This window comes from Pleurodeles waltl, chromosome 6 (assembly GCF_031143425.1).
Source record: "Pleurodeles waltl isolate 20211129_DDA chromosome 6, aPleWal1.hap1.20221129, whole genome shotgun sequence".
NCBI lineage: Eukaryota > Metazoa > Chordata > Amphibia > Caudata > Salamandridae > Pleurodeles > Pleurodeles waltl.
The window spans coordinates 1,499,198,860-1,499,270,948 of NC_090445.1; positions in this window are offsets into that span (position 1 = coordinate 1,499,198,860).

The window sequence follows — 72,089 nt, forward strand, 5'->3', positions numbered from 1 at the left end:
TTGCCCTGTTCAGAGGTGCTTGCCGTTGCTGTCTCTGACCTGTTCAGTGGTGCTTTGCCCTGTTCAGCGGTCTTCACCATGGCGGTCTTTGCCCTGTTCAGCGGTGCTTGCCTTTACTGTCTCTGACCTGTTCAGCGGTGCTTTGCCATGGCGGTATTTGCCCTGTTCAGTGGTGCTTGCCTTTGCTGTCTTTGACCTGTTCAGCGGTCTTCACCATGGCAGTCTTTGCCCTGTTCAGCGGTGCTTGCCTTTGCTGTCTCTGACCTGTTCAGCGGTGCTTTGCCATGGGGGTCTTTGCCCTGTTCAGTGGTGCTTGCCTTTGCTGTCTCTGACCTGTTCAGCGGTGCTTTGCCAAAGCGGTCTTTACCCTGTTCAGCGGTGCTTGCCTTTGCTGTCTTTGACCTGTTCAGCAGTTCTTTGCCATGGCGGTCTTTGCCCTGTTCAGCGGTCTTCACCATGGCGGTCTTTGCCCTGTTCAGCGGTGCTTTGCCCTGTTCAGCGGTCTTCACCATGGCGGTCTTTGCCTGTTCAGCGGTCTTCACCATGGCGGTCTTTGCCCTGTTCAGCGGTGCTTGCCTTTGCTGTCTCTGACCTGTGCAGTGGTGTGTGGCATGACGGTCCCTCAGTGCCCAGCGGGGCTGTGGCTGCTGGGGCCCTCCAGGTCACTGACGCTGGCGGTGGTCTCCGGACCACTGACGATACTGGTGCCCTCCAGGGCACTGACTCCGGCGGTGGTCTCCGGACCAATGACGATACTGGTGCCCTCCAGGGCACTGACTCTGGTGGTGGTCTCCTGACCAGTGACGATACTGCTGCCCTCCAGGTCACTGACTCTGGCGGTGGTCTCCGGACCAGTGACGATACTGGTGCCCTCCAGGGCACTGACTCTGGCGGTGGTCTCCTGACCAGTGACGATACTGCTGCCCTCCAGGGCACTGATTCTGGCGGTGGTCTCCGGACCAGTGACGATACTGGTGCCCTCGAGGGCACTGACTCTGGTGGTGGTCTCCGGACCAGTGACGACATTGCTGGCGGTGGCGTCCCGGCCGGCGGGGAGGATGGCGGCCTTCTCCGCCGTGCTGCTCTTACCAGACTTTGGAGACTTCTTCTGCCCCTTCACCACCTTGGGAGGAGTCACAGCTGACTCGGCACTCCCCCCGGGACCCTTGTGAGCTGTTTTGCCGGCAGGAGTCTTCACCCTCTCCTGTCGGCCACTTTCGAACTTAAGGTGCTTTACAGGGGGTGGACTGGCAGTGCTTTGGCTCCTGTCACACTGGCTGTCCTGGTGGACGGTGCACGCCACACACCTTTAACACGCACCACTGGAACTGGACTTTTTTTGGCTGAGGTGCTACTACAGGACCCATGAATTGGAGGTGTGGGGGTGGTGGGAAAGAGGTCAACGTTTGCTGAGGAAGAGTTTCTGACGAACACTGGGATGGGTAGCTGGAGGGGGTCTGGGAGTGGAGGAAGAGGAGGTGGTTGTAGGAGGTGTAACTTTAGATGATTTGGGTGCAGGTGCAGGTACTGGAGGCTGTCGTGAGGTGGATGGATGTTGGGTGTGTGGGTGCCCGCGTTTGTGTACTTTGGGAGGGGGCGTCACAGACACACTGGGAGTGGACACAGGGGACGTGTAAATGGTAGTGGGGGTGGTGAGTGCAGGTGAGCGGGGTGTGGTGCTGGGTGTTCTGGTGCGAGTCCTAGTGCCTGTAGATGTAGTGCATGCAGGTGAGAGTGTAGATGACACTGGGAGGGAGGAGGGAGATGAGGAGGAGGGGGACACAGTGGAGGCAGTGGATGTTGCTGTGTCTGTATGTGGGTGATGCTTGGGTGAGTGCCTGTGGGATGTGTGGTGCTTATGTTTGCCTGAGCTACTTTTGTGTGTTGAGGTGTGTGCATGCTTGTCTGATGCTGTGCTTGAGATAGGCTGGGGTACAGGGGATTGGGTCTGGGAGGAGGACGTTGGAGGGAGGAGGCTATACACAGGGACAATGGCTGCCATCAGTGCTGAGGCCAGAGATTGCAGGGTTCGATGATGGGCAGCCTGACCAGAATGAATGCCCTCCAGGAATGCATTAGTGTGTTGCAACTCCCTTTCTACACCCTGGATGGCATTCACAATGGTAGACTGCCCAACAGTGAGTGACCTGAGGAGGTCAATGGCCTCCTCACTGAGGGCAGCAGGGGTGACAGGGGCAGGGGCTGAGGTGCCTGGGGCGAAGGTGATGCCCACCCTCCTGGGTGAGTGGGCACGGAGCGAAGGCTGAGGGGCTGCTGGGAGGGCAGGGCTGGTAGGGGGGGTTGCGGCTGTACCTGTAGAAATGGGGGGCACAGATGGTGCCGCCACCACAAGGGAGCTCCCATCGGCGGACGAGTCTGTGTCGCTGTTTGCTGATCCGGTGACCGACGTGAAGCTCCCCTCGCCCTCCATCCCACTGGTGTATTCAGAGTCTGTGGTGTGACCCTCCATGGCCATGTGGGATGCAGCTCCCTCGTGCTCCAGTGCCACTATACCTCTGCCTGATGATGCTGATGCACAAAAGAACAGGGAGAGCACAAAAAGGGGGGGGGGGACGACAGAAGAAAGACAGGTTGAGTGCATGGCTTACCGCTACCGTTGGCGGACAATTCAGACACAGCAGCCCCCTGCACTACGCCGTGCTCTTGGCCTCTCCAGATGCAATTACTGGGATATGGCCTACATGGCTATGAGTGTCATCTGTCCACATAGATGACACAAAGGCATGTATACCTGTACTTGGCACTCTACAGAGGTGGGGTGGAGGGCCACAGGGCCATGCCTTACGAAGGGGCCTAGCCTACGTAACTCACCCTGGCCTAGGGAAACCCACAGCCCTCCTCCCCCACCCAGACCCCTCCACTGCACGCAAAGTCCACAGAATGAGAGTGTACTCACCCCCTTGTGTCTGGTGTGATGCCCTCAAGCTCCCATCCAACTCCGGGTAGGCCACTGCCAGGATCCGGAACATCAGGGGGGTCATGGTGCGACGGGCACCCCTCCCAAGTTGGGAGGCCATCCCCAGCTGAGCCTCCGCCGTCTTCTTGCTCCAGCGGCGAATGTCCTCCCATCTTTTACGGCAGTGGGTGCCCCATCTCTGGTGGACCCCCAGGGTCCGGACATCCTTGGCGATGGCACGCCTAATGTCCTTCTTCTGGTGTGCGCTGACCTACATGACATATACAGGGGAAGAAGAGAAGTCATTACCAACTGCACCGTCGAAGTGAGTGGCCCCCATCCCTACCCTTGCCATGTGGCACATGCATTCACAGTCCTTCATGGTCGCAGAACTCTGCCCCCTTCCTACTGACATCCAGCCCTCTCCACCCAGCATAGCCATACAACGTGTACTTACCTGTTGGTCTGGAGGACCGTAGAGTAGTGTGTACTGGGGGAGGACCCCGTCGACTAGCTTCTCCAACTCCTGAGCAGTGAAGGCAGGGGCCCTTTTCCCAGACGCAGCAGCCATTGTCTCTTCCAGACCGAGGTCACAGCAGCACTTGCAGTGTAGGTCCTCTCCTGTCGAAGATCAGGTATCGAGTGATTGAACAGATAGAAAATGGCGGTCACGTCCGCAGCGGTGACGTCCGCGGCTGTGCGTATCATCATTTCCGGCGCACTTCATCATTGCCTCCTGGGACCCATAGGGTCCAATGCTAACCAACGCAGCATTGCGCCGCGGTCTACAACCGCCTATCGCGACGGTGTACAACGCCAGCACAGATACCTCACATCCCATTGTCCCACTTTCGAGGTCAGGCAGCCGCCATTTCAGGGGCCCACATGGCTTCATTTACTACTGCGTCACACATACTTAGGCCTACACTCAACACACATACAGGAAGAGTTTTGTATTTGGTGTCGTGTTCTGTGTAGCTGGAGGTACATACCTGAGAATTTGTTGACTCTGTGGTCGCTGTTGTCCTTCTTAGGCACTGCCAGCTGGGTCATTTGAGGAGATGGCGGAATCCTCTGGTGTACCGACCGCTGGTGGACCTGTTAACAATGGAGGAGCGACATTTGATCATCACCTACAGGTTAGACCGTGCCACAATCCAGGAACTGTGTACCCAGTTGGAGCCAGACCTGATCTCACCAATCCGCCATCCCACAGGAATACCCCCTGAAGTGCAGGTGCTATCAGTGCTCCATTTCCTTGCAAGTGGATCATTTCAAACAACTGTGGCCATGGCATCAGGGATGTCCCAGCCTATGTTTTTCAATGTGTTGTCCAGAGTGTTGTCTGCCCTGCTGAAACACGTAAGCAGCTACATTGTTTTCCCTCAGGTAGAGGATTTGGCTACAGTTAAAGGAGACTTCTATGCCCTGGGACATATCCCCAACATCATAGGTGCTATTGATGGCACCCATGTAGCTCTGGTCCCCCCACGCAGGAGTGAACAGGTGTAAAGGAACCGGAAGAGTTATCATTCCATGAATGTACTGATGGTATGTTTGGCAGACCAGTACATCTCCCAGGTAAATGCTATGTTCCCTGGCTCTGTGCATGACGTCTACATCCTGCGGAATAGCAGCATCCCGTATGTGATGGGTCAACTCCAGAGGCACCGTGTGTGGCTATTAGGGGACTCTGGTTACCCCAACCTGTCCTGACTATTGACCCCAGTGAGGAATCCCAGCACCAGGGCAGAGGAACGCTACAATGAGGCCCATGGGCGGACTAGGAGGGTGATCGAACGCACCTTCGGCCTCCTGAAGGCCAGGTTCAGGTGCCTCCATATGACAGGTGGTTCCCTATTCTACTCACCAAGGAAGGTGTGCCAGATCATCATCGCCTGCTCGATGCTTCACAATCTTGCTTTGCGACGCCAGGTGCCTTTTCTGCAGGAGGATAGTCCAGATGACGGTGTTGTGGCTGCTGTGGAGCCTGTGGACAGTGATGAGGAGGAAGCTGAGGAAGAAGACATAGACAACAGGGAGTCAGACATACAGCAATATTTCCAGTGACACACAGGTGAGAATTTTTTTTTTACTATTACATTCACTTTCACACTTCTACCTCTATCCTGTCTGTCAGTTAGAAGCAGTATTTAGTAACTGAGTTGTACATTTCCATTACGGTTTCGCAGGTGTGGTTACCAACGTGTGTCATCTGCTTGCATCCTTCATGGACTTGTGATGTGTGACATAGGTATGTTGGCATTACAATTGAAAACACATTTTGTCACTGTCATTGCTAATACACTTTTTAAAAATCACAGACTGACTCCAGATTGTTTTGTGGTTCAAGGGTGTTTATTGAAGTGCTAATTATTGGAAGGGGTGGTAAAATGGTGATGGGTGATGGTGGAGGAATGTCCATGGCAGAGTCCATTAAATTAGTCTCACAGGTGCATTGCCCATATGGGCATAGGAAGTGGAGCTGGGGCAGTTCCAATCTGGACAGGGTAACAAGTGGGACAGTGGGAGGACAATCAGGGTGGTCTCATTTCCTGGCGGGGGTCTTGCCATCTTGCTCTGTCCTGTTCCTGGATCTCAGGGACCGCTTGCAGGGTGGTTCTCCCTCTGCAGGGGGTGAGGTGCTGGTGTGGTGGTCCTGTGGCAGGGGGTCCTGTCCACTAGCGCCGGCGGAGGTGGTGGGCAGTTCATCATCCATGCTAGTGTCAGGGGCCCCTTGGAGTGCCACGGTGTCCCTCATGGTCTTTTGTATGTCCTTCAGCACCCCTACGATGGTGCCCAGGGTGGAGCTGATGGTTCTGAGATCCTCCCTAAACCCAAAATACTGTTCGTCCTGCAGGCGCTGGGTCTCCTGAAACCTGGCCAGGACCGTAGCCATCGTCTCCTGGGAGTGGTGGTATGCTCCCATGATGGAGGAGAGGGCCCTCCCAGTTCCCCTGTGTTCCTGTACCTCCGTCCCCTGGACCGTGTGCCCACTACCACTGCCACCAGGTCCCTGTTGTTGTTGGGGTGGTGGGTTATCCTGGGTTCCCCGTAATGGTGGACACACAGCTGATTGACGTGTCCTGGGGACGGAGGTATGCGCCCGCTGGGTGAGTGCTGTGCTGGTGTTACAAGAGGGTAGAAGGTCAGTGTTGGACTGTGCCTGTGCAAGGGGAACCGACTGACCCGAGGCCCATGATGGTCCGGGCTGGTCATCTGGATCCAGTTGGCCAGAGCTGCTGTCATCACTGTGGGCCTCTTCTGTGGGTTGAGTGGAGATGTCTGGACCCTCCTGTGTGGTGACGTTACGTAGTGGTCCTGCAGGGGTATAAGAGCATGATTATTGCATGTGTGTGTGTCATGGTGTGCAATGGGTGGGTGTGCGTGTACCCCAGTGCAAGCATTCCTGTGTGGTGGCTTGTATGATGATGGTTGGGGGGTTGTTATGGGTATGTGCAGTGAGCATGCTTTAGTGCTGGGTGTCCATGCTTAGTTGTATCATGCAGGGCTTGGTGTTGGGATGTGTGGTTAGAGTTATTAGTACATTAGTGAGGAGTTTGAGTGATGGGGAGGGGGTGAGGGTGGGGGTGTGTGATAGCATGCAGGTGGGGTGGGGGATATGATAGTTAAGATTTGACTTACCAGTGTCCATACCTCCACCGACTCCTCCGAGGCCCTCTGGATGCATGATGGTCAAGACCTGCTCCTCCCATGTTGTTAGTTGTGGGGGAGGAGGTGGGGGTCCGCCGCCAGTCCTTTGAATCGCGATGTTGTGCCTGGAGACCACTGAACGCACCTTCCCCCGCAGGTCGTTCCACCTCTTCCTGATGTCCTCCCGATTTCTTGGATGCTGTCCCACAGCGTTGACCTTGTTGACGATTCTTCGCCATAGCTCCATCTTCCTGGCTATGGAGGAGTGCTGCACCTGTGCTCCAAATAGCTGTGGCTCTACCTGTAAGATTTCCTCCACCATAACCCTGAGCTCCTCCTCGGAAAACCTGGGGGGTCTTTGGCGTGACATGGGGTGGTGTAGGTGATGTGTGGGGTGGTGTATGTGTTGATGAGTGTGGTGATGTGTGGTGGTGTCGGGTGCTTTGAGCGTGGATGGTGTATGGGTGATGGTGTTGTGTGCCTCTGTGTGGTGGGGTTGTCTATTGCTGTAGTCTCTGTCTGTCACCTTCGTCTTCAGTTTTTGGTTGTAGGGGTTTGTGGGTGATGTGGGTGTGTGTTTCATATTGTGTTGGGTGTGTGGGAGTGGTGTTTGTATGTGTATCAGGTGTGTGTATTTTGAGTTGTCCAATGTGGCGGTGTTTTGGATATGTGTGAGTATTTTGAGCGCGGCGGTGTGTACTGCCAATGGAATACCGCGGTTGAAAGACCGCAGCGTGGATTTGTGGGTCATGAAAGCATGGGCGTGTTTCTGTTGGCGTGATGGTGGAGGTTTTGTGTGGGTGTCTGAATTTCGGCAGATTCCGTGCAGTGGGTCATAATAGCTGTGGCGGAATTCCACTGCCGCGGCGGTGTATTGGTGGTCTTCTGCACGGTGGTAAGCGCCTTTTACCGCCAATGTTGTAATGACCCCCAAAGTGTGAAAGCTATGTTTTAAACACCCCACACAATAAAGCAAGATTTCCTTCCAATACCTGTTCTGTTGGACATCCTCCAAGACCATTTACCAAGGCTAGAATGCTGTCATTATTGCCTACTATTTGATATTTGATGGCTATTGAAATATTTCTCAGATATCTTTGACTCTAAATAAATGTTGAAAGGGGGTTAGGGCTGACCATTATGTTTTACTGGGTTTACTGTAAAAACTGAAAATATATAAACATTACCAAGTTAAGGTGCTATATTTACCTTGTGTGTAGGCTGGCCAAAATTTTAATTACACAAGGGTAATTTGCTTAAATTCATGAACTCACACTACTTCATGTAATTACACTTCAGTTGTGGTAAAAATGTACAGCGAATAAATGAGAAAAAAAGAAAATGTGACTATCTGTTGATTGCGGTCCTATCGTTGTTTCCCTTTGTTTTAAAAAAAAAATGCATCCTCAAGGTAAAAATGAGCACAAGAGTGTATTTTTTTTATAAAACATAGCACGCAATGATGGATTTGCATTTCACAGAATTTTCAGGAGGCTGGACCTCTATGTATTGTGCATAGCTAGGAACACTGTGCAGGGGTTCCAGGCAACCACATGTTGGTTCACAGTGGTAAAGCAAGATAATCTTATGTAATTTTTTAAGACGAAGATTATCAAAATTGGTTAATTACTTGTTGAGATATGAGTTTTTGAAGTTTAATTAAAAAAACTTTTTGTGTGCTTGGGAATCAATGGAAGATCACCTTTAAAAATACATATAAAATCGTACTGTCGGTTTACCAAGTACTTCTTTTGCAGGTTGGTCGAGGTCATTGGTGGGCACACTGTGCCAACTGAAGAAGTTTGAGTGGCTCCCAGTTCCGGCGGGAGCAGAGATGGAAGGTCTGTGGAGCTGATGCAGCGCCACTGCGGGGGAGCACTTGGAGAAGCACTGCACAGCTAAGTTTAAAGATGACTCCTTTGGGTCCCCTTGGAGTCTCAAGGTCGCAAGGGATGGGGGACCCTTAGGGCACAGCAGGTTCTTCGTTGCAGGGCACAGGGCGGCCACATGCAGAGCAAAAATAGTGAGCCTGGAGCTGTGTGCAAGAATACCATCTGGAGCAGGAAGTAAGTTCGTTCAAGGGTTGTTTGCAGGACAACGAGGACACTCTGGCGGGAGGTCCATGGTGTTCCTGAAGTCCCTTGACCTGGGCTTCCTCCTGGTCCTTTTTCAGCCCTGGGCAGGCTGGGTTTCTTGCTGTCTAATGTTAGCTGACCAATACCCAGGGTACTGGTACGGTTTGACAGCTGGAGGGTGCAGTGACACCAAACTTGCAGGGTTTGTCCTCACGGTCATTGGTTTGTTGCTTGGTCCAGCTGCAACTTCTGGTTTGGCAGTTTTCGGCTGGTCGGTGAAGTGACCCTCACTGCCTTGATGGTTGTTTGCTATTGTAGAGTGGTACCTCTACTCTGGAGGGAGGTTGATGGTGATTTTCAAAGCTTGGAGGTCCTCTGGGATTTTTTTGAGTTTTTCCAGATGTCCAGCAGCTCCTCAACGGTGATTGTCTGGTCCTGGGTGCAGCAGGCATGGTTTGGCACCTTTAGTTTGTTGCAGCAGGTCCACAGTTATCATGCCATGGATCTCCTTGGTGTTGCTCTTCTTTTTGTCCATCAAATCTGATTTCCTGCTCTAGGGATGTCCACTAAATACTATATTTGGTGGGCGTTTTAGGGGTAACTTGTAGTGACGAATTGGTCACCTACCTTTGGGGGGCCTGTGGAAAGGGTCATTTCTCTATCATTGATTTGCTATTTTCCTTACATCCAAGATGGAGGAAAATGAAATGGAGTGCCCACCTTGCAGGCATCACCTTAGAGGTTGTGCATGCTAGCTGGGGCCACTCTTCCTACCCTTTGGTTGAGTTTCCCACCATTGATCCCATCAAAAGTGTGGGTTTGCATGGGGGTTACCATCTGCTGCTAGCAACAGGCCTGGGGGTCAAGTTTTAAAGGCGGTTAGCCCTTTGAAGCTTGCTACCAGGGCAGTGCACATTCACAGGGGAGGGGGTGTTGGCACCTCCATCCAGGAAGGGCTTTGTTCCACAAACCAGAGAAACGGATCTCTCCCCCAAGGTTTGTAGATTGGGTGTCTGGAGTTGGCAGGCTGGATAGAACCAGTCAGCAACTGTGCCAGGGTAGTTAACTTTTGCAGGGGGCACCTCTAAGGTGACACCTGGGTACATTTAGGGATAAATCCAATACTGGTACTCATTTGGATTTATCTTTCTCAGCTGTTTGATACCAAACAACCCAGGGTTCCGAATGCCCATCATGTAGCTGGGAAACTCGTATTGACTCGTGTCCAGCACATGTATTAAAATGGCTGCTCTGTTCACTCACTATGTCCCAGCTTTGGCAAGAACACAGTAGGGCATATTGCTCATGCCCTCACATATAATATGGTACATTCTGCCTTAGGGCTAGAAGGCCTGCCAGAGGGGTTTCTTATCTATAGTGTATGCAGTGTATGGTGGACGGGCCACAAAGGCAGTGTGCCATGTCGGGTTTGTGTAGTAGGCTTGCACCAGGATACCCATCCTGCAATGGTAGTGCTGGGGGCATCTGAATGCTTGGCCTACAGGATATCACAATCAGTGCTGCTGTAGTCAGGGGTCTACCCTTAGTGCCCCATTCCTTAGGTACCTAAGTACCTTTTACTAGAGACTTATAGTGGCAGCTAAAGTTGTACCCAATTGTGCCAATTGACGTCAACAGTTCTAGGGAAAGAGCTCTGGCCCAGGGAACCTGGTTAGCAGGGTCCCTGGGCATTACAATTTCTAGGCTAAATAATACTTCAGGCACAAAGTGGGAGACTAACCATGTCAAACAGAGGCCTTCTCTCATACAATCTCACATATTTTTTGTGACATTTTTTGTAATTAGGTAAAAGCAAATTACGCACAAATGTGCACACCCATACTCGTATCCTACTCTGCCACATAAAGTCAATCCTAAATCCAACCCCTGTTAATCCTTTTAGTGTTTGTGATGTATGTATTTGTTAAAACCTTTACATTGGTGCAATAAAAATGAAGTGAAAACCATGAGTATTGTTAAATAGTGGCTGCATGTATGCTTAATGGTTGGTTTAATGGTGGAGGTGCAGCTGTATCTTGGTAGATGTGTGAGTTTACAATGGTGTGTTTCTGGGTGCATGGTGCTAGTTGAATTGTTGCATGGTTTTGCTGTCAGTGTTTATAGTGGTGATTGAGCCACCGGTGGTATTGCTTGAGAAACTTGTAATGTGTTGTGTTTGAGTAAATAATTGCATAATTTGTAAGTGTGTTAAAATATTAATGGTTGTGTGCCTACATTCCAGCATCCACACTGTATACCATTTTAAATGGTGAATATGTTGATGTATGATAGTCAATGTGTAGGTATATAATTTTGTGTATTTTGCTGTATTATTACTGTGATAGAGTTTAATAATTGTGTGTTTGGATCCCTGAAGGTAGATGTGATAGCATATAATTATGTGTGTGTATGTGTGTGTGTGTGTGTAGTGGTGGGTGACTAGCTGACATTTGATACTGACTGACTTCATAGATGTATGTTACTTGGTATGGCCATTTGAACATATCTGTTTAGTTGTCTGGTAGGAGCTGTGTCACTGTATTATGATTTTTATATGCACACATATTGATGATTCTGTGGGATATGTAATGGGTTTCTGATTGGTCTATTTTGCTTGATTTGTTGTTGTCTGATGTTGGGTAAATGGGACTAAGAAAAACATCATATTCATTTTGTGAATAGATTCATGATGGTGGCATACGTAATGATATTTGGCAAATGTGATGTTTTCTATGTTTTCTATCATGTAGTGTTTTAGATTTTGTTTTTAACAAACATGTGATTTCCTGAAAACTGTTTTCTTGAAGTGGGAATCAGGACACAAGGTGAAGAAAGCACGTTTATCATGGGATTTCTGATATATTTAGTTTTTATGGCAAAGCCCTTAAAATATACATCAGTCAACTTTCACTCTTTTTCAGCGTGAGGGTTTTTAGAAAATCTCTTTTTAATTGAACGTTTTGCAAAAAAAAAAAAAACTTGATCCTTTTGTCACAACAATTTTGTAATCAGCCAACCTTAGGTTCCTCGACTACTATCACTTAAACTGAGGTCATTATGTTGGTGATTCAGTAAAAGGATTCATGTTGGTGTTGACAGTGTAGAGCATTGTCGAATGTTGTTTGTTTGGATACATGATAATCTGTGTGTTGGCATATGATTTTGGGCATGAGGGGGTATAATGCTAAACGTGTGCTTGTACAAAAGTGTTTTTTTATGCATAACAGGAGATGTGTTGCTGTACTATGTGGATTGGGGCGGTGTATGCATTTGGGTGTATTGATGAATACTGATTAGGGTACTGTGAACATGGCTTTGTGGCTATCTGTTTGGGGAGTATTGGTAAATATACTGTTGGTAGTGTGGAAATAAATTTTTGGTGCAATGGTTGTGATTTGTTTGGTTTGTATGGTGGCTGTATGCAAGTATGTTGGTAGGAAAGGGTGTTGAAACAAGGCTGTACTTTTTTTTGATGTGTGGGTTTGTGTATATTCATATTTCAGTGGATGGCAAAATAATGTTGAGTGTACACACATGAAGGTGGGTGCATTGGTATATTGTGGCGGATTTGTTGGTGTATGATTTTAGTTGTGTATGAGTAGTGGGGGACGCACTTACCGGAATCGAAGGGGACTACATATCCCAGACTGCCTAGAGGCCACCAGGAGGCGGCCATCTTTGCATCACCTGCTTCCACTATCATTCCAACGAGCGCTATCAAGCGCAAGGGGCCAAACCGCAGCGCGGGATGCGCTCACCGGAATCGAAGGAGACTACATATCCCAGACTGCCGAGAGGCCACCAGGAGGCGGCCATCTTTGCATCACCTGCTTCCACTATCATTCCAACGAGCGCTATAAAGCGCAGGGGGCCAAACCGCAGCGCGGGACGCGCTCACCGGAATCGAAGGGGACTACATATCCCAGACTGCCTAGTGGCCACCAGGAGGCGGCCATCTTTGCATCACCTGCTTCCACTATCATTCCAACGAGCACTATAAAGCGCAGGGGGCCAAACCGCAGCGCGGGACGCGCTCACCGGAATCAAAGGGGACTACATATCCCAGACTGCCTAGAGGCCACCAGGAGGTGGCCATCTTTGCATCACCTGCTTCCACTTTCATTCCAACGAGCGCTATAAAGCGCAGTGGGCCAAACCGCAGCGCGGGACGCGCTTACCGGAATCGAAGGGGACTACATATCCCAGACTGCATAGAGGCCACCAGGAGGCGGCCATCTTTGCATCACCTGCTTCCACTATCATTCCAACGAGCTCTATAAAGCGCAGGGGGCCAAACCGCAGCGCGGGACGCGCTCACTGGACTCGAAGGGGACTACATATCCCAGACTGCCTAGAGGCCACCAGGAGGCGGCCATCTTTGCATCACCTGCTTCCACTATCATTCCAACGAGCGCTATAAAGCGCAGGGGGCCAAACCGCAGTGCAGAACGAGCTTACTGGAATCGAAGGGGACTACATATCCCAGACTGCCTAGAGGCCACTAGGAGGCGGCCATCTTTGCATCATCTGCTTCCACTATCATTCCAACGAGCGCTATGAAGCGCAGGGGGCCAAACCGCAGCGCGGGACGCGCTCACCGGAATCGAAGGGCACTACATATCCCAGAATGCCTAGAGGCCACCAGGATGCGGCCATCTTTGCATCACCTGCTTCCACTATCATTCCAACGAGCGCTATAAAGCGCAGGGGGCCAAACCGCAGCGCGGGACGCGCTTACCGGAATCGAAGGGGACTACATATCCCAGACTGCCTAGAGGCCACCAGGAGGCGGCCATCTTTGCATCACCTGCTTCCACTATCATTCCAACGAGCGTTATAAAGCGCAGGGGGCCAAACCGCAGCGCGGGATGCGCTTACCGGAATCGAAGGGGACTACATATCCCAGACTACCTAGAGGCCACCAGGAGGCGGCCATCTTTGCATCACCTGCTTCCACTATCATTCCAACGAGCGCTATAAAGCGCAGGGGGCCAAACCGCAGAGCGGGACGCGCTTACCGGAATCGAAGGGGACTACATATCCCAGACTGCCTAGAGGCCACCAGGAGGCGGCCATCTTTGCATCACCTGCTTCCACTATCATTCCAACGAGCGCTATAAAGCGCAGGGGGCCAAACCGCAGCGCGGGACGCGCTCACCGGAATCGAAGGGGACTACATATCCCAGACTGCCTAGAGGCCACCAGGAGGCGGCCATCTTTGCATCACCTGCTTCCACTATCATTCCAACGAGCGCTATAAAGCGCAGGGGGCCAAACCGCAGCACGGGACGCGCTTACCGGAATCGAAGGGGACTACATATCCCAGACTGCCTAGAGGCCACCAGGAGGCGGCCATCTTTGCATCACCTGCTTCCACTATCATTCCAACGAGCGCTATAAAGCGCAGGGGGCCAAACCGCAGCGCGGGACGCGCTCACCGGACTCGAAGGGGACTACATATCCCAGACTGCCTAGAGGCCACCAGGAGGCGCCCATCTTTGCATCACCTGCTTCCACTATCATTCCAACGAGTGCTATAAAGCGCAGGGGGCCAAACCGCAGCGCGGGACGCGCTCACCGGAATCGAAGGGGACTACATATCCCAGACTGCCGAGAGGCCACCATCTTTGCATCACCTGCTTCCACTATCATTCCAACGAGCACTATAAAGCGCAGGGGGCCAAACCGCAGCGCGGGACGCACCCGGGCAAAGCCCGGGCCAAGGGCGGGCCCGTGCCCGTCAGAGCCTGGAAGAGGCTGGGCTGGGCCAAGACTCTTTAATTTTTAATCTGGTATTCCAGATCGATTTAGATAGTATCATTAGACAAGAGCCCAGGGCGCAGGGCTCTGAGAGCAACCTTGAGCCTGGAAGGAAAGCCCTTGTATTAGATTTAGTGGAGGAGAAGGTTTAAGTAGTTTGATAAACAGGTATGGGGAAACGTAAAGCATCAGAACCCCCCACGGGGAAAGGAGAAAATTAGAAAGAAACTTAGGAATGCAGGCGAAAACTGCACGATATCTGAAATTGACGACCTAATAGACGAGGTAGAATCTTTACTAAGTAATAGGTCTATCCCCCGGGAGGGCTCTGATAAAAAGATAACTTCCTATTATGCAAAGAAACCAGATTTAGGGAAAGGGAAATCAATTGATGGGAAAGAGAGCAATGGCCAGCAAGAGGAAAACCCATCCCCTGATATTAGGTTAGTCAGGCATAAAGATGATACAACACGGGCCTTATGCCATTCCCCAATTTCAGCAAAAAGTATTAGGAAGAAGGGCTGTGTGCAGAGGAGTGATACTGTGTGTTCCAATAAGTATGCAGCCCTGGCAGATCCCGCCATTAATAAAGTACAGAAGGAGAGGGAGGGGAAACCCATGGGTAAGCATGACCAAACCATCCCTTCAGTACAGTTAGTCATAGAGAAGACACCATTGGTTAATCAAGACCCAGAAGACGGCCTAAAATGCAAAACTAGGAGTTTAACAGATCTTTATGATCTAATGGTTAGACTAATGCAGGAAGTTAGGGAGTTAAAATCTAAAGTAGGAACCCTATCAGCTCTTGTGGAAAAGGGGGGTGGTATGGGAATCCATGGGAGTTCAGTGTGCAGAGGAGGCTTCACCTGTAGCACTACACTTACAAGGGAGACCCATACCCCCCCAGACGTCGAATGCCAAGCCTAACCCTACTCTAACTATAGCTAGTGCTCCCTGTGCACCGCAAGGATGCGTGAAAGGGGACAATGTGAGCAATATTGGGTTATGCGATCACCTTGCAGTTAAGGTAGGAGAGTTACGACAAGAATCCGGGAATTCCTTAAGAGAGATCCGTCCGAAACCAGGGTCACAAGGAGAGAAGGTGGGACGTGCATTTAAACCGTATACCTTAATACATAATGACAGCGCGCCCACTTCCATAAGGGGTAGACACCTTGAAGAAAAACTAAGGTCTCCTAGGGCCGATGGTATTTATTTTCTAAATGTCCGGAAAGTGGCCCAAAGTAGTATGCAGGACGAGGACTCCCTAAAGAACAAACTCATGTATTGGATCAGATACAAACGTAATTGCCTATCCCTAATCCGCTCAGATGTTATGAGGGTGGAAAGAATGCCGGGAGAGGCTGGGAAGCAAGATGTTGTTGCTGTGACACTAATGGATGAAAGACTAATTGAAGGTTTGATTACTATGGAGCGGAGAGCTAGTGCTCCTAACAAAACCGTTCTGAGATTTAGGGGGTCATTACAACCCTGGCGGGCGGTGTTAAAACAGCGGTAATACCGCAAACAGGCAGGTGGACAAAAAAAGGGAATCATGACCGTGGCAGAAACCGCCAACATAGACAGCCACTTTAACACTCTGACTGCCACGGCGGTACAGACAAACAGCACGGCGGTCACCGCCAACAGACAGGCGGAAGACAATGTACCGCCCACAGTATCAAAATACAGTTAACAAATATATACAGATATATATATATATATTTATATATATACACATTCAAAAGTATATACATTACGAGAAGCAGTGCAGGTATGCACATATCAATGTCCGTGCACCACTGGTCCAAAAATGCATGGGCGAGGCCCACAAGAGATACCTGTCCACAAACGGAGAGAACACTGCTGGGGCATGAGATAGAAATACAACAGGCACCTCAGGGGGAAGGGAAGGGGGGGCACCTCAGCCGGATTACAGCACCACGCCCTATCCACGACGGGGCTCCATGCCCATTGATGTATCCTGGGGAGTGCAAAGCCACAGTCTCTCAAGTCCATACAGTGGGTGGTTTGCCCACTGTACCATCCTGGGGAGTGCAAAGCCACAGTCTCTCAAGTCTCTCCAGTGGGTGGTTTGCCCACTGTACCATCCTGGGGAGTGCAAAGCCACAGTCTCTCAAGTCCATACAGTGGGTGGTTTGTCCACTGTACCATCCTGGGGAGTGCAAAGCCACAGTCTCTCAAGTCTCTACAGTGGGTGGCTTGCCCACTGTACCATCCTGGGGAGTGCAAAGCCACAGTCTCTCAAGCCTATACAGGGGGTGGTTTGCCCACTGTACCATCCTGGGGAGTGCAAAGCCACAGTCTCTCAAGTGGATAACAGTCTCCACTGGTTCTGGAGGGGGAATGGTGCCCACACTGCATTTAGCTCCCCATGACGGTTCCTGTACCGTCACAGTCCCATTTGTACATGGGATAACGATGCTTGATGTGTTGGTGTTTCCTTGTTCAGCAGTGCTTTGCCATGGCAGTCTCTGATCTGTTCAGCGGTTCTCTGCCCTGTTCAGCGGTGCTGTGACCTGTTCAGCGGTCTTCACCATGGCTGTGATTCCCTTGTTCAGCAGTGCTTTGCCATGGCGGTCTCTGATCTGTTCAGCGGTTCTCTGCCCTGTTCAGCGGTGCTGTGCCCTGTTCAGCGGTCTTCACCATGGCGGTGATTCCCTTGTTTAGCGGTGCTTTGCCATGGCGGGCTCTGACCTGTGCATTGGTGTGTGGCATGACGGTCCCTCATTTTCCAGCGGGGCTGTGGCAGCGGGGGCCCTCCTGGGCACTGACTCCGGCGGTGATCTCCTGACCAGTGACAATACTTGAGCCCTCCTGGGCCTGAGGTGCCTGGGGCAAAGGTGATGCCCACCCTCCTGGGTGAGCGGGCACGGGGCGAACGCTGAGGGGCTGCTGGGAGGGCAGTGCTGGTAGGGGAGGTGGCGGCTGTACCTGTAGAAGTGTGGGGCACAGATGGTGCCGCCACCACAAGGGAGCTCCCATCGGCGGATGAGTCTGTGTCGCTGTTTGGTGATCCGGTGCCCGACGTGAAGCTCCCCACGCCCTCCGTCCCACTGGTGCATTCTGAGTCCGTGGTGTGGCCCTCCATGGCCATGTGGGATGTAGCTCCCTCGTGATCCGGTGCCACTGTACCTCTGCCTGATGATGCTGATGCACAAAAGAACAGGAAGAGCAGAAAAAGGGGGGGGGGGGCGACAGAAGAAAGACAGGTTGAGTGCATGGCATACCACTACTGTTGGCGGACAATACAGACACAGCAGCCCCCTGCCCTATGCCGTGCTCCTGGCCTCTACAGATGCAATTCCTGGGATATGGCCTACATGGCTATGGTGGACATCTGCACACATGAAAACCACAGGGGCATGTATACCTGTACTTGGCACTCTACTGAGGTGGGGTGGAGTGCCACATGGCCTGCATTACGGAGGGGCCTAGCCTATGGAAGTCGCCCTGGCCTAGGGAAACCCACAGCCCTCCTCCCACACCTAGACCCCTCAACTGCGCGCAAACGTCCCAGAATGATAGTGTACTCACCCCCTTGTGTCTGCTGTGATGCCCTCAAGCGCCCATCCAACTCAGGGTAGGCCACCGCCAGGATCTGGAACATCAGGGGGGTCATGGGGTGACGGGCACCCCTCCCACGTTGGGAGGCCATCCCCAGCTGAGCCTCCACCATCTTCTTGCTCCAGCGGCGAATGTCCTCCCATCTTTTACGGCATTGGGTGCCCCGTCTCTGGTGGACCCCCAGGGTCCGGACGTCCTTGGCGATGGCACGCCTAATGTCCTTCTTCTGGTGGGCGCTGACCTACATGACATGTACAGGGGAAGAAGAGAAGTCATTACCAACTGCACCGTCGAAGTGAGTGGCCCACATCCCTGCCCTTGCCATGTGGCACATGCATTCACACTCATTCATGTTGACTGCACTCTGCCCCCTTCCCTCTTACAACCAGCCCTCTCCACCCAGGCATAGCCTATACAACGTGCTCTCTGTGTACTTACCTGTTGGTCTGGAGGACCGTAGAGTAGCTTCTACTGGGGGAGGACCCGCCCGTTCCCCAGACGCAGCAGCCATTGTCTCTTCCAGACCGAGGTCACAGCAGCACTTGCAGTGTAGGTCCTCTCCTGTCGAAGATCAGGTATCCAGTGATTGAACAGATAGAAAATGGCGGTCACGTCCACGGTGGTTACGTCCGCGGCGGTGCGTCTCATCACCGCTGGCGCACTTCATCATTGGCTCCTGGGACCCATAGGGTCCAATGTTAACCAATGCAGCATTGCACCGCGGTCTACGACCGCCTACCGCGACGGTGTACAACGCCAGCGCAGTTACCTCACATCCCACTGTCCCAGTTTAACGGTCAGGCAGCCTCCATTCCAGGGGTCCACATGGCTCAATTTGCAACTGCGTCACACATAGCTCGGCCTACACTCGACACACATACAGGAATAATTTTTGTCTTTGGTGTTGTGTTCTGTGTATCTGTAGATACATACCTGGGATTATGTTGACTCTGTGGTCGCTGCTGTCCTTCCTAGGCACCGTCAGCTTGGACATTTGAGAAGATGGCGGAATCCTCCGGTGTACTGACCGCTGGTGGACCTGTTGACAATGGAGGAGCGACATTTACTCATCACCTGCAGGTTTGACCGTGCCACTATCCAGGAACTATGTACCCAGTTGGAGCCAGACCTGATGTCACCAATCCGCCATCTCACAGGAATCCCCCCTCAAGTGCAGGTGCTGTCAGTGCTCCATTTCCTTGCTAGTGGATCGTTTCAGACAACAGTGGCCATGGCATCAGGGATGTCCCAGCCTATGTTTTCAAACGTGTTGTCCAGAGTGTTGTCTGCCCTGCTGAAGCACGTAAGGAGCTATATCGTTTTCCCTCAGGTGGAGGATTTGCCAACAGTGAAAGGTGACTTCTATGCCCTTGGACATATCCGCAACATCATAGGTGCTATTGATGGCACCCATGTAGCTCTGACCCCCCCCACGCAGGAGTGAACAGGTGTACAGGAAACGGAAGAGTTATCATTCCATGAATGTACTGATGGTATGTTTGGCAGACCAGTACATCTCCCAGGTAAATGCTATGTTCCCTGGCTCAGTGCATGACGTCTACATCCTGCGCAATAGCAGCATCCCTTATATGATGGGTCAACTCCAGAGGCACCGGGTGTGACTATTGGGGGACTCTGTTTACCCCAACCTGTCCTGGCTATTGACCCCAGTGAGGAATCCCAGGACAAGGGCAGAGGAACGCTACAATGAGGCCCATGGGCGAACTAGGAGGGTGATCGAACGGACCTTCGGTCTCCTGAAGGCCAGGTTCAGGTGCCTTGATATGACAGGCCAAGGAAGGTGTGCCAGATCATCATCGCCTGCTCAATGCTTCACAATCTTGCTTTGCGATGCCAGGTGCCTTTTCTGCAGGAGGATGGTCCAGATGGCGGTGTTGTGGCAGCTGTGGAGCCTGTGGAGCCTGTGGACAGTGATGAGGAGGACGCTGAGGAAGAAGACATAGACAACAGGGAGTCAGTCATACGGCAATATTTCCAGTGACAGACAGGTGAGAACAGTTTTCTTTTTACCATTACATTCACTTTCACACTTCTACCTCTATCCTGTCTGTCAGTTCATAGCAGTATTTGGTCACTGAGTTGTACCTTTCCATTACGGTTTCACAGGTGTGGTTAGCAACGTGTGTCATCTGCTTGCATCCTTCAAGGACTTGTGATGTGTGACATAGGTATGTTGGCTATAAAATTGGACAGCATGTTAACACTGTCATTGATTATACATATTTACCAAATCACAGACTGACTCCAGATTGTTTTGTGGTTCAAGGGTGTTTATTTCAGTGCTCAAAAATGGAGGGGGGTAGTGATATGGTGATGGGGGACGGTGGAGGAATGTCCGTGGCAGAGTCCAGTCCATTTGTCACACAGGTGCACTGACCATATGGGCATAGGAAGTGACCTGGGGCATTTCCAATCGGGACAGGGTAACAAAGTGAGACAGTGGGAGGACAATCAGGGTGGTCTCATTTCCTGGCGGGGGTCTTGCCATCTTGCTCTGTCCTGTTCCTGGATCTCAGGGACCGCTTGCGTGGTGGTTGTCCGTCTGCAGGGGGTGGGGTACGGGTGTGGTGGTCCTATGGCGGGGCGTCCTGTCCACTAGCGCCGGCGGAGGTGGTGGGCAGTTCATTGTCCTGGCTAGTGTCAGGTGCCCCTTGGAGTGCCACGGTGTCCCTCATGGTCTTTTGTATGTCCTTCAGCACCCCTATGAGGGTGCCCAGGGCGGAGCTGATGGTTCTGAGCTCCTCCCTGAAGCCCAAATACAGTTCGTCCTGCAGGCGCTGGGTCTCCTGAAACTTGGCCAGGACCGTCGCCATCGTCTCCTGGGAGTGGTGGTATTCTCCCATGATGGAGGTGAGGGCCTCGTGGAGGGTGGGTTCCCTTGGCCTGTCCGCCCCCTGTCGCACAGCAGCACTCCCAGTTCCCCTGTGTAACTGTGCCTCCGTCCCCTGGACCGTGTGCCCACTACCACTGTCCCCAGGTCCCTGTTGTTGTTGGGGTGGTGTGTTATCCTGGGTTCCCTGTAGTGGTGGACACACTGCTGATTGACGTGTCCTGGGTAGGGAGGTATGGGCCCGCTGGGTGGGTGCTTTGCTGGTGTTAACAGAGGGTGGAAGGTCAGTGTTGGGCTGTGCCTGTGCAAGGGGAACCGACTGTCCTGAGGCCCACGATGGTCCGGGCTGGTCATCAGGATCCAGTAGGGCAGAGCTGCTGTCGTCACTGTGGGCCTCTTCTGTGGGTGGAGTGGAGATGTCTGGACCCTCCGGTGTGGTGACGTTCCGTAGTGGTCCTGCAGTGATATAAGAGCATGATTAGTGCATGTGTGTGAGTAATGGTGTGCAATGGGTTGGTGTTTGTGTACCCCAGTGCAAGCATTCCGGTGTTTGGGTTTGTGTGATGATGGTTAGGGGGTTGTTATAGGTATATACAGTGAGCATGCTTTGGTGAGGGTTGACCATGCTTTGTTTTTGCATGCGGGGCTTGGTGTATGGATGGGTGGTTTGTGTTATGAGTACATTAGTGAGGAGTTGGAGTGATAGGGGAGGGGGTGAGGGTGGGGGTGTGTGATGGCATGCAGGTAGGGTGGGGGATATAATAGTTGAGATTTAACTTACCAGTGTCCATTCCTCCACCGACTCCTCCGAGGCCCACAGGATGCATGATGGCCAAGACTTGCTCCTCCCATGTTGCTAGTTGGGGGGAAGAAGGTGGGGGTCCGCCGCCAGTCCGCTGTACCGCCATGTTGTTCCTAGAGACCACTGATCGCACCTTCCCCCGTAGGTCGTTCCACCTCTTCCTGATGTCCTCCCGATTTCTTGGATGCTGACCCACAGCGTTGACCCTGTTGACGATTCTTTGCCATAGCTCCATCTTCCTGGCTATGGATGTGTGCTGCACCTGTGAGCCAAATAGCTGTGGCTCTACCCGTAGAATTTCCTCCACCATGACCCTGAGCTCCTCCTCGGAAAACCTGGGGTGTCTTTGGCGTGACATGAGGTGGTGTGGGTGATGTGTGGGGTGGTGCAAGTGTTGATGTGTGTGGTGATGTGTAGTGGTGTGTGGTATATTGTGCGTGTAATGTTGTATGGATGATGGTGTTGTGTGCCTCTGCTGGTGGGGTTCTCAGTTGCTGTGCTCTCTGTCTATCTGGCCTTCGTCTCTAATTTTTTGTCGTAGAGGTTTGTGGGTGATGTGGGTGTGTGTTTTATATTGTGTTGGGTGTGTGGGAGTGGTGTTTGTATGTGTATCAGGTGTGTGTATTTTGAATTGTCCAATGTGGCGGTGTTTTGGAGAAGTGTGTGTATTTTGAGCGTGGCGGGGTGTACCGCCAATGGAATACCGCGGTTAAAAGACCGCCACGTGGATTTGTTTGTCGTGATAGCATGGGCGTGTTTCTGTTGGCGTGACGGTGGAGGTTTTGTTCTCGCCAGTTTATCACTGACCTTTGGTGTAGCGGTCTTGTGTGGGTGTCTGAATTTCGGCGGATTCCGAGATGTGTGTCATAATAGCTGTGGAGGAATTCCGCAGCTGCGGCTGTGTTTTGGCAGTCTTCTGCACAGTGGTAAGCGCCTTTTACTGCCAATGTTGTAATGACCCCCTTAGTCTGGACCTGCTTACCTGTAAGTTTATAGCTCAGAGGAGCAATCATAGAAATGGGGGAGTGCAAACGAGAAAGGGAGATTCTGACCTGGAAGCAGTTGATTGACTAACCCAATCAGACCAAGTATACTTGGGACTGAGCAGAGATCCAATAATAGTAGAGATTCAGGAAGCAAGTAATCACATAGTTATAGGGGCAGGGAGTATTGAGGGCCATTTGCATGGTAGAAAGGAGCCGATTATATCTCAGAGTTCTATTACTAATGCCATGACCGCAACTGGAAGGGGACTAGTTACTATGGTCTCCTGGAACGTAGCAGGCCTAAAAAGTAAGCTTATAGACCCTGATTGGCACGATTATATTAAACAATTCCATGTCTGTCTTTTTCAAGAGACCTGGTTAAAGGACCCACCACGTAAATTGGGTCATAAAACTTTTTTTATCAGTGCCACCTCAGTAGCAAGAGGGAGGCCGTCTGGGGGGCTGGTCGCATGAGTGAAAATTTCCCTTAATATCGAGATAAGCAAACATTATACAGGGTCTGCTGACATTTTGTTGTTGGAACTAGGGGACAAAAACAAGGTGTTATTTCATTTATTTAATGTGTATATAAGGTCCAGAAGATCAAATCAGGAGTCACACGAAATAGAAATATTAGATGGTATGCTTAAGAAAATCCCGATAGGAGAAACAATCATGATAGGGGAAGATTTTAATTGCAACTATGAACCCATAGTTGGTCTTGAACACCTAGCAGAAGACGAAGACTTAGCAAGAGCAGTTCCCCTCCTATCTACTGAAGAAGCAGTCCCCAGTATGGTTGCTGCCCTGCAACTTATGGGCCTCACACTAAAGTATGGATTGAGGGCTTGCAATGGTAGAGTTGGTCAATGTGGTCTTAATATGGACACTTTCCAGAGAGGTAACGCAGGCTCAAAACTGGATTATATTATGCATAGCACGATTACATGGGAGAGAATAGTGACTTTCAAAAGTAGAGAAAGTGATTATTTTCCATTAGTAATTGAATTGAGGGGCTACTTCCTTGACCTAGATTGCATGAAAAAAGATAAGGTGGAGTTGCAACCCACTCTTAGTAATAATCGTAGGGCAGTAAAATGGCCGGCGATATTGGGCAATTTGGGTATTATGACAAATATTTATAATATATATACAGAATTGCTGGAACCCCATGCCCATAAAAATTGCATTGACATTCCCATTATAGATATTCATTAATCATTGAGCACTGCTTAGAGACCCTATCTTACTAAACAGATACAACAAAAACAGATAAAGGGTAAGGAACAAATTATCTCATCTAATCCCTGGTATACTACTGAATGTAGAGAGGGAAAAAGATTATTGGTTGAGGCTCTAAAACAGAAAATTTCAATAGCAGTGCAACAGGCAAGGGCTGGTTACAGTAAAAACCCTGGTTATAGCACAGAAAAACTGGGAAGATCAAAAATGACATGACCTCTTAGAGGCAGCCAAATGTAATGATGTAGTAGCCTTCTGGAAGATAGTTACCCACGGTAGAAAAGAGGGGACATTTAACACCGAACATCATATAGACCCCAGTGCGTGGGTTAATCATTTCACGTATCTCTATTCAGATTCTTCTGTGCATGAATTACATCTCTCTTTGTATAAAGAACTACCCTCCTGGGGCACTTTACCTGACATACAATTTAGCCTGGAAGAAACGGTGATTGCTATAAAAGCGATCAAAATAGGCAAAGCCTGGTCTGGATAAAATCCCTGGGGATCTGTTTAAACATAATATAGAAGTTTTGGCACCTTATGTAAATCTACTTAGCAATGCTATAGCACGGGGAGAGCCAGTTCCTGAGACATGGAAAGGAGTGGAAATAATCCCAGTCTACAAAAAAGGATCTAGGGAGGATCCTGGGAACTACAGGCCAATTAGCCTTATTGACATTATGCAAAAGATATATGCTAGGCAGTTTCTGAATAGATTAGATAGTTGGATAGAGGAAAACAACATTTTGACAGTATACCAGGCAGGTTTTAGGCAGCAGACAAGCACAATTGACCAGGCCTTCAGGTTACTATCCATAATGTGGAAATACACAAAATTAATGAAGGGCCATCTTTATATTGCCTTTGTGGATTTGCGTGCGGCCTTCGATTTGGTCCCAAGAGACTCTCTATGGGTTGCGTTAGGGAATCAGAGTATGCTGGGTAATCTCTTGCACCAGATAGAGAGGCTGCACAAAAATACTTTCGCAAAGGTACGGTGGGGCCCAAATGGAGAGCTGACAGACCCAATACCTATTAAGAGGGGAGTAAGGCAGGGTTGTGTGCTTGCCTAAACCCTCTTCTCATTATATATCAATGATTTGGTTGGGTATCTTAAACGGAGAAATCATGACTCGCCAAGACTGAATGGTGACCCAGTTCCTGCTCTCCTTTTTGCAGATGATACCGTCTTATTATCTCAAACTCCCATGGGCCTACAGACTCTTCTAGAAACGTTTAGCATATTTTGCATATTGAAGGGGTTAGAAATAAATACAAATAAGACAAAATATTTAATTGTCAAACCCCATAAAGCACTCAAAAGGAACATTTTGGTCAATGGGCATGAATTGGAACGAGTTAAAAGTTTTAATTATCTATTGATATTGCTGGATGCCAAGTTGTCCTGGACACCGCATGTTAACAAAGCTGTAACATCTTTGGTCCACAGCTCCACGGCGATAAGTAAAAATGATAAAAGTTCAAGAACCAAAATTGTCTCACCAGTGTTCGAGGTCTATAGATACAAAGCGCAGGCTGCTGCTTTATATGGTGCCGAACTTTGGGGAATTGCAAACGTAACCTCACTAGGATCCCAAGAAAATAGTTTCATGAGGGGGGTATTGGAATTGCCACCATCTACTCCAATGGTTCCTCTTACCTACGACTTAAACATGAAGCAAATAGGTAATTTGGCAGTCTTGATGCCATTGCTTTATTGGTGTAGGCTCTGGTCAACTCCAGAACTGATTCACTATAGGCAAGCACTTATTGAGATAATGGACCTTGATAAATCAGTCTCCCTTTCGTGGCTTCACCATAGAAGGTCCTGGTTTTATAACCTAGGGCTTAAATCTTATTGGGACAAACCCCATACACTTACGATACAATCCAAGACTCGGTTAAAGCAAGTATACTGGGAATATTCTCTGATTAGTCGTCTCCACAGTAAGGATCTGGGTAGACTGACTTAGAAATTTTGGGATATTAAACCAACACCAAGATCTGAGGAATGGATAGATATAATCCAGCCTAGGCGAGCAAAAGCATTATTTATGAAATTTCGATATGTAATTCTTCAAATCAAGGCTTTCACTATTGAATGGGGCCCCCAGAGTGAGAATATTCATGACGTGGAGTGCAGAATATGTAATATGGAGACTATTGAAACAGTGGAACATGTCCTGCTAATCTGTAAAGCCTTTGATAAGCCTAGGAGAAAATTGATTCAACCATCTGTAGGAATGTAGGAATTAGAAATTACAATGAAGCGGCTAGACTATTAAGGTCTAGTACTATTCCATCTATTGTTTTTGGAATAAGCCACTTTCTCCTAGCAACATCATATATTAGGGACAAGGAGGGCTTGAGGTTCTAGTAAAACTTAGCTTTATCAAACATCCATAGACAAATCTAATGGTGCTATAAAATGGCCAATGGGCTTCCTATCCTGTAAGCTAATAGATTCCTGGTGGTTAACTTACTTAAGATGCAATTTTAGTTTTTAAATATAAGGAAAGAATATAGTTATTTTTCAATTTTAGAAATATTATTTCATACTATTTAATCGCTTTTATTTAATGGTCAAATGGATTCCTATTTGAAAGTCAATAGAATAGTGATACTCCATTGGGTTTGACATTAATTTTAGAAATGTTTAACTTTTTTAGTACAAGAAATGATTATAATTGATTACTGCTTATTGATTTTAGGAGCATTACCTGTTATTTTTGTAATTGATTTTAGTATTTATATGACTATTTGCTATTTTACGATGTCTTGATTGTATTATCCTTTTATGGCTAATAGCCGAATAAAGGTTTGTTTGATGATGAGTAGTAGGATGTAGGTATATGGACGTATGATGCTGATTATGTAACTGTATAATGACTGTTATATTACATATGGATGTTGCTAATGTGGGCACATGATGATTAGAATATTAGCATTTGATGATAGTTGTCTTGGCGTGAAACTGGCTCTGTCAGCTTATGGTGTCTTGGCATATGATGGTGTGTGTTTCGGTGTATGACGCTTGGGGATAATGAAGGTGGGTGCACTGGTATATCCTTGTGGGTATGTTGATGTATGATGGTGACTGCATTGGAGTATGACATTTGTTGTATGAACATATGATGGTGGATTGTTAGCTTCCATCATTAATAGTGTGGACATATGATCATTGGTGTATGATATTGATTGTGTGTATGCTGTTTGAGTTTGTTGCTTTATGATGGTTAGTTGTACATTTTTGTCTGTGTTGATGTGTGATATTGGTTTTGTGAAAGTATGATTGTAGTGTATTGTGTATGATGGTGGATGTGTTTGTGAATGATGTTGGTTGCATGGTTGCACAAAGGTGCTTAGGACCGTGTCTTTTTGTGGTTCTCTGAACTTATGATTGTTGGTGTGCAGACCTATAATTTTGATTGCATTGGCTTCTGATGATGGATATGGTGTGTATGATGCTTGTGTAGATTTTTGAGGGTGTGTTTGCTGGGAAATTACAATTTTTTTTAATTATGGCAGCAGGGGCCAGATGCATCAATGTTTCATTTTGCATCTCCTAAATAGCGAATTTTAGGTAATCGCTATTTAGGAAATACAAAATGTAATGTAACAAAACAACGATTCCCTAACAGCGATTCCTACAGAGCCGCAATCGTTATTAGGGAATGGCAAATTAGGAAATGCAAAACAAAACAAAGAGGGCCAAGAGCGTAAGACTTCTTTTAATGCACCCCAAAAATTGTGCACATGTGAAGTCCAAACATGCCCTAGGGGCATGTGTGCGTTACATGGCACTTTTTAGAAAATGCATTGTTAATGCATTTTAAAAAATTGGACATGGATGATGGTACTGGCATTACCTAAATGCCCATTTCACATTTAGGAAATGCTTCATACATGTGTTTATGACATCACAAAGAGGTGATCCCTATTTGCGATTTCGTATTTAGGGAATCGCAAATTGTGATTCTCCATTTGGAGTGACAATTGTAGGGTAGCACAAAAAATTGTAATTCCCTAAAATGGGACTGCAATTCCTTTCATACATTTGGAAAGGCTATTTTGCATTTACAAACTGTGGAATTTTGCTACTTGCACCATTTGTGAATGCAAAATACTTTGATACATCTGGCCCTAGGTCTGTTTAGGTATGACAATGGGCGTGCTAGAGTATGATAGGGGTGTTTTTTGCATGTGATGTACGTTATGTGGATAAATAGTGTTTGGTCTGTGACAAATGATGTTGGTTGTATGAAGGCATGTTGCTGTGTGTATTGGCCTACGATGATAATTGTGTGGCTGTATGTGGTGGCTGGATATATGATGTTAGTTGTGTGGATTTGTAATGTTGAATGTATTGGCCTAAAGATGACGGTTGTGCAGACGTATAGTGGTGGGTGTGTTGGCATATGATGTTAGTCATGCAAGCGTATGTTGGTGGTTGTGCCCCAGCCTTTTTGCAGTTATTGTGACATTGTGAGAAAGTAGCCTATTTCTAGCATGGTTACCCCCATTTGTGGCCTGTTTTTCAGAGTGTTTTGACTGTGTAACTGGGATCCTGCTAGTCAGGACCCCTGTGCTTATGGTTTGTGGCCTACTTGTCAGTATGTTTCACTGTTTTTGTCAATATGCTTTACTGTGTCAATGGGATCCTGCTAACCAGGATCCTAGCGCGTATGCTCTTTTTGGTTCCAAATGTATCCTAACATACTGGTAACCCAGTATTTTGCTTCAAATTGGCATACTGGACCCCCTTTATAAGACCCTAGTATTTGGTACCTAGGTACCCAGGGCATTGGGGTTTCAGGGGATCCCTATGGGCTGCAGCATTTCTTTTGCCACCCATATGGAGCCCATGCAAAACCTTCTACAGGACTGCCATTGCAGCCTGTGTGAAATAGTGCATGCACTTTTTCAAAACCATTTTCACTGCACCAGGTCACTTACAAGTCACCTATAGGCCGGGCCTTCAGACCCTGAAGGATGGGTGCAAAGTACCTGTGTGAGGGCACCCCTGCACTAGCAGAGGTACCCCACGTCATCCAAGCCCATTTTCCCAGACTTCATGAGTGCGGGGACGTCATTTTAAGTGCGCACTAGACATAGGTCGATACCAATGTCCACCTTCACAATGGTAACTCCGAATATGGCCAAGTAAGGTGTCTAACAACTGGGAAGTGTACCCCAATGCTGATTCCAGAATTGGTTGTACAATCCCATGCATTCTGGAGGCTCTACAGTGGACCCCCAGTACTGCCATACCAGCCTTACGACGTTTTCCAGGCAGCCCCAGCTGCCTCCACCTCACAGACAGAATTCTGCCCTCCTGGGGCTTGAGCAGCTCAATCCCAGGAAGGCATAACAAAGCATTTCCTTTGGGAGAGGTGTGTTACCCCCTCTCCCTTTGGAATTAAGTGTTACAGGTATGGGGGGGTATCCTCCGAGAGACTCTTGAAATGGTTTGAAGGGCACAGATGGTGCCCTTCTTGCATAATCCAGTCTACACTGGTTCAGGGACCTCCCAACCCCTGCTCTCGTGTGAAACTGGACAAAGGAAAGGGGAGTGACCATTCCCCTGTCCATCACCACCCCAGGGGTGGTTCCCAGAGCTCCTCCAGAGTGTCCCTGGGTTTTGCCATCTTGGATTCCAAGGTGGCGGGGCACTCTGGGAGTATCAGAGTGGCCAGTTCCAGCAGGTGATGTACAAGACCCCTCCTGATAGGTGCTTACCTGGTTAGGTGACCAATCTGCCTCTCACTGCTATTTAGGGTCTCTCCTCTGGGTGTTTTCTCAGGTTCGGATAGCAAGACTCCAGCAGGAATCCCCTGCATCCTTTACTTCATCATCACCGAAGCATCAGTCACTGACTGCTTTAGGAACTCTACAAAATTGCAAAAAAGAAGCAAAGAAGACTTCTGCAACATTGTATCTTCAGCTCCTGCCAGCAACTGCAACAGTTTACAGGTTGTCCATCCTCCGAGGACTGCCTGTCTTCAGCCTGCACCAGAAGAACCGAAGTAGTCTCTCGTTGAGTGACGGAGTCATTCCTCTACTTCAGCAGGCACCTCTCTGTAGCAACGACTGGTGGCTTGTGTCCCCTCTTCAGTTGACAGGCATGGATCCAGCAACACAGGTGGTGGACTAAAATGACTCAGACAGTCCCAACCTCCAGCTGTACAGCTTTGGTGGAGGTAAGAGCTTGCCTCCCCACGCAAGACAGTACCCCTGTGCACCATTTGACTTGCATTTGCCAAGGCTTGTGTGCGTCCTTGCAAGACTTTCTTCATGCACAGCACAGCTTAGGCCTCCAGCACTCCTTGCTGTAATGCACAGCTTTCTAAGTGGTTCTCTGGCGGGGTGGTAATCTTTATGTTGTCCGGCGTCAGCCTCTATTTGCACCTCCTTTGTCCCCTTGCTGTGGGACTCCTGTGTGTGCAGCCTGGTCTTCTGAGGGCTCTCTGAGTTGCTGAGACCCCCCTCTGTTTCCCCCTCCTGGTGGTAGAGGTCACCAGATTCCTCCTGGTCCCTGGCAGCGCCATTTTCTGCCAACCACATGTTTTTCATGAGCCAAGGTTTGTTGGCGGAATCCAGTGAAGCAAACCAGACTGCATTCATCCATCCTTCATGGGACATCTTCTGCACCAACCGGAACCCGCATCTGTCTTCTTTGGTGCAATACTGACTTTGTCTTCACACCAGTGGTTCTTCTTTTGCACCTTCATCCGGGTTAGCAGGGGCTCCTGTTCTCCCTGGACTCTTCATCAGTTCTGGGACTTGATCTCCTTCTTCCACAGGTCTTCAGGTTCAGGAATCCATTGATGGTGTCTTGCAGTCTCTTCTTGTTCTTGCATTATCTTCTATCACAACTTCTAGTGTGTTTTGTTTTACTCCTGCTTTCCTGGGCTCTGGTGTGGGGTACATTACTTACCTTTGGTGTTTTCTTACACTCCCAGTGCCCCTCTACACACTACACTTACCTAGGTGGGAAAACCGACTTTCGCATTCCACTATTTTAGTATATGGTATGTGTTCCCCCTTGGCCCATTGCAACCTATTGTGATTTTCACTGTTTGAACTGTTGTCCTACTGTGTATTTACTTGTTTTGGTTACTAGTGTATATATTGTGTAATTTACTTACCTCTTAAGGGAGTATAGTCTCTGAAGTATTTTTTGCATTGTATCACTAAAATAAAGTACCTTTATTTTTGTAACACTGAGTATTGTCTTTCATGTGTGTGAGTACTGTGTGACTATAGTGTTAATGCAAGAGCTTTCTCCTAGTTCAGCCTTGGCTGTTCTGCCTACAGCTACGTCTAGACAGCCTGGCTTCTAGACACTGACTACTTTCACTAATAAGGGATAACGGGAGCTGGTATAAGGTGTAAGTACCTTCGGTACCCACTACAAACCAGGCCAGCCTCCTACAGATATCAAGCAGAGCCACTGTATGTGTCTCCTACACATCCTGCAGCATTTCTGTGTGCCATTCACATCTACTATATCTCCTCTAGGTGTTCCCTGCTCCCATGTAGGACTTTTGTCCTGCTTTCACCATAATGCATCCCCTGTCTTCCACTGTGCCTCACCCCTGGTTAATCTCTGTGCACTACATGCACCCTTTAAACTCCCCAGTGTGCCCTACTTCCACTGCAACCAGATTATGCACCACCTTGCCTCAACTCTTCAGCTCCACTATATGTCATGAGCCACTTCAGTTTCATAATGTGCACCCAAACACTATAGCTCCTGAATTCCTATCCTATTAAAAATGTATGCTGCCTGCCCCACCCCTGGTGGCTCCGTGAAAGTTGCATCACCTGCAGCTCCTTTTTGCACCACTCATCCTTGTAGCTTCGCTATGTGGTTCCATAGACCGGCCATAGGAACATTTGCCAAGGTTTGGTCAGCTCAGCTATCTATTTATAGCCCACCTTAAATCGACACCCTGCACAAAGACTATCGGTCTTTTGTTTCATGCCTAACTTTCTAAAAATCATAAAACAATTATTACCGTCTTTTTCTTCATACCCCTTACAGGGAAGGACTAGTTTTAGAGGTCCTCAAATGAGCTGTCAATCATGGAACGACTCTCATAAAACAAAACTAGGTGTCTTGCTAGATTCAACAAACTGCTCCATTGCCGATAACCTCATCATCATATTAATCAATTAACATTTTGTGTTTGTACAACTTCAGTACCATCAAGATTAATGTAACTATTTGGAATCCCAGAAATTGGGAATTTGAGCAGATGATGAGACAAAAATGTCACAGAATTTTTTTAAAATGTCTGAAAAATATCTTTTATTTTATTCACAAAGGTAACTTCCTCATTACGCCTGCTCTTTATTTCTTAGAAGTGTTTTGACCTATTGAATAAAAAATAAAAAACGTGCTCACTTTACACAGTTTATTCAGAAGTATAAGTCAATGCTTCTGAATGGTGTTTTTAACCCTAACTGACAAATAGGCACATGCGTGTCACTATAGGATGGCAAACACACTCAAGACGTATATTTATTGAATGTTTATTATTGTGTAGTGAATCCTATCTTGTTTTAATAGGAAACAGGAGTTGGCTTAGCTTTTCTGGCTTGCGGACCTGTGCCCCCATCACCTAGTGACTTTTACCCTACTTAGCTTGCTCTATTTTAGCACAATTATTTTACTTATATGTTTTCAAGATGGCTGCATTGTTTTTAGTTAAGCCAATGTTTTAGTTTCAAGTTATCAGTGCCTCAATATCAAGCGACAAAGATAAACAAACTGTAGGTATCCACATTAGGTACGTCCCAAGCATGCCTTGTTACTATTGTTTGGGAACAGACCTATGTTAGGGGTCCCAAAAGATCTGTATAAACGCACCTCATATAGACATATAGTCAGAGGGATTCCGACCAGATGCAATAGCTGCTATTGATGCTGCACGTCGCCTTTACGCTGGCTCAGTCTTCGTGTCCCTACAGAGTATGAGCTTGAGACCTCATTCCAAGGTAATTGGGGTTGGGGGGATCTTCTCATGGACATGGCATTCCCAAACTAGGTTTAACACACCTAGCTCTCTTTTAGGTTAGAGATTAGGTACATCATATTAGAGTATTAGGACATATTTCATATCTCATGTCACTTCATGTCATTACAAGATGGTGGGGGTCATTGTCTTAATGACTCTTTTCTTTACTATTCTGTTTTTTTGCATTATTCATTATCCTAATCATTGCAGCACATGCAACTTATCGTAGACTGCAGTTTTGTTAATAAAACCTATTGAAAACTTCACTGCATCTCCTTTCTTGCCTGTGTTTGATTGAGACATGTTGTTCATGTGAGAAAGGGACAACTCTCAGTTTAACCACAACACTCCCTGAGACATCACACTCTTAAGTCCATGTGTAAAGGCTGCAACAAATCATCTCTTACTGTTTGGATTTTTGGTGAGGTGCTGCTTGTGAGCCGGGAGCGTTGGGATGACAGTTGCGACTTGCTGTAGGACTGGCATAGTCACCTACAAACATAAGTACTGTCATAAGTAAGCAGTCTTGCCTAAAGCAAGAGTCAAACTATGACATGGCGCCACCAACGATGGTGTTTAGGCACTAATTTCCGGATACCTTGACTATCACTGTCTCACATACAACAGGTACCCTAAGTACCATTATACAGAGACGTCTGTGGTCTTGGGGAAGATCCTCCTCAGCTGAACAGGGAGCACCTAATTAAGCTGTTGGTTGTTCGAGCTCAAACCAATAAAGGACTTTTTCTCCCCCCTTGGTGTTCCATTTTTTATACCCATTATGCAATATGGTTAGCACCATAGACGTTCCTGAGAATGCTTGACAAGCATTAACTTTACACCTAGTAGCGTATGGCTTAAGAGAAGAGGGCGGGATGTTACATTCATGGTGGAAGCTAGTGAAGCTTATCAAACAGAAGCATTTTATTCCTGGGTTCAATTTCCTGAGGAAGACAACACAACATTCACATTCTACACATATAGAATTGCAAATGTACCTCAACGGTACCAAGCATACCAGTATTGTGAAATACCACTCGTTTAATGGTCCCCCAACACATGTTATACAACCCGTGAGATTAGGTACATCATATTAGGGTATTAGGACATATTTCATATCTCATGTCACTTCATGTCATTACAAGATGGTGGGGGTCATTGTCTTAATGACTCTTTTCTTTACTATTCTGTTTTTTTGCATTATTCATTATCCTAATCATTGCAGCACATGCAACTTATCGTAGACTGCAGTTTTGTTAATAAAACCTATTGAAAACTTCACTGCATCTCCTTTCTTGCCTGTGTTTGATTGAGACATGTTGTTCATGTGAGAAAGGGACAACTCTCAGTTTAACCACAACACTCCCTGAGACATCACACTCTTAAGTCCATGTGTAAAGGCTGCAACAAATCATCTCTTACTGTTTGGATTTTTGGTGAGGTGCTGCTTGTGAGCCGGGAGCGTTGGGATGACAGTTGCGACTTGCTGTAGGACTGGCACAGTCACCTACAAACATAAGTACTGTCATAAGTAAGCAGTCTTGCCTAAAGCAAGAGTCAAACTATGACATGGCGCCACCAACGATGGTGTTTAGGCACTAATTTCCGGATACCTTGACTATCACTGTCTCACATACAACAGGTACCCTAAGTACCATTATACAGAGACGTCTGTGGTCTTGGGGAAGATCCTCCTCAGCTGAACAGGGAGCACCTAATTAAGCTGTTGGTTGTTCGAGCTCAAACCAATAAAGGACTTTTTCTCCCCCCTTGGTGTTCCATTTTTTATACCCATTATGCAATATGGTTAGCACCATAGACGTTCCTGAGAATGCTTGACAAGCATTAACTTTACACCTAGTAGCGTATGGCTTAAGAGAAGAGGGCGGGATGTTACATTCATGGTGGAAGCTAGTGAAGCTTATCAAACAGAAGCATTTTATTCCTGGGTTCAATTTCCTGAGGAAGACAACACAACATTCACATTCTACACATATAGAATTGCAAATGTACCTCAACGGTACCAAGCATACCAGTATTGTGAAATACCACTCGTTTAATGGTCCCCCAACACATGTTATACAACCCGTGAGATTAAGTCACTTGGGTAATGATGGACCAACGTGGCCTATGTTTGCCACATATAGACCTCACCCAGGTATACAAAATATGCAGGCAGCTGATCTGCACAATTTCTACATTGCGATAGTAACACTATATAGATGACTTGTTTAGTTCGTAATGCGAATACTGAACACTACACCGGCGCGTCCAGCACCACCAGCACCTGCTGCATACTAATTGACTTCTGGGATTAATCCACAAACACTACATACTATCATGGGTAAGGTACCCACAGAACGAGAGAAAATCCCACTCTGGATAGTCCAGAAAATAAATTAGCTGGAAGCTGTGTTTCCCCATAAGGGACCACAGGAAAAACAGAATTCTCACAATGTGCTTGCCCTTCGCGATGGTACCCTCGGTGGATGACTGCGCAACATGGGATACAGTCTTCACTGCAATTTATACTACCACACATGGTACCCGGACATTTGCCAATTTACCGGAAGTGTTTTAACAAATTCAGAATTAGCACAGGGCTGCTACAGCCCTAGATTTGTGGATGGATTTAATAGGTAACTTTGATGCAGTCTCCTCAATAATAATTAGTAACATTAAAGGGGAAGCGGTAGCACTGGCTATATGCTAGTGCCTCTGAGAGATTACACACTTGGACCGGGAGAAACAGCTACCGAAAATGATATCCAACACCTATACCAGTATGGGGCGGGATAGTTTGGGAGCCAAGCCGAAAAAGCTAGAAATATAAAGTACCACCCCTAAGGAAGGTACTAATCAAGCACAAGAGGGTTCTAAAAGTGCTGGGACAAACAAAAGCAATTTAAAGACAGATTAAATCAGAGAGCATATTCTCCACACCCGGAGAACTCTGACAGGAAATACCCTCTCAAAAATAGAGAAAATATTAAAGCTCCTGACAGATATACTGGATCACATCCCTCTCGTTCCTTTCAGGACGCACCGGATAGATGAAGCGAGCGAGGGGATGGAAAGACTCACCATAGTCTTCAGATAAAAAAGAAGACAAGTCCCCACAACAAAAGCCACAGTTTAAAAAGAAAAATGCCAGTACATTTGAGAACATTGCTGAAGAACAAGACGTTGGCAGAAACACTGTTAGAGAGCGCAGCAGAGGTCACAGTAAGTTGCCAGAGTCTGAAAGATCATCTGGATGCGACAGCAACTAGCAATTACATTGAAGTTGAGACTGAGGGTGGGTGTGTTCTCCCACCCGACAGGGTTTATGATCTAAATATCCAAATTGAGGGTGACGTAGAACATACCATTGGTGTGGTATTTGAGATGAACTTAGTTGTGATATCCTACAGGCCGAAAGGGACTGGCCTCCCGACCACCTCTGTAAGCTCCCGCCTAGCACACAAGAGAGGGGGGAGGAAATGAGAGTGACACACACACGCAACACGCAACACCCCCACCCCCAACACCATACACACAATCAGATGCACAAACATTACATATCCACCCTGTACCCCTTAGGAATAATGCAAGGACAAAATGATTTGAAGAAAGTGAGTGTAATACGTTAGAATAACATGAATAAGTGCATCAAAATACAAACATATATACATATTTACAAATGTAGGGACACTGCCCAGTCCTCAATGTCAGTGGGCCACAGGGCCACAACACATAGACAAAGGCCCCTCCTCACTCCTGCAACAACATGGAGAGAACACTGCAGGGGCATCAGGTCAAAAAAACACAGGCACCTCAGGGGGATAGGGAATGCGGGGCACCTCAGCCGGAAGATGGTACAACACCACTGGTCCTGCAGGGGGCAACATGCACTGTGGTTTTGGGGAGTGCAAGGCCACAGTCTCTCAAGTGGGTGGTTTGCCCACTGCTTGGTCCTGGGCAGTGCAAGGCCACAGACTCTCAAGTTGGTGGTTTCCCACTGCTTGATCCTGGGGAGTGCAAGGCCACAGTCTCGCTAATGGGTGGTTTGACCACTGCTTGGTCCTGTGGAGCTCAAGTCCACAGTCTCTCTAGTGGATGGCTTCTCCACTGGTTCTGGAGGGGGCCTTGTGCCCAGTGTGCTTCATCCTGGGAAGGATGGGGTGAGTGGATGGTTTCTTCTACTGGTTGTGGAGCGGGTCTTGTGCCCAGTGTGCTTCATCCTGGGAAGGACGGGGTGAGTGGATGGCTTCTTCCACTGGTTCTGGAGGGGGCCTTGTGCGCAGTGTGCTTCATCCCAGGAAGGATGGGGTGAGTGGATGGCTTCTCTAGTGGCTCTGGAGGTGGCCTTGTGCCCAGTGCGTTTCATCCTGGGAAGAATGGGGTGAGTGGATGGCTTCTTCCACTGGTTCTGGAGGGGGCCTTGTGTCCAGTGGAGGGGGCCTTGTGCCCGGTGTGCTTCATCCCGGGAAGGATGGGAAGGATGGGGTGAGTGGATGGCTTCTTCCACTGGTTCTGGAGGGGGCCTTGTGCCCAGTGTGCTTCATCCTGGGAAGGATGGGGTGAGTGGAGGGCTTCTTCCACTGGTTCTGGAGGGGGCCTTGTGCCCAGTGTGCTTCATCCATTCGAAGGATGGAGTGAGTGGATGGCTTCTTCAACTGTTTCTGGAGGGGGCCTTGTCCCCAGTGTGCTTCATCATGGGAAGGATGGGGTGAGTGGATGGCATCTCCACTGGTTCTGGAGGGGGCATTGTGACCTGTGATGCGGATCTTGGGAGTGCAAGGTCACAGTCTCTCACCTGGGTGTCAGACCCACAGGATTTTCAGGGGCCAAGCTGCACAATAGCCAATGGAGGCAGGACTACACACTGTCTGCCAGCGATGATTGCTGCTCAGTAGTGGCAGTGGCAGGGCTGGTGTCGGTGCTGGCAGTGGTGGAGGAGGCTCCAGCCCATCACTTGCAGCCTCGGATGGCTGCCCACTGGGGCTGCTGCTGCTGGCAGTGGAGCTGGTGGCGGTGCTGGCAGTGGTGGGGGAAGGCTCCAGACCATCCCCTGCAGCCTTGGACGGCTGCCCACTGAGGCTGCTGCTGCTGCTGGCAGTGGTGCTGGTGGCGGTGCTGTCAGTGGTGGGGGGAGGCTCCAACACATCCCCTACAGCCTAGGATGGCTGCCCACTGGGACTGCTGGCAGTGATGCTGGTGGCGGGTCTGGTGGCGGTGCTGGTGGTAGTGCTGGCGGAGGTGCTGGTGGCAGTGCTGGCAGTGGTGGGGGGAAGCTCCAGCTCATCCCCTGCAGCTTCGGATGGCTGAACCACCATGGTCGGTGGTGGGGGTTCCGAATGAGTCCCAGCACCAGGCCTCCTATCCTTCCTGCTTGCTAGTGCAGGTCCCTTGCCCTTCCTGTCAGCAGCCGGGGATTGCCCCTTGCCCTTCCCTCCTGCAGCTGGTGGTTCCTCCTTGCTCTTCCTAGACGCTGCTGGTGGTGCCTCCTTGCCCTTCCCTGTTGCAACTGGTTGTGCCTCCTTGCCCTTCCCTGTTGCAGCTGGTGGTGCCTTCTTGCCCTTCCTTGATGAACCTGGTGCAGGCACCCTTTCAGTGTTGCTGTCTGGTGCCCGGGATCCTCTCCCACCTGCAGTAGCTGTCGACACTACTGTGGCCATGGACTGGGTGGCTGAGGTGCTCACCTGGGTTCTGACCACCCTGGCCCGAAGTGAAGGATGGGGGAGGGAGTGGTAGTAAAGAGGTCAACAGTGGGAAGGAAAAGCTTCTAAGGGACATTGAGGCGGGAAGAGGGTGAAGGTTTGGGAGTGGAGGAACAGGAAGTGGTTGTAGGAGGTGTCTGTCTACTGCTTTTGGGTGTAGGTGCATGGGCTGGATGCTGTTTTGAGGTGGTTGGCTGTTGAGTGTCTGAGTGCTAGGGTTTGTGTACTTTGGGAGGAGGGGGCACAGACACAGTGGGAGAGGACATAGGGGACGTGTGCATGGATGTGAGGGTGGTGACTGCCAGTGAGGGGTGTGTAGGGATAGTTGTGATGATGGTAGTAGATGAGGATGTAGTGCATGCAGGTGTGAGTGTAGACGCTACTGGGAGGGAGTTGGACGAGGAGGAGGAGGGGAACACAGTGGAGGCAGTAGATGTTGGTATGTCTGCATCTGGATAGTGTTTGTGTGAGTGCCTGTGGGATGATGTGTGGTGCTTGTGCTGTCCTGGGTGCATGCTGGTCTGCCTGTGTGCTTGGGATAGGTTGGGGTTGAGGGGTATGGGATTAGGCAAAAGATGTTGGAGGGGAGAGGCTAGAAACAGGGACAATGGCTGCCATCAGGGAGGAGACCAGAGCCTGGATTGATCTCTGTTGGGCCGCCATGCCAGAGTGAATACCCTCCATGAATGCATTTGTTTATTGCAAATGGGCTGCCAGCCCCTGGATGGCATTCACAATGGTTGACTGCCCAACAGAGATGGATCGCAGGAGGTCAATAGCCTCTTCACTCATGGCAGCAAGGCTAACTGGGGCAGGGCCTGAGGTGCCTGGGGCGAAGGAGATGCTCACCCTCCTGGGAGAGCAGGCATGGGAAACATGCTAAGGGGCTGCTGGGAGGGTGGTGCTGGTACAGGGGTGGCGAATATTCCTGTAGTTAGGGTGGGCACAGAGGTGTCCGCCACCACGAGGGAGCTTCCATCGGAGGAGGTATCACTGTCAGAACTGTCCCCTACTGTCCCGCCATGGTGATCCCCTCGCCCTCTATCCCACTGGTGCCATCACCATCGGTAGATTCAGCCTCCTGGGCCCTGTGGGATGCAGCTCTCCCCGTGGCCGTTGCCTCTGCTCCTCCGGCAGATGATGCTGATGCACATAAGGACAGGGTGACAAAAGAAAAAGGGGGGGCAGAGACAAAGGATACCCCTGGTCAATGGTGGCAACAACACCACCGTTGGCGTACCTGACACTCACACACAGGGAACAGACCTACACACTAGGCAACGTACTAACAGTCACAATGCTAGTCACCAGCCCATGGACAGGGATACCTAACCTCAATTGCAGTCTACTTGAAGCCCACAGACACCTGCCCAGTAGTGGATGCCCTCTAGCTTGGTTGGAGGAGATTACATCACACCCTGCCCAACATGTGCCCTACCCTGCAATGTCCGTCCTGGCCTAAGGGTACCCACAGGCCCACATCCCCCACCCAGATGCCACCCCACCACACGCAAGAAGTATGTTGGGGCACTGTACTCGCCCCCTTGTGGCTGCTGTGATGCCCCAAAGCACCCATCCAGCTCCTGATAGACAACCGCCAGTATGCCGGCCATGCGGGGATCAAGTTTCGACGGGCACCCCATCCTTTTTGGGAGGCTACATCTAGCTGGGCCTCCACCGTCTTCCGTGCCCAGCGTCTCAGGTCCTCCCACCATTTGCGACAGTGGGTGCTCTGCCTGCCATAGACCCCAAGGGTCCGCACGTCCTTGGTGATGGCACGCCATATACCCTTTTTTTGATGGGCACTGCCCTGCAGAGAAATGCACATAGGAAAAGGTATTAGTCAGTCCGTCCTGCCTGTTACACTCACGGCCCACCATAGCCCTATCATCCCCTTCTGCACAGACATTGTCCACCATACATGCAGCACTCTGCCCAGGGCCCTTCCACCAACCCCCCCCCCCCCCCCCACACGAGGCCCTCACACGCAGCACTCCATGCATTCATGGCCCATGAATTGCGCTCACAGTGTACTCATCTATTGGTCTGGAGGCACATACATTATTCGGCACTGGGGTGGGACCCCATCCACCGGTCTCTTCAACTCTGCAGCGGTGAAGGCAGGGGCCCTTTATCCAGTGACACGAACCATGGTCAGTTCCAGACACAGGTCACAGCAGCACTTGCAGTGTAGGTCCTCTCCTGTTGAAGGTCAGGTAGAAAGTGAGTGAACAGATAGAAAATGGCCGTCACATCCGCGGTGGTATGTACCATCACCGCCGGCGTACATCACCATTGGCCACTGTAACCCATAGGGCCCAAAGGTATCCAATGAGAGGTTGCACAGCGGTTCTCGACTGCCTCCTGCAACGGCGCACAACGTTAGGGGAATTGCCTCATTTCCACCTGTCCCTCCATACAGGACAGGCAGACGCCATTTCAGGGGGGGCAAGCCATGGCACCTAACGGCGTCACAGTACACCTAGGCCCCGTTTGGGCCTATCCAACAATATACTGTTACAGTCACAGCATGCAATGCAGTGTAGTGTTTGAAAATATGGAATACTGACCAGCTTCTCACTGTTTGCCCCCTAGATTGCAGCCGCTGCAGAGGAATAGGAGTTGGAGACATTCCCCCGTGTAAAGGCACCTGGTGGACTTGGCAACAATGGAGGACATGCACATTATCCTCACCTATAGACTGGACAGGGCCACAATTACAGAGCTGTGTGCCCAACTGGAACCTGACCTGAGATCTGCTATCCGTCAGCCCACCGGGATCCCCCCTCTTGTGCAAGTCCTGTCTGTGCTCCATTTCCTGGCAACTGGCTCCAAGTGACAGTGGGCTTGGCAGCAGGAATGTCTCAGCCAATGTTCTCAATAGTGCTGACCAGAGTGTTGTCTGCCTGATTAAACACATGCGCAGCTACATCGTTTTCCCCCAGGTGGAGGATTTGGCCACAGTGAAAGCTGATTTCTATGCAATGGGTCATATCCCCAACATTATTGGGGCTATTGATGGTACACATATTGCCTTTGTGTCCCCCCAGAGAAATGAACAGGCGTTCAGAAATCAAAAGAGCTTTAACTCCATGAGTGTGCCTGACGGACCAGTACATCTCCCATGTCAGTGCAAAGTATCTTGGGTCTGTGCATGATACCTTTATTCTGAGGCACTGGGCATGGGCAATAGGTGAGCCCTGGTTCCCACCCAGTTGGTGTTGATATATGGGTTTGATGTGGGCCATAAGGTTTAGTGTGTGTCTAACAGTTGTCCCTCGATATTTGCAGGTGACTCTGGTTACCCCAACCTCTCATAGCTACTGACCCATGTGAGGAATGCCAGGACAAGGGCAGAGGAACATTACAATGAGGCACATGGGCGAACAAGAAGAATCATAGAAATCATATTCAAATGGTGTTTATTTAAGCGCTAATAGGTAGAGGGGGATGTGCAATGGGCTGGGGTGATGGTGGAGGAATGTCCAGGATAGAGTCCAGTCTATGTAGATCACAGGTGCATTGTCCAAGGGGGCGTAGGAAGTGGAGCAATGGCAGTTCAAGGTGGACAGGGTGACAGACTGGGACACAAGGGTGATAATCAGGAGAGTCTTATTTCCTGGAGGGGCCTTGGCAATAGTCTCTGGCTTCTGCCTGGATCGCAGGGACTGTTTGCAGGGTGGTTCATCCTCCGCAGGGGGTGGGGTGCTGGTGGCCTGCTTTTCCTGTGGTGGGCTTCCTGTCCACTAGCGGCAGTGGAGGTGGAAGGCTGTTCATTGGTTTGGCTAGTGTCAGAGTCCCGCTGGTGTGTCACTGCCTCCCTCATGGTGTTGGCCATGCACCCCTGCAATGGTGACCAGGGTGGTGTTGATGTCCTTCAAGGTACTGTCCCTCCTGCAGCTGCTCTGTCTCCTGCAACTTGTCCAGTATCTGGCCCATCATCTCCTGGGAATGGTGGTATGCTCCCAGGATGTTGGTGAGTGCCTCCTGGAGAGTCAGTTCCTTGGGCCTGTCCTCCCCCTGTTGCACAGTAGTCCTCCCAGCTTCCCTGTTGTCCTGTGCCTCTGTACCCTAAACCGTGTGCCCAGGGCCACTGACCCCAGGTCCCTGATTGTCCTGCTTTTGAGGTGTGCCCTGGGGTCCCTGTAGTGGTGGACACTCTGCTGATTGACGTGTCCTGGAGACAGAGGATGGGCCAGCTGGGTGGGTAATGTGCTGGTGTTTCCTGAGGGGTAAGGCTATGTGGTGGTATGGGACTGTGCCTGGTAACCGACTGTCCGGAGCTTCCTGATGGGCCAGGTTGGTCATCCAGATCCAGATGTCCAGACCTGCTGTCCTCACTGTGGGCCTCTTCTGGGGGTGGACTGGATGTTGCTGGCACCTCCTCTCCGGTGATGTTGGGTGGGGAACTTGTGGCGATGTAAATGCAGTGTTATTGTTTCTGTGTGTGTCATCTTGTGCATGGGTGTGTTGCCCTCTATGGTTGTTATTGCCCTGGCAGCTTTGCCTTGTGTGAGTAGTTATTTGGTTGACTAGGTGATTCTCTCTAGTGTGCATGCTTTAGTGATGGGCGACCATGCAGGTCTGTGATGGGGGTCTGTGCACTGGTGTTACATGCAGGTCTTGGTATTGGGAGGGATGGGTTGTGATGGTGGGTGTGTGTGAGGTGGTGGAGTGATGGTAGTGAGGGTAAGAGTGGGGGTTTGTGATGGTATGCAGGTAGGTGGGGTGATAGTAACAGAGATTTGACTTACCAGAGTCCAGTTCTCCTCCTACTCCTGCAAGGCCCTCAGGATTCATGATTGCCAGTCCACCGCCAGTCCTCTGTACAGCTATTTGGTTTCTTGCTGCTGTGGAACGCATCTTCCCCCGTAGGCTGTTCCACCTCTTCCTGATGTCATCATTTGTTCTGGGGTGCTGTCCCACAGCGTTGACCCTGTCCACAAGTCTCTGCCATAGCTCCATCTTCCTAGCAATAGATGTCAGCTGCACCTGTGATCCAAATACCTGTGGCTCTACCCAGATGATTTCCTTCACCATGACCCTTAGCTCCTCCTCTAAGAATCTGGGGTGTCATTGTAGTGCCATGGGTGTAGTGTGAGTGGTGTGGGTGAGGGTGTGTGGGGTGATGTGTTGGGGTGTGTGATGTAAGGTGTGTGGATGGTGAATAGGTGATGGTGGTGTGTGTCTGTGGTCTTGTCTGTGGTCTTGCCATCTCTCTGGTGGCACTTGTTTGTATTGGTAAAGGGTTGTGTGTAATGAGGGGGTGTGTTTTACAATGGTGTGGGTGTGTGGGTGTGGTGTGTATGAGTGTCAGGTGTGTGTTATTCAATTTGTCAAATGTGGTGTTGTTTTGTTTGTGTGTGTGTATTTTGGGCACAGCGGTATGTACCGCCAATGGCTTAGTGTCATTGAATGTCCGCTGCGGTGATTTGTGGGTCATAATGTTGTGGGCGTAGTTCCGTTGACGGAACAGTGTGGGTTTTGCTACCGCCAGTTTATCACTGACCTTTGGGCTGGCGGACTAGTGTGTGTGGCTATATAGTGACAGATTGCTATGTGTGTGTCACAATATGGGTAGCGGTAATCCGCTTCGGCAGTGATATGTTGGCGGCTGTCAGCATGGCGGTAAGCGTTACTTACTGCCAATGTCATAATGAGGGCCATAGGGTTGTCTGTGATTGATATCATTCAGACAGACATGTCCCTTTTATATCATGGGTAAAGTCAGCTGTGTTCCATCATGCAGTTAGGTTGGACATTACAGAGTTTGAAAGCGGCATGGAAGTAAATTAACGGTAGGGACTTGTTTGTTGCTTTTAATTTATCCAAGGAACAACAATGTCTAAGAGGGAAGAGAGTTTCACCATGCTTCATTTAGAAAAAGTTAGAGAAGTTGCCTTTCACAGTTGCAGAAAGTCCATCAACAGTATGGCTCCTACATGGCATTATTAATCTGCCCAATTACACTTTTCGTTTTTCAGAATGTCTGAAATATCTTGCCGTGGGCAGTTACAAGTGGCTAGGTGAGAGATATATTAAAGAAGAGTGGGAGTTGCCCTTTAAATTAAGATGTCTGAACGGCAAAACAGAAGTCTTTCCCAGTGGAAGCAAATGTGAGACTACTGTTAGTCATTCAATGATCTGCAAGGAGATATCACTTCATGGGATTTGCAATGCTGGGGTCGCAAACTTGGCCTGTTTTCGACCAGCATTTCATGTACTTTCGAACTAATGTTATGTGGTGCTGAGTGACCAAAGCTGTTGCGGTATGCGACCAGGAATTGGCTACGGAATCTCAGTCTCTAAGGTCATTGTGGGTTGTGGACAAGTTTTATTCCCCCCCTACACGAGAGATAAAACTATAAGAAATGTGGCCTCCCATTGATTCTACTAATGTAAATTATGACAAGCTGAGCACGACTGTTCCAAAAACAAGTCGCGTTGACATCGGCTAGAGAGACGTATGCTCTCCAGATAGCAAGATCATCAGCCGGGATTCAATCCCTATTAAATACCAAGTTTCCCAAGCACTTTGGAGAGCTGGTATCCAGAATTTTCAACGCTTCCGGCACTACAAGGATTGGCCATTTCTTTAATGCTGTTTGGTCTGAATTTGTTTCCATCATCCAGACTGTATTCAGAATCATTCCATTGGTCATCCATTCACTCTTTACAAGTGTGTTTGGAGGCTTTCCTATAATTTTGGAATTAATAGGCGGAGGTCTACTGCTACTACCTCTGACTCGCAGTGGTTGTGTCTTTCCAGCTACTCAAAGCAATGGAGCCACTGCTACCAGCACAACTGTAGCATGAACGCATGGTTCAGGTCCTTAATGCTCTGTTGGTGGAAAAACTGGAGTGTGATTGGTCATTGTCATTCCGACCAGTCCTATGGTGTGTGCAGCCAGTCTTTCACTGCGTGTAGTGCCTTTTCAAACATTTGTCTACAGTGTATCTTGCTGTTACACCAGTGCCTCCTCTGGACCAAGCACTGCTGATGTCCCCGGTTAGGGTTCATTTATGGTTGTGCCCCTTGAGACTGAGGCTGATTAGCAAGGCCACTTATGAGCCCCCCTTGGTGAACGACCTGGCTCCTTTTGGCACTGTGGAGATTGCCACTCCTGCCTGTCCTGTCATTGATCTAACATCTGATGATGTGGCCTCTTTACTGAGGTCCTTTCCATTCAATGGCTTGGAAGATGCTCTTCAAGATCATGAGTACTGTTAAATGGATTTGATGATTGGCTTCTCTTAGCAAATTCAAAGTTTGCATGTATTGCCCTTACGTTGGCCTGCTGTGCTTGTCATGGTCAACATTATGGGGGTCATTCTGACCCCGGCCGGCGGCGGAAGCCGCCGGGCTGGCTGGAACCTCCAGAATACCGCTGCGCGGTCAAAAGACCGCCGGGGGTATTCTGGGTTTCCCGCTGGGTGGGCGGGCGACCGCCAGAAGGTCGCCCGCCCGCCCAGCGGGAAACACTCTACCATGAGGATGCCGGCTCCGAATGGAGCCGGCGGAGTGGAAGGGGTGCGACGGGTGCAGTTGCACCCGTCGCGATTTTCAGTGTCTGCATGGCAGACACTGAAAATCTTGGTGGGGCCCTGTTACGGGGGCCCCTGCAGTGCCCATGCCATTGGCATGGGCACTGCAGGGGCCCCCAGGGGCCCCACGACACCCCTTACCGCCATCCTGTTCCTGGCGGCCACAACCGCCAGGAACAGGATGGCGGTAATGGGGGTCGGAATCCCCATGGCGGCGCAGCAAGTTGCGCCGCCATGGAGGATTCCCCAGGGCAGCGGGAAACCGGCGGTACACCGCCGGTTTTCCGTTTCTGACCGCGGCTATACCGCCGCGGTCAGAATGCCCATGGGAGCACCGCCAGCCTGTTGGCGGTGCTTCCGCGGTCGTCCGCCAGGGTCAGAATGACCCCCTATATCTCTTTATATGTTTTAACTGTTTTGAACATATTTTTCAGATACAATTTTAACTAGTTTTTGTGATTTCAGCTTTTTTAGTCCAGAGCATTTTAGCTTGGATTCATTCGCTTTCAATGGCGTCATCCTATGGCATCATACTTGTTACAGCAATGGGGAGGGTATAGTGAATCCTATCTTGTTTTAATGGGAAACAGTAGTTAGCTTAGCCTTCTGGCTTGCGGACCTGTGCCACCGTCACCTAGTGACTTTTTCCCTACTTAGCTTGCTCTATTTTAGCACAATTATTTATTTATATGTTTTCAAGATGGCTGCATTGTTTCTAGTTAAGCCAATGTTTTAGTTTCACGTTATCAGTGCTACTGCACTAAGGCGTCAATATCAAGTGACAAACTGTAGGTATTCACATTAGGTGCTTTCCCTCTTCACGCCTTTGATTGAATTGTTTACATAAATTGCCATCCCAAGACTATCTTGTTATCTATTGTTTGGGAACAGACCTATGTCAGGGGTCCGAGCAGATCTGTATAACTGCACCTCACGTAAAGATAGTCAGAGGGATTCCGACCAGATGCCATAGCTGCTATTGATGCTGCATGTTACCTTGATGCTGTCCCAGTCTTCGTGTCCCTACGGAGTCTGAGCTAGAGACCTCATTCCAAGGTAATGAGGGTTGGGGGGGTCTTCTCATGGACATGGCTTTGGCAGATTAGGTTTAACACAACTAGCTCTCTTTTAGGTTAGAGATTATGTACATCATATTAGGGTATTAGGGCATATTTCATATCTCATGTCACTTCATGTCATTGCAAGATGGTGGGGGTCTTTGTATTAATGACTCTTGTCTTTACCATTCTGTTTCTTCCATTATTCATTATCCTAATCATTGCAGCCCATGCAATTTATCGTAGATGGCAGTTTTGTTAATAAAACCTATTGAAAACTTCACTGCACCTCCTTCATTGCCAGTGTTTGATTGAGACATGTTGTTCATGTGATAAAGGGGTACTCTCCGATTAACAACAACACTCCCTGAGAAGTTACACTCTTGGGTCCATGTGTAAAGGCACCTTTTACTGTTTGGGTTTTTGGTGAGGTGCTGCTTGTGTGCCGGGAGGGTTGGGACGTCAGTTGCCACTTGTTGTAAGACTGGCATAGTCGCCTACAAACATAAGTACTTTCATCCTTAAACCAGAAGTCTTGCCTAGAGCAAGACTCGAACTACGACAGTTGTAAATCATTATATTACTTCATATCAAGTTCTGATAAATCAATGCCAAATGTCGTTTTCCAGCCCTTATATTAATTTTAACAGCCCCTTTCATAAAGAACCTTGGAGTACTGCAGGCCTGTGTTTCATTGGTAGGGTCACAGACGGTTAGTCTAAACTATAGAATCTCCTTTTGAAGGACTATGTGGTCTGAAAAGAAACAGAAGACTACATCAGTATTCCTTCCTTAGTGCAGACATCTCTTTTCTCAATCCCACAGCCAGGCTCTCTGGACAGATATATAACCTCCCCCAGCACTCCACATTCCCAAAGGAAAGTAAGGCTTCACACAAGTCCTGTAATGCTGGCATCTCCTCCTTCAAAGAAGGAAAACTGTCCATTAATTGCGGAGCATTGTCAGCAAGCCCTTCTATCTAGATTCCATCTCCTTCTGTGTTGGTTATGAGGATTAATTTCCCCTCAGCAGACTAGATTTTCTACAATCTATTGGTGGATGGTGTGGGTTTTGCTGACGAATGCCATCACCAGAAGGAGGACTCAGCATAATCCCTTGAGAAGAACTCAGTCTACTTTCTACTCCGTCTTCCTTTGATGCTTGTCAGCCTTATGGAATAGTTTTCCTGAAATGCTGCTTGAGGTCTGAATTTCCCAATCAGGGGATATGGCTGTCTGTGGTGTCCAAGAGGATTGAGCAGGTACAAAGCAGAAGCTGTGAAAATGAAAGCAACTGCATACATACAGACCACCAGTGGCTATCTCAGAGAGGCTGTGCACCAGAGACAAAAACAGCACGAGTTCAGTAAGTGTGTGAGAAAATGTAAGAAACAGAAGATAATCCAAAGTATCATCCCCCTCCTCTCCCAAGCACCCCATCCTTAAGCACATTAATGCGTACATCAATAGCTGCTAATCTTAATTCATAAGCATTGTACACCTGGACTCCGAGACCACTGGCATTCAAATAAGTATGCTAATAAAGGACTAATAACTCTAAGATGGTCGTTGAGAAGCATCGCTATAAGTTGGCAGGGCTTTGACTAACCACATATGTGGTAACTACTCTTAATTTAGCGGTGGAGGAACTGCAGTTTTTCCCACAGTAGAGCCTCAGCCATTTCTGCCAAGCAAGGGAAAATCCTTGTGTGATGGACCATCCATCCCAGTGCTACTAGGTGGCTAAACTGAAGCTGTGTCCTTCAGTCACTGATTTGTCTTACATGAGACCCTGTGAGGCAAGCTGATCCTAGTCAGGAAAATGTAAAAAGAACCCTGGTGCTCAGGGGGGAAATTCCTTGTTTTTCGGAGACATCCTGCTTTTGCTTTTCAACAACAACTTCCCTCCCATACAGTGATGGGGCTTTGCTGCTGATAAACAAATAACGATGAATGAATGGATAAGGAATAAATGAATGGGAGTTTGTCAAGTACATAAACACCAAAGCCACGTGTTTCCTGGTGCTAGCAGAGGAAAGCCAAACAGACACACATTAGCGACTGAAAATGTAAGTTTTAAGTTGTTTGCGAAAGGCTGTGTGGCAGACTGTAGTATGTAAGGGAGGAGGAATGAGCTCAATTCTTGGGCAGAGATCATGGAGAAGGCATGGTCACCGGTTTGTGATTTCCACATTTTGAAAATATAATCTATTTTGGCAGATCAGGATTGAAGAAACCGGGCGGCATGATAGTACATGAACACTGGGTTCATTTAGGATGGGGGGAAAGAATTCAGATCATTTTTGCCAAAGACAAAGACTTGAAGAGGTAATATTTCTGAAAAGGTAGCAGGTTCAGAGTTTTAAGGTGACCCGAGCTCCTTGAGCAGCGATTTAAAACCAGGATCAACTGACCTGCAACATTTTGAATTAGCTGAATTGGCAAGTGCTTACAAAGGAACACTAAAGCGTAAGGAATTATATTAATCTGGCAGCGAAAGAATAAGAGCTTGGACACATGTTTGAGGTAAATATACTAGGTTATGGACCTTTTGATGACATAAAGCATGATATAGCTGCTAGAGGACAGTTCATGTAATTGAGCAGTGAATGTAAGCTAGGCATCAAATTTGATGCCTAACTCACCGCCAGTGCTAGTTTTCAATAATAGGGAGCTAAAGATCTTCAGGACCCCATGATGAAAGGTGCACAAAACAGAACTTCCTGTCTTGCCAGTGTGAAGCCTCTGCAAATTGATATTCATCTAGGCTGTTACATGACGCATAGATTTCTTGAATTGATATTGAAGGAAGGATAAGTTGCCATCTAGGTAAAGGATAAATTGGGTATTGTCAGTGTGGGCAAAGGAATCATAACTGGTAAGACAGAGTAAGTACTATAATAAGTGCCACATAGATGTTGAAAAGAGTGAGGCTAATGGCAGAGCTCCGAGATACACACCAATATAGACTTATGACCATGCAAAAGGAAGTTGGCCTGTGAGAGATTAGCCAGGAAAGAGGATGGCCGGATTAGGACACGGTCTCTCACCTTAGATTGAAGCTAGCTGATCTATCAGTAGGAGTTGCGTCTAGGCGAGTCAAAGCTGCTCTCACCACGAGAGTTCAGCAGCAGGCAAATATCATTTGTTGCACAAACTAGAAAACTGTTGATTCTAAAAGAATAATAGAACCCAAATTGCCTGGTGATCAAATAGATCATTGGCTTCTACAACTGATAAAAGTTTTGAATTGACTGTATTCGATAGTATGTTAACAGGAAAGAGTAAAAGAGAAATTGGCCTGTAACTGGCAAGAACCATAGAGGCTGTATGATTATGGGCTTCAATAATGCATTGCAGAATTAAGCACCAGTTCTATGTGCCTGCAGAGTATAAACTACATTCATTACTTCTGACATTTCTCTGAGTTAGTGCTTTATTTTCAGACAGCATTACACAGAAACTGGAAGAGACAGATTGTGTCCATTGCTTCTGGGCTGTACTGTTTAAACGTCAATCACTTGGCTCTGTGCTGCACCAGAAAACCCCACCATGAAATGGCTCCTGATCGGCAGTGGGTTTTTATGATTGAGACAAATAGCACTTTTTTGCAAACCGAAGAGATATCTCCAGTAAAGAAGGAAACATTGCAGAGAGCGGTCACTGCAGGCATAGATGTCAATTCACTGGAATGCCAGGGGTAGTGGAAGTGACATCACACGCCCTTTGCCCTTCACTTACACTCACACACACATACATTCACCCTTAGATACACTCGCTCTCACATAAACACGCTCTCACCCGCAAACATGTACACAACCTACATTTAAAAGCATTTTTTACTTTCCTCAGCTGCCATGGAAGGGCATATTCCAGCTAATTGTACTCTATTTGTATTATACTGATAGTGAATAATGTATTATTATTCACTATTTAGGTGATAGAAAATTGCCAGAAAACAGAGAGTGGAGTCTTAATTGAAGTCCATAAGTCCGAGCTGCAACAGTGTTCCTGACACTGAATTTGCCACCACTGAGGCCAGGTTTCACAAAGGCAGTGGCAGGGATAGCAAAGGGCAAGCCAGGGGTCACACCTGCGACCCCTGATGATCCCTAATGATGTCCATGACTGCAGATGCAGTGGCACATAAGTGGAATTAGGATCAGTAAATCAGAGATTTAAGGTGTGGCTTCGAGGGTAATGCTTGTAGCAAGTGGTGAACATTGAGTGCGAAGCCTAGCTTGATAGGTTCATCAGTTTATTTGAAACAATGGTTGTCTACTCATATTCTAAAACTGCCCAAGTTTAAAAGATGATTCTATTTTAAAACGACAGAATGGTGGTCAATTCAGAGAAAGCAACAAGGGCCAGGGCAACTAAAGACCAAAAAAGATTTAAGGACTGATTTAGAGTTTGGCAGATGGGTTTTTCTGTCCCAAATGTGACAGAAGTCCCGACTGCCGTATTACGATCTCCATAGGCTACTATGGCATTGTAATACAGCGGACAGGATATCCGTCACTTTTATGACTGAGTAATCCCCTCTACCAAGCCATAAATGAGGCCCTAAATTACCTTGCTGGACTGAAGCCTTAAGTGTGTTGGGCTTTCTAATGACATATTTGCAATAATGAGCAGGCGAATTGAGTTGTTAAATGTGCAAACAAAAGCGGAGGCATTTTTATTTATTTTTACTTATAATTGGTGAGTGGCAGGAAGGAATTGCCATGCTGGGTGAAGATGAGAGGAGAGAAAATAAAACCACATCTTACTCTAGCAGGAGTGCTGGATTGATAAAAAGCATTTGTTGCTCTGGGCCCAGCTGATCACTTACGTGCCCTGACGGGTTGCCTTTAAAGTCTTGAGCACACCAACAGCAGCCGTTTACACTTTATGGGCCTCATTACGATGCTGGCAGTCTTGAAACTGCCAGCCTCGCAGAGCGGTCCAAATGCCACATTAAGACCATGACAGTCAGACCACCAGGGTTCTGTTTTCTCCTCCAGGATCAGTGATCCCGGCAGGTTGACAGCGGGTGGAGGTTGCAATCAGCTAAGGCTGTGCTGAATGCAGCACCTCCCTGCTGATTTTGAACTCATTCTCTGCCAGCCTTTTCAAGGATGTTTTACCACCATGAAAAGGCTGGTGGAAAACAGGTGTAGGGGCCCATAGGATGCCCCTGCACTACCCGTGCACTTGGCATAGGCAGCAGAGTGATCCCCCTGCCCAGCACCGATGCAATATTCACTGTCTGATGTGAATACAGTGAACATTGTGAGGGTGCTGGTGTACCCTGCAGGTGACAGCATTGCCACCGGTTCAGTTTTAAGCCAGGGCCTTGTAAATCTGGCCCTTGGTTCATAAATGTATTTGGGCAGAAAGTAGACTGATAAGTGGGACAAGGAAAGTATGACAAATTAAGTGCTCATGTGCAGATGTGCATCGAAGTGCACAGGTGACAGGCCCCACTCTGCCACAAAAGTGCCACCAGTAGGAAGATTAGTCTTAGATGAAAACATCTTACAGGTCACATAAGTAATCTCATGCTAGAGTCTTGTAAGTATTATAAATTTCTGCAACCAAATATCTGTCAGCTGCTCCCACTCAGCAATTATAGACCTTGGAACAAACTTTATGTTAATGGACAAGACACCATTGTAGCAGATGTTTACGTACAGTTAAAAGAGACTGTTGTTTCATAATGAATAACAAGACACATTTTTCTCAATTTTAGATGCTTTTTGATGATAATTCCCCACATATCTATGATCAAGGAGCATGATCTCATTCTCTATAGGGACCTAGGTGATACTGAGCCTCAATAAATGGATTTTAAGATTTGAACCATACATCTATGTAGTGTGTGATATTTTCATTACTTCTCATCCACTCTTCTATTAGATTTTTCTTCTCTGTACAGGGTCTTTTCCCCAGATTAGCCGGGTAATTTTATGTTAACCACTTTGTTTGGGGAAATGTGCTATAAAGAAGAGTAGTCCACTAGATATGTGAAGGATTAGTGAAAGGAACCAACCAGGGATGTACTTTATAGCCTCCAGTCCCATTAGTCTCATTGAAAGTATTTAGTGTATAAACAGTATATCTTCTATTTTGCTTTGTAAAACGTGACCATGTGGGTCTTGTCTTACTGGCTCTTGTTCTCAAAACTGTTAGTTGGAACTTGTTTGCCATTCTCTTCCCTATTAGTTCCGTTAGTTCTTCTTTTAATTCCTTGACTTTTAATTCAATGCAACTTTAGCTTTACCCCTTGGTCGGCTAAGGACTTTCTCTGGTTTGATCTCTTGTCTCATCTGAGGCAAGTAATGACCATTGTTTTGTTTTGTTGTTAAAATGCGTGAAAATTGCTCTTTGGGATGATCAAATCCTGAGGTAAGCCTATCAGAGGACCGATGTGAGCCAATATCATTGCTGTTTCCTTCATATTCTGTTACTTTTTCCCCAACAACTAACTTTAGCCTGCACTGTTGTGGTATGAGTATTTGTAGAGCACACTATCACTTGGGAGGATATCCTGGCACTGAGCAGGTGTGAGGTGAGCCTTGTCTAGGATGTATGTCTACTCAAAAAACACATGTCTTTGGCTTCTTGCAGAACCAAAGAACCAAGAAGAATGCTCTGATGTGTAACGGCGAGTCGTTCCATGCTTTAGGAGTGATCTAGGAGAAAGCCAAATAGCCAGATCTAGTTCCGTGTATGCATAGAATGTGTGTAAGAAGCAGTTTGGCTACGTTGTGGTGTCTGGATGATTTTTGAAAGGAGATACAGCTAATGAGATAGGCTGGGCCATTATTGTGTTCTGCCTTGAAAGGTGTGCGTGAGGAGTTTGAACTGTGCGCCTTTGAGGATGGGAATCCAGTGAAGTTCTTCAGGTAGGGTGTGATGTGTGTTCAGTGAGGGAAGTTGAATGTGATTCTGGCAGCTGCCTTTTGAATGGCCTGCAGGCGTCTGTTGAGTTGTTTGCTGATTCCAGCATAGAGCGTATTTCTATAGCCCAATTTGCAGGTGACGAGGGTGTGAATGACAATTTTGCAGATGTTGTTGGGAAACTATTCAAAGTTTGCTATTTTTGATGAGCCGGAGGTTCCTGCCAGTGGATGGTAGGGATGAGTATGGGTTCAAGTTGAGCGAGTCATCAAATATAGTTCCACAGTGAGGTGTTCTTTCTGAAGATCAGAACTTCTTCGTTGTCTGTGTTAAGTTTCATAATTTGACTGTCTATTTGGCAGCTTCTGTTAAGTCGGCACTAAACCTGTTCTGAGTTTTGTGGGGTCCCATCAGGTAAGAAAAGTATGATCCATGTGGTATCAATGTAGGAGAGGACATCAATCTTGTGGATGTGGAAGATTCTTTTTAGAGGGATTATGTATACATTGAAAAGGATCAGGCTAAGTGATGATTCATTCCACACTCCACAGATGAGGTTGAAGGCATTGAAAGAGTGTAAGACGATGCTCATTTCCTGTGTTTAACTAATCAGGAAAAAGCAAACCCAATAGACAGTGGGTCCTTGGCTTCCAGTCTTGTGCATGCAATGGATAAAGATGGGGTGGAAACAGAGTTGAATGCCGCAGAGAAGTCCAGGGTGATGATGGCAGTTGTGTCTCCTCTGTTCAGGATTATGCAGATGTTGTCTGTGGAAATGAATGGTAAGGGCTGTTTTAGTGCTGTGATTGGGTCTGAAGCCAGACTGTGTGACATCAAGGAGCTGATGGTAGGTGAGATGTTTGTTGATGAGTTTTACCAGGATGTTGACAAGTATGGGAGCAGGGAAATCGGTCTGCAGTTGCTGAGAATTGAAGGGTCTTCACAGGATTTCTTGAACACAGGGAGGACTGTAGCATGTTTCCAAGTATATGGGAAAGTGGCAGATGAGATGGAGGCATTCATGATAGGGAACAGTAGGTTGCTGATGGGTTGAGGTCCTCTGGGTAAAGCGTGGTGGGGGCAAGGTTCTGATGGGACCCAGGAGAAAATGGACATCATGGTGGCATGGGTTTTATCTGTGGTGGGTCACATTATTGTGGTCTTTCTTTGGGCACAATGGGGAAATGAGTTTCAATGTCAGTCATATCTAGTTGTAGATCAAATTTGCTGCATATGGATGTTGTCTTCCTGTAGAGAATATGAGAGCGCTTGTTACAGAGGTCCTCTAAGGGGTGATGTTGTTTGAGGCAGCCACGGGTGATGTGAAATCTTTCAACATTATGAAGATATCCTTTGTACTGTTGGAGTTGGTGTTGATGTAGTCTGCAAGCACTGTGTGTTTGGTGGCCTGGATCTGCTAATGGTACGGTTTCATGGAAGATTTGAAGGAATTCCTGTCCGCAATGTCTTGACTCATCCTCTATCTCCATTCCAGTTGTTTGCAGTGGTGTTTTGTTATCCGGGGTTCCCCAGTGTACAAACTGTCACGGGGTCTGGCTCTCCTGCCTTTGCTGGACTTGAGGGGATCCAGCGCGTCAGCTCAGGATGTGGTCCAGATGTAGAAGGTTTTGATTGATTTTGGTAGGTTGCTGCTTTGTTCTGTAATGTGATTATTGTGGTCCAGTATTCCTCTGGGATATTGTTCAAATGTAGGCAGGTTGATCTGGCAGTGGGCAAACTGAGTTTGTGTGGGATAGGAATGCTGACCTCGATGAGGGTATGGTCTGTCCATGTGATCGGTATGTTTTTTTTCAACAGAGATGTTGCTGAAGGATGTGAAGATCCGGTTGAGGAGCTGTTGGGTGGCGTGCTTTAATGCATTTGGTGAGGTGAAGGTTTCTGAGGTATTTGTGTACTGTTGTACAGGAGGGTTGGAGATGTTGAGGGCAGATGTGGGGTTCAGCCAGGCCGCTATGAGGAACAGCAGGTCAGGTGTATGTTCATGCGGCAAGCCCCATATTTCCATGTTTGATGAGTGAGAAGGTGTTGAGGAGCATGCAGGACAGTATGGAATATTGAGTGGTCGGTGTCTGTTGAATGTGAGAGAATCAAGTGTTTGGTGGGGTCAGATTGGGAGTTTTAAGCAATGAGAGTGGGAGACTGCATGAGAATTTGCAGGAGGTGCAAGTGATGCCCCCATGCTGTGTGGTGCTGGGCAGCAGCAGTGCACTCAACAGGGACTGGGCTTGAGAATTCAGAGGGTCATGGTGGGCTATCAGTGAGTGAAGGGAGAACCAGGGTTTCTGCCACTGAATGCAGGCTGGGCGTGGACACGCATAGATGAGTGTGCATTTCCCATCACCTTCAGCACAGTATTGGTACAACTGCTACACACGTTCAATCCACTTTCATGATACACCTGGCAGTAAGAGCATCCTGGGTGGGGGGAGGAGAGCAGGGACTGGTGGACTTGGCCAGCTGGGGCATAGGAGGCAGGAAAGCTGAAAAGCGGAAGAGGCAGGAACAAGGTAAGGCTAGTCCAGGAAGGCAAAGTGAGGGAAAGTATGGGGAAAAAAGCACAAATGTGTGAGAAAGAAAGAGAGCAAAAAAGTGGCAAACAAGCAAAATGAGCAAAGTAATAGAAGGAAAGAAAAAACACCAACAACTGAGAACAGGGAAAAGAGGAAGCAGAGCAGCAGTGTATGGGAGTGAAGCAAAACACAAGTGAGCAACACCATAAGAGAAGAACCAGGCATAAAGCAAGTTAAAGAGATAAAGCAAACCACAAGGGAGGAACCAGGCATAGAGAGAGTGAAAAGACTAGAAACTGGCCAAAAAGTGTAAATGAGAAGCAATCAAAAGTAGGCACAGTGGGTGAGAGTGAAGACAAGTAACTGAGTAATGAAAGCAGTGGCAAAAGCAAGAAAGCGTGGTAAAACTAGAAAACAAGCCTGAAAAGAAAGGAAGAATCAAAAGAGAGAGAGGGGGGAGGAAGAGAGAGAGAGAGAGACAGCAGAGGAGGTGAAGGAGAGAGGCAGGTGCCTCAATGCAAAAGAGAGGGGTGCGAGAGGATCTAGCCTGGTCAGAGGAGTAATGCAAAGGTAAGTCCTAGAGGGACTAGGACAGTGGCTGGGAGTTATCAAACCACTCCATGTCCAATGCAGTCTTCCTGCTTATACCTCTCTGATCAAAGCATATGCTTCTCCTTCGAATGCCCCCAGACTGACAATGTGAGTGAAACTATCCTTCAGTGACTGGGGTGCATACAGACCTCTCACTTATTGAGAGGGGAGATGTGGAAGACCACTGGGCTCCCCTACCCGACAGACACTATAAGGTTTCTGTGTGTGTGTTTCTTTATACTATCTCCTTTACTGGAATTGCTGCAATTGCTCTCTGACATGTCTAGAAAACACCTCAGGGATGAGTATATGATCTTGCAGCCGAACAATGTCAGCAAAAAATTAAATACACTGCCCCACACTGCATTTTACTTACCCATTTCTCAATAGTTAAACTTACTCTATAGTGTTAATGTATTACAAAAGAACAGAAAAAGAAAGTTCATGTTATAATGTGTTTTTAATTTCCTTATAATGGTGCTTTATATTTAAAATATGACTTCTAATAACATGTTGGAACACTTTTTAAATATTAGCACATTATTTATTCCCAACAAGAAACCAAACACACATTGTAGTCTGAGGCAAACAATAAATAATACAAACGAAACTGAGGAGGTCATTCAAATTTTCCAAATCTTTCTGAAGCCTACTAATTTAGATCTGGGTCTGATATAGCTGCACTTTGAAGAAAACTACTTTTTCAAGCTAACTGCTTCAAAATCAACATGCAATACTAAAAATACATTATGGTTACTGTGTGTACAATGATCTTAAATTGCCACGTCAGCATATAGTTACCCATTATCTATCTATCTATCTATCTATCTATCTATCTATCTATCTATCTATCTATCTATCTATCTATCTATCTATCTATCTATCTATCTATCTATCTATCTATCTATCTATCTATGTGTCTATCCTTCCATTTAGACATACGTTATTACAACTGTGTTAACTGTGCTGTACTTCTTTCACATAACAGTAAGAGACACAGCAGAGATAATCCTTAATGATGAAGTCAGTGATTGCTGGCCTTCCTCAGAGTTAAACAAGATGACATTTAAAATCTTTATGTAGGGAACCCTTGGCTTATCCTTGGTAGTTTAGCACAAGCAACACACATGCCTCATATAAAAGATATGTGTTGTTGGGTGAACATGTAAATTGACAGTTGGCAGTGTCTGGGGTGTTAAATTGACCTGTGTGTTTTTCATCTTGATTACTTAGCATAGACATGTTCTATGTCTATGTGTGATACACTGTTTCTCAGTAGCAAGTTAAACCATCAAACATTCCAGAGCATCATCTATTGCATTAACCTGGATTTCCATGAACAGTTTTCCTTACTACAGATAATTCTATGCAATTAGGCATTTTGAGATCTGCTGGAGACTCTGTTAGCCTAGCCCAACCAGCCACATTCCACAACAGTAACATTAAGGGACTCATTATGAGTGTGGTGGTCTATAGACCGCCACATTCGCTGTGGCGCTCTGGACCATTGCCAATATGACCACCACATAACCCTCGTGATCGGACAACAAGCTCCACCAGGATCTTGGATCCCAACAATCTGGAGGTGGCGGAGGTCCAGCGCTACCCTGAGGATTATGAACTCACTCTCCACCAGTGTTTTCATGGCTGTAACACGCCATGAAAAGGCTGCCGGAAAACAGGTGCAAGAGGCGACAGGGAAACCCCTGCACTGCCAATGCACTTGGCATGGGCAGTGCAGGGGCACCCTGGCCAGCACCATTGCAATCTTCACTGTCTGATTTGCAGACAGTGAACATTGTGAGTGTGGTGGTGCACCCTGCAGGTGACAGCATTGCCCCCGGCTCGATTACGAGCTGGAGACAATGCTGTAGCCTGTTTCCTACTAGGCCAGCGAGCAGAAACTTAGGTTTCCGCCCGCTGTTCTAGCAGGAAATCCATCATAGCTTTGGTGGAGAGGCCGCCGCGTAGGCGGCAGCCACCCTGTCAGGAGTTTCGCAGACAGAATTTTCCATCCGTCTAACTCATAATGAGGCCGTAAATTCCAAAACATTGGGTAATGTTTTGAGAACAGCAGCTACTTATCACAAAGAGCAGTAGCAAGCCATTAGTAGTGATTCACTGATCTTTTTTAAGTGGCTGATCTAGAGGCAAGGAGATAAATTGGCCCAGATACCTAACTGTCTTTTACACATTTTCTCAAGGTTGTGTAGTATTAAAGTCAAATCATGTGCATCTTTTAATACAAATGCTATTTTCAGCCAAGGGTTTTAGTCTATTCAGTATTTCTGGGTATCTGCAAGTATGCCCGTTAGTCAGCTGAATGCACCAACATACAAATGTTTGTCTAAGCACCCAAATACATTCAAATCCATATATTGTCTCTATCTAGATCATCAAATAACTCTCTTAATTTGTATTCTGGGGTGAGAAACAGAACTCAGAAAAGAGGATACTGAGGGACCGATACACAACATTACTTAATATTTTGAGTAATTAACACTTTTGAGTAAATCTCCTACATTTTGCCTATTCTGAATTGGTGTATACAACCAAACTGATTTTAATTCTAGTTTTATACTTCACAGTTAATAATTCTTGAGGCATGAAAATTTTTATTTTGTTTAGACAGGGATATATATTTTTAATTTAAACTACAGAAAAATAATTGTATTTTGATTTAATATTTTTACATTAATTAACAATATATTTTCAAAATTAAGTTAATAGTGCTTAAGCGTTTTTATTCTTTTCTGCATAAAATATGAAATAAATCTATTTAATGTAAAATATTTTTTACATGTATCTTCTAGTTAAATACATTTACTGCAGTTTGGGTGGATATTTCTACACAGTAAAGTATAGGGAAAAATAAAAAATAGTCCTTAAAATAGGTTATTAAAATATTTATTAAATGAATAGTAAATATTTACAATTTGTATATGTTTTTTTACATTAACCCCTTTGCTGCCAGGCCTTTTCCCTTTCAGGTGGCAAGCCTTTTTTGGGGGGTTTGGGGCAGTTCGCGCTTAGGCCCTAATAAAGTTTTGTCCACATAAGCTACCCACGCCAAATTTGCATCATGTTTTCCAGCATCCTAGGAATTCTAGAGGTAGTCAGTGAGTTCCCCTGAAGGAGGCCAAGAAATAAGCAAAAATACAGCAAAATATATATATATATTTTTAAATGGTAAAAAAGGGCTGCTAAAGAAGGCTTGTGTGTTTTCCCTGAAAATGGCATCAACAAAGGGTTTGCGGTGCTAACATCACCATCTTCCCAGCTTTCAGGAACAGGCAGACATCAATCAGAAAACCACATTCTCAACACAAGTTTGGCATTTTACGGGGACATACCCCATTTTTACTATTTTTAGTGCTTTCATCCTCCTTCCAGTTAGTGATAGAAATGGGTGTGAAACCAATGCTGGATCCCAGAAAGCTAAACATTTCTGAAAATTAAACACAATTCTGAATTCAGCAAGGGCTAATTTGTGTAGATCCTACAAGGGTTTCCTACAGAAAACAATAGCTGATATAAAAAAAAAAATTGAAATTGAGGTGAAAAAAACTGCCATTTTTCTCCACGTTTTACTCTGTAACTTTTTCATGCGATGTAAAATTTTTGAAAGCAATATATTGTTAAGTCTGATGAACTCTTCTGGTTGCAGGGATATATAGGGCTTGTAGGTCCATCAAGAACCTTAGGTGCCCAGATCCAATAAATGAGCTGCACCTTGCAATGGGTTTTTATTCTATTCCGGGTATACAGCAATTCATTTGCTGAAATATAAAGAACGAAAAATAGGTATCAAGAAAACCTTTGTATTTCCAAAATGGGCACAAGATAAGGTGTTGCAAAGCAGAGGTTATTTGCATATCTCTAAATTCTGAGGTGTCCATGCTAGCATGTGAATTACAGGGCATTTCTCAAATAGATGTCTTTTTTACACACTGTGTTAAATTTGGAAGGAAAAAAATTGGAGAAATACAAGGGGCAATAAACTTGTTTTGCTATTCTGTGTTCCCCCAAATCTCCCGATAAAAATGGTACCTCTCTTGCATGGGTAGGCCTAGTGCTCGTGACAGGAAACGCAACATGGACACATAACTTTTTTACATTGAAGTCTGATGTGTTTTTTGCAAAGTCCCTAGCTGTAGATTTTGGCCTCTAGCTCTCCCGGCACCTAGGGAGACCTAACACACCAGTGAATTTTTGAACACTAGACACCTAGGAGAATCCAGGATGGGGTGACTTTTGGGGCTTTCATCAGGTTCTGTTACCCAGAATCCTTTACAAACCTCAAAATGTGGCCAAAAAAACACTTTTCCTCACATTTCGGTAACTGAAAGTTCTGGAATCTGAGAGGAGCCACAAATTCCACCTAGCGTTCCCCTAAGTCTCCTGATAAAAATGGTACCTCACTTGTGTGGGTAGGCCTAGTGCCCGCGGAAGGAAATGCCCCAAAACTCTATTTGGATACATTAAAATTATCAAATACAAATCTACCTGTTTTTGCGGGGGTCCTGCGTTTGTGGTGCTGGACTTAGAAGCCATACAGGGAAACCTACCAAACCCAGACATTTCTGAAAACTAGACAGCCAAGGGAGTCCAGTGAGGTGTGACTTGCGTGGATCCCCCAGTATTTTCTTACCCAGAATCCTCTGCAAACTCAAATTTAGATTAAAAAAATCACATTTTCCCCATATTTCTGTGTGGGATCACCGCACTGGGACACATTTTCTACCACCCAACTTTCCCCTCAGTCTCCTGGAAAAAATTATACCTCACTTGTGTAGGTGGTCTCAGTGCCTGGGACAGGTAAGAGCCAAAACATGTCGAAACTGAGGGGGAACCAAAGTCGATCCAAAAGGGCAGTTGGAAAAAAAACATTTTTAGGCTGACAAGTGGGGCAGAATTGATTTTATCGGTAACGCTGGGTGGTAAGAAGTTTGTTGATTCCTGCAGATTCCAGAATGTTCCATTACAAAAATGGTGAAAATTTTGTGATTTCCAGCAGAGCTGGAGGTTTGCAGGGCATTGTGGGTAAGGAAATGGTGCAGGTGTGGATTTGGGGTTATTGCCTTATCTGCCCACTGGTGGGCAGAACAACCTTGGCCCCATTTATTTGGGGCGGGGGGTATGGCCATACCCCCACCCTCTTATTTTGGAAAGAAAATCTTCCTGGTCTCTGGTGGGGTTTCTGCCTCCCTTTGGGGCAGGTGGGCCTTCCAAAAATAGGCCGATCTGCCCCCAAGGGGGACAGATATGGCTAACAGTAATGTGCCCCCATGGGGAGCGACCCCCCCCAAACAAAACACACACATATATACACACCAATCCCTGGTGCCTAAGTGGTTTCTCCCCCACCCCAGGGGCATATTGGCCTAATAGAAATAGGTTGATCTGCCCCCAAGGGGGGCAGAATTGGCCTAAAATTAATTTCCCCCAGGGGAGCGACCCTTGCCTAAGGGGTTGCTCCCCTTGCATGAAATTGACACAAAAACAAATCCCTGATGCCTAGTGGTTCCTGTCCCCCTTGGGGAGTGATCCTTGCCCAAGGGGCTGCCCCCCCCCCCAACAAAACACAGACTTTTACACACACCAATCCCTGGTGCCTAAGTGGTTGCCCCCCCGGGGGCAGATCGCCTAATAAAAATAGGATGATCTGTCCCCAAGGGGAGTAGAAATGGCCTAAAATAAATTTGCCCCCCAGGGGAGCGACCTTTGCCTAATGGGTCACTCCCCATATATATAAAAAAAGAAGGTAAACAAAAAAATAAATATACCCCTGGTGTCTGGGGCTTAGGAAAAAGGCCTAAAAATATATTTTCCCCTGGGGAGTGGCCCTTGCCCAAGGGGCCGCTCCCCTCATTCAGTAATATAAAAAAATAAAAATCCCTGGTGTCTAGTGGTTTCTACCCCCTTTGGGGGCAGATTGCCCTACTAAAAATAGGCTGATCTGCCCCCAAGGGGGGCAGCAATGGCCTAAAGGTAATTTTGCCCCCGCGGAGCAACCCCTGCCTAAGGGGTCGCTCTCCCCCAGGGGGGTCAGAAATGGCCTAAAAATATTTGGCCCCTTAGCAAGCAGCCCTTGCCCAAGGGGCTGCTCCCTCATGTCAATTACCTAAAAATTCCTGGTATCTAATGGGCATTCCTTCAGCCCAATCAGCAAAAATGCTGAGAAAGACATTGAAGGGAAGGAAAGGCGTTTCCTTTCCTTTGATGCCTTTCTTGGCCCCTCCACGTGATCGGAGGAGAAATGCTAAAGCATTTCTCCTCTGATCTGTGCTGGAAGCTGAGCTTCCAGTACTGAGGGGCAGGCCTCTGTTGAGGTCAGTGCGCGATCGCGCTGAAATCATCCGATGCAACTGGGGGAAGGGGAGGTAGGGGTGGAAGGGGAAGCGATTCCCCTTCCATCCCTGCAGTGGGGGTGCCGAGGTGAAGATTACGTCCTTGGTGCCTCAGCACCGCAGCCAAGGACAGAACATTACGTCCTTGGCTGCCAAGGGGTTAAATGAATTAAATGTAGATATATGTTCTACCATTTTAAATAGCAACTTAATCTAATATTATTTCCTGAGTGTTTTTATTTTAATTCCCTCTCTCCATTATTTGCTGTGGATGTATGTGGCAGTTATAGTGGTTAGTCATGTGTGGTGCTGCAATTTGTTTAGTAGTAACTTATACATGATTTTGTGAATAACAAAAAGTAGTAAACTTACTCAAAAGTGTAAATTACTCATAAGTGTAAGTTCCCCTACGAGTGTTTCTGTCACCAGGAGGAATAACTAAGTCTGATTCAGAAATATTTTGTCTAATCATATTTTGCAAGTATGTCTGAGGCAGGCAAATACAGTGGATTCAATATATACATTACTGGATGTGGAATTGGACAAATAATCAGGTAAACTATCACTTGCGGAGCCTAGGTTGCTGGTAAAGACCAAAATGCGTTGTGGGTGGTTTGCAATGATTTTGTGGCTCACAGACTGGGTAGGTTGGAGGCCATAAAAAGAGAGTACTAGGACATTTCAGATTGTGCATACCAGTGAGAAGAAAGATTGTTGATATTGAATGGAGAAACATTTTCTTTACCTTACAATTAAAAGGCAGAACTCGCTCACCACACTCAAGACAACACAAATTGATTTACCTGGCTGTACATGATTAAAGGGTTTCTGAAAAGATAATTGGGAAAAAAAGCTTGCTCGTGGTCATCTGATTTATTTTCTCTCTAGAGAAGGGTTAAAATATAAACCATTTTTCTTTTGGATTAAGGTGCATTTAGTGTACTTGCGAAATTCTTTTTTTCTAACCTTATAGTTAAAAAAAAAAATGTTTTAAACATTTTCCTACAAAGAGGAGGATTGTTAAATGGCTTGTCATTTCTGACAGAGTGAGCTTACATAGGCTTGTGTGCATCTGTTGCAGAACGTTTCTGGGAGAGGTTTGCATTGCTGATTAGTGCTGCCAGGAGAAGGTGCAGATGTTGTTCTGTTTTGTAACCCATTGTTGTGTTCAATTTGCTTTACTGTTTATTGTTGCTAACTTGGCCTTGTTGTGGGTTACTCAGAATAGAGCCACTTCTGCTGTGGCAGACTGTCCTTTTGACAAAGGGCAGTGCACAGGTTAGAGCACGTCAAAGGAGCTGATATCCCCAAAACAAATATCAAAAGCCAGACAGTAAATCGCATATGTGTCTGATCAGCACTGTCTCATAAGCAGAAGGAAGATAACTGAGACTTCTCACTTCTGGAAACAGGCCTGGGTACCAAAGTTTGCCAATCTCCAAACTGGGTGAGGCACCAATACCCGGTAGCCAAGAACAGCTGCCCTGTGCCTGGAACACCAGCCTTCTGCTTGCCTTCCAAGGCCAGTGTGCTCCGTAAGGATTAAGAGAGACCTTGGAGAAAGCAAGGTCCAGGGGGAATCTGCACAGTGGATCCCATTAAGCAAAGTGTGAGGAGCTTAGTTATGTCTGGACCAGTGTTGGGCAAAAGTGTCTGCTGTCTTGCTGGCTCTGTCAGAGCTGCTATAAAGTTGCAGACCATCACCTATGTCCATAACTTTCATGTGCCAGGAGGCACCAGTGGGACTTTTGAGACTGTCACCCATTGCCACTGATACTGGTTGGACCATGGCACATACAGCTAGGAATGTGGCCAGCATCCTTGTCTGGGATCCCTGTATACCAGGACGAGGCCAGTGAGACTGTTGGAGCTGTTGCCCGAAGGATCTGACCTGATCAGGACTGTTGCTTGAATCTTTGGACCCTGTTTTCCACAAGATCTGTTGGAGTTGTTACCGGCAGCACCACTGCTGCACAGCTTACTGGGAGGAACCACAAAGGAGAAGGAGCCACTGCACCCAGAAGCTGTTGCCATCTGCATTTGCTTTTGTGCGTGAACCTACCAACCATGGGAAGCGTTTAATGTGAGCTGCTAATTCTGAAGCATGGAGGAGAGAAGCACTCTGGATCCGATCATGGACTATTCTGAAATCCACAGTTGGTAAAAGATAGAAGCAGAGCTGCAGGCCCTAATGAGATTCATTCATTGAGATAACACTTGTGTGGATTATTTAGTGTACACTTTTGGTGTATATAATAAACACTGCTTTTTACACTAAACATCATAATTGGTCTGGACAATCATCTTATTGGGGTCAATAATAGAGGAACATTAAGGGAAAGATAATTAGAGAGACTAAGGACTGCCCTTGAGAAGAAATAGCTTAAGATTGCAGCAGGTGCAGCTCCATCTGAGAAGAGCAACTACATCTCCAGTTCCAGTCAATTATTGGCCAAGATCCCAAGGATGAATGTATATGTGTATCTGGAAGGTCAGGATATCTTGGGATGCTTTGTGAGCTTTGAGATTGCCTGTAAGGTGCAGGCCTTGAATGAGGTGCAGAAGTCAGTTGCCTTAATTGGGCTATTAAATGTGAAAGGGACAGCAGCCTTTGGAAGAATGAATGTGGCCCCAATTAGGAAATACCTCTCATGTCTAACAAGGGAGGATCCAGAAAAAACTTGCATATAGGACAGCATGTTTCTAAGTGAAAAGGGGATGGGAAGAATCCATAGACTGGTTCATAACCTAGGGATAAGGGTTAGGATACTTCCTAATGCACTCAGAGAGGGTCCAGGAGAAATGGGAATAGTAATGGTGTGCCACCAGGAGGGATACTACAAAAGTGACTGTCAGGTAGAAGACCCTGTCCAAACCCCGTCTGTGACAACTACTGTTCTGCACATTGATGAAGGGACCCAAAGGGGCCCTGTTGCACTCAACCTTGTGTCTATAGACATCGCGACGAGAGATCCAGATTCTCCAAAGCACACTCATCTCAACACAAAAGAGTTTGTGCAGAAAGTATGAGGAAGGTACCTGCCCTGAGGAATTCTGGGACCTTCAGGACTATGATATCTCATACCTGAGGAGCTTCACCCTGGTACCAAGGATACAGGTTTAGTAGCCCATTAGTAAAGACACAGAGTACCCTCTTACACTAGTTGAGATAGAAATCAATTCCTAGAAGGCTATGGTACATGTAGGACAGAGAGAGAAGCAAAGTTCTATTTATCTCTGGCAATGATTTCAATGTCCCTGGCTTGGTGCCAGGACTAGAAGCTTTTTTGGGTTGACCAGCATCAGCTTTGTTAAACAGAGCACAGGCTTTGCAGCAGTCTCTGAAGGAAGAGTTGCAAGGCCCAGGGTAAGGTATTTTCAGGGAAGGGCAGGCTCAGGGAAAGAACAGGTTTTGGGGGGGTCAGTGTTTCTGCTCCAGAGGGAGAGGAGAATGAGTCTCCCAAAGCAGAGCAGGAGCTGGAAAATGGGTCAATTCTATAGCTGCAATGCTTGCTAGTTACTGGGTGGCTACCAGGATGATTTCTGTAAGGCACAGAAGGAATGTTCTTTGCTTGTGAGAGTTTAGAAGGAAGGCCAGGAACAGGTCAGAAAATGCCTGGTCAGAAATCACTATGTTGGCCGTGAGGGTGTCTTACTTTACAATAAACCAGTGAATCTTACGCCAGGTACAATCAAGAGGCTAGTGGATCCATTAGTGCACAGGAACGTCCTATTGCCACTAACCTGCAGGCATAACAAAAACCAAGAATAGTTGGCATTCTCTAATCTGGATGAGGGGCCTTCCCCCAAGAGCCAAGAACATTTGCCCTGTACCTGGAAAACCAGCCTTCTGCATGCTTGGCAAGACCAATGTGCCTTTTGAGGAGGAGGAATGCAAGGCTTGCAGTACTCTCAGGAACAGTGTTGCGAGACAAATGTCTGCTTTCTTGTGGAAGGCAGCAACCCCCGTTGGGTTGGCTGCAATGTTGGGGGGTGTCACCCCATGTAACTGGTCTTATTGCAGCTGTGGCTCATGTCCATGACCCCTGTGGAGACTGTTTGGGTTGTTCGATGCAACTGAGAATATAGGTCTCATCTGTGTCTTTGACCTCTATGTGGTGTGCCAGGAGGGGGCCACTGGGATCTTTAAATATAATTAATACATCTTGTAGCAGTGTTGAGAAACTGAAAGCTTAGTAATGATAGTGACATAAGTTGTAGGAGGCTGGCCCTCTATGTAGTGTGCAAAACATTGTACACTTTGCAGAGCGGCGGGAAACCATACATTTGTTTGCAGAGGTAAAACTAGACCACCTAATGCTCTAATTTGTATGGTAGCTTGGTCGAGCAATTAGGCTAATCTTGGAGAAGTGCAAAACCTTTGTTGTACACACAGTATCAATAAAGCAAGCCACACACTCTAAAGAATAACAAAAGACCAATTTCCAAAAATACTTCGGATACCTATAACATTTTTAAGACCAAGATCATCAAAAACGAATATGTACTTTTTAAGTTATGAATTTTTAAAATTGCTCAGTTCTGTGCGTAATGGCACACAATAAGAATCATTAGAATAATACTTAAAAAATGCATATAAAATCAGGCATTGCATTTACCAATGTCTCCTTTTGCAGATAGGTCATCGGTGGGCCCTATGAACCAGCTGCAGAAGTTCAGGTGGCTCCCACTTTCAGGGGGAGCAGTTGCAGAAACTCATTGGAGTTGGTGTAAAGCCACTGTAAAGGACCACTTGGAAAAGCGCCTCACAGGTGGACTTCAAGGAGAGTCCGGTGGGTCCACTTGGAGTGTTGAGACCGCAAGGGGTGGGGGACCTTTAGAACACAGCTGGATCTTTGGTGCAGGGCACAGGGCGGGTGCAAGTAGAATTGGTGGGCCAGAAGTTGTGCACAAAAGGTGCCTGGGAAGCAGAAGGTAGGTCACTTTGAGGGTCAATTGCAGGTCAGCATGGGTACTCTGGTGGTAGGTCCTGGTGTTTTCTGAAGTCCCTCAGTTGGGTCTTCCTCCTGGTCCTTTTTCAGTCTGGAGTGAACTGTTCTTATGGGTGTTCAATGTGAGTGACCAGTACCTGGGGCTATTGCAAGGTTCAGCCACTAGAGGTCGCAGTGCCACCATCGTTGGTACACTTGCAGGTTTCTTCCCCATGAGCTATCAGGTAAAAATGTTATCAGGCTGTGGTGTTTGATTCCTTGATCAGTAGCCAGTCAGCGAAGTGGACTTCACTGGTCTTTTGGTCTTTGTTGAAGGAGAGTGATGCCATCACTCTGAAGGGAGATCTTTGGCAATTTTCAGAAGTGCAGAGGTCAACTGGGGGTTTGTAGAGTCTGTCTGATTTCCGAGCAACCCCTCAGCAGTGATTGTTGAGCCCTGGTTGCAGCAGGCAGGGTTTGGCGCCTTCTTGGTGCAGCAGAACTTCAGTTCTCGAGTCCTGGGTCTTCTTTTTTACTGATATTCTTGTGTCCGAGAAATCTGAATCCCTGGTCTGTATTGAGTGGGAATTTAGGGGACTGCCTAGTAATGAACCATGAGTCATCTACATTAGGGTGCCTATACCCACTAAGTGAACACTTTCTGTTGGTAGAGGTCACTTCCCTACAGCTGATTGGATATTTTCCTTCCAGGCAAGATGGAGGAAAATGAAATAGAGGGGTCACCTCACATGCAACATCTTAGGGGTGTTGTAATCTGGGGCTGACCACTCCTCCCTTCCTTTGTGTATTTTCCCGGCATTGCTCCCATCAAAAGTGGGGTGTTTGCAATTAGGGTTGACATCTGCTACTAGCAGCAAACTTGGAGTCAAGTTTCAAAGGTGGTAAGCCCTTTGAAGCTCGCTAGCAGGGCAGTGCACATTTCTGAAGAGGGAGGTTTGACACCTCCACCCAGGAAGGGATTTGTTCTGGGACCCAGAAAGCAGGAGCTATCACCACAGGGTTCCAGAATCTTGATTGGTAGTGGCAGGTTGGTTGTAACTGGCCAGCAACCATGCCAGTGTAAGTTAGCTTTGCAGGAGTCACATCTAAGGTGGCCCCTGTGTTTCAATAAACCCAATACTGGTAGCAGTTTGGATTAATCATTCTGAGTTGTTTGTTACCAAACAACCCAAGGTTCAGAGTGCCCATCATATAGCTGTGAAACTCATACTAACCAGTGCCCAGCACATGCATTTAAAATGGCTGCTCTGTTCACTTACTATGTCCTAGGTTTGGCAAGGACACAGTACGGGCATATTGCTCAAGCGTCTATGTCCACACACACAGTATAGTGCACCCTGCCTTAGGGCAGGAAGGTCTGCCAGAGGGGTGACTTAACCATACTGAATGCAGTGTATAGTGCACAGGGCACACAGGCAGCGTGCCATGTCGAGTTTGCATTTTAGGATTGTGTCAAGACACTTAGCCTGAACTGGCTGCGCTTGGTGCATCCGGATGGATGGCTCTAGAGGTTTGCACAATATGTGCTGCTCCCCTCAGGGGCCTACCCTTAGTACCCCATGCCCTGGGTACCTAAGTCCCATTTACTAGGGACTTAAGGTGGCAGCTAAAGGTGTTGCCAATTGTGCCAATGCATCACAACAGTTTTAGAAAGAGCTCTGGCCCAGCGAACCTGGTTAGCAGGGGCCCTGGGCACTAACATCTTTGAGACAACATCAAATACCACACAACAATTGTGGACCAACCATGACAAAAGAGGTCTTTTCCCACACAAGTACACACTGGTGACGTCATCCTTCATAGCTTCTTTATTTAATATGGAAAGAACTCAGTTTTCTCAATCTAACATCAAGGGAGGACGCAAGGCGGCCAGCATATTTAAAAATTCTAGTTGCATTTCAAAGTTATATAGTTAGCGATTGAGGGCATCATTAGTAGCCTTTTTAAAGGGGGGACTAAGATGGTAAAATGAAGCTACACTGCAATAAGCATGACTCATCAAAATCAACATTTCTTCTAAAATGTGTGTTCAATGTAAGGAGAGCCTATTTAGCAGGAGCAGGCAGTATGGAACTAGCAACAAATAAAGAGGCAAGATATTTGAGTGAAGTAGACATTATCAATACCCCAAAGCACTTCCTCACCACCTGACAAGAGGAAGCAGGGGCAGTTGTACATTTGCTCACACTAATGAAGTCTTTCGTTTCACTCATGTTAATATCCCATTAGCATCTCCATTTTGCCACAAGGTTGTTTGTTTAAAATATGATAGGCGTGGAAGGAGTATTAGTTTGACAGTTTGATCCACTGAGAAGGTGCCTGTCTAGATGATTGATGGCATTTTTGGGTCATTTTGGGCACTTGATATGCTTAATTGGATGCCACATTTTTGAAGTTAGATAACATTGTTGGAATTTTAGAGTACCTGTGGAGTCCAAGAAATAACAGCAATATAGGTGCTTATTTACATGCCGTGTGTCCTGCTAGTGTATCACTTTTTGTGATGCACCAATGCTGCACAGTGCAGGCCCATATTTACAAGGACACACAAAGCCACTTTGCATGGCATTTCATGGCCTTGTAGATATGGTCTAAGGCTATGAAGTGCAAGTCACTGTTGCCTTACACTATGTCAGGGAGGTGTACCATGGGCATTCCGGTGGGGTTTCCCACACAACACCCATGGGTTTAGGCGGATTCCCAAATTTACAAGGCATTCTACACCTGGGAATGTATCAAAATCTTTTGCTTCCCCAAGAGAAGCACAACAAGGAGAAATATTTTTTTATTTCTTCTAGCATTGTGCAGCACACATAGAAAGGGGAAAATGCCTTCATGGATTTTTTTGTGCAGGAAGGTGTTCCTTCCTGCACAGAAACAATAATTTCTGTGATTCGGACATCCTTGTGCCATGGTGCAAGGGTGCCTGCATAGGTGCTAGACAGCCCATTGTGCACCATGCAGGGGGAGAGGACAGAACAGTACTTTATTTTGCAGATATGCACATTCCTGCTCTTTCCCTGTGGTGGAGGGCAGCACAGCAAGGTGGCTTGCTGCATTGCCCTGCATCATATCATCATAAATATGCCCCTGAGTTCTTTGACCACCAACTACCTGCCATCCTGCCTGACTGACACACATTAGGCATTTCACATGCAAAGCTTGTGCCACCGTTGTGCTGCTTTTACATTTTAGATGTAATTTTTCTGGCCGATGTCCAGTTGGACAACCCACACTGTGATCCTGTAGCAAGGAATACTTTAGGGGCGAGAGTAAAAACAAGGTGTAAAATCGGCTCAAAGTTCCTGGTTACAAGACAGAAGGCTAGTACGCTGGTCAGAAAGGTTCATTAGGTCATGCCGCTCCTACGTTTCAGATTGATTTTATCTGTCAGATACCCATCAAAGTGCTACAGTGTCTTAGCTCTGACCCTTCTTGTTCTTTTGCACCTCCCACACTGCAGTCTTGTGAAAAGGAGGACTTTAAATCAGAGAGTGAAAGTAAAGTGAAAAATGTGCTTAGTTTCCAGCACAGCAGGTCACAACTCCAGTCAGAATAGTCCAAATAGGTCGCTA